Source organism: Oncorhynchus clarkii, chromosome 19 (genome assembly GCF_045791955.1).
Source record: "Oncorhynchus clarkii lewisi isolate Uvic-CL-2024 chromosome 19, UVic_Ocla_1.0, whole genome shotgun sequence".
Lineage (NCBI taxonomy): Eukaryota > Metazoa > Chordata > Actinopteri > Salmoniformes > Salmonidae > Oncorhynchus > Oncorhynchus clarkii.
Genome location: NC_092165.1, coordinates 23,211,318 through 23,269,959, shown reverse-complemented (window position 1 = coordinate 23,269,959; position 58,642 = coordinate 23,211,318). Strand labels below are relative to the sequence as shown.

At 41.4% G+C, this 58,642-nt stretch overlaps 2 protein-coding genes across 3 annotated transcripts; both read right to left on the bottom strand.

Annotated features, from left to right (window-relative positions):
* Window positions 1–1,783: 1,783 nt before the first annotated feature.
* LOC139374940 (WD repeat and HMG-box DNA binding protein 1) lies at window positions 1,784–45,341 on the bottom strand. 2 transcript variants are annotated; one of them, XM_071116198.1, is made up of 26 exons: window positions 45,269–45,341; window positions 44,537–44,620; window positions 43,811–43,922; window positions 39,118–39,269; window positions 38,167–38,278; window positions 37,961–38,011; window positions 35,978–36,073; window positions 33,616–33,708; window positions 29,626–29,732; window positions 25,642–25,801; window positions 25,074–25,260; window positions 19,791–19,969; window positions 19,321–19,505; window positions 16,455–16,696; window positions 16,131–16,268; window positions 14,019–14,175; window positions 13,235–13,349; window positions 12,211–12,342; window positions 11,581–11,801; window positions 10,942–11,081; window positions 7,226–7,285; window positions 6,853–6,884; window positions 6,524–6,703; window positions 6,166–6,308; window positions 5,653–5,788; window positions 1,784–2,493 (listed from the first exon to the last, which is right to left on the bottom strand). In XM_071116198.1, exons 2-26 carry the CDS (start codon window positions 44,611–44,613, stop codon window positions 2,308–2,310), a joined length of 3,393 nt encoding a protein of 1,130 aa, XP_070972299.1. In that variant the 5' UTR covers window positions 44,614–44,620; window positions 45,269–45,341; the 3' UTR covers window positions 1,784–2,307. The 2 variants fall into 2 exon arrangements, with proteins under 2 accessions (XP_070972299.1, XP_070972300.1); XM_071116199.1 differs by having other exon boundaries at window positions 44,537–44,617; window positions 45,269–45,305.
* Window positions 45,342–49,367: 4,026 nt separating this feature from the next.
* LOC139374439 (suppressor of cytokine signaling 4-like) lies at window positions 49,368–53,497 on the bottom strand. The gene is made up of 2 exons (XM_071115479.1): window positions 52,324–53,497; window positions 49,368–49,645 (listed from the first exon to the last, which is right to left on the bottom strand). The coding sequence occupies exons 1-2, from the start codon at window positions 53,495–53,497 to the stop codon at window positions 49,368–49,370; spliced, it is 1,452 nt and encodes a 483-aa protein (XP_070971580.1).
* Between the last annotated feature and the right edge of the window lie 5,145 nt (window positions 53,498–58,642).

Here is a 58,642-nt window from a genome sequence, read left to right as displayed (position 1 = left end):
AAACTCTTTTATGAGCAAATATGTATATAATAACAAAGTAAACTTGGGAGTCATGTGATGATATGTTTTGTGTGGTCCTCCCACTATGACTTGTCAAGAGAGCATACAGTTTATTAGGCTACAGATTAAATAAATTATGAACTTCACAGGGTGGTGAAAGTGCAAGGTGATGAGCTTGATGCTCCTTTCCAATAAATATCGAGGGTCTTATTCTGGTGAGATGTTCGTCAATGCTTGGCTTTCATTTGACAAATAAAAATAATCTACCGCTTTTGTCCATAATCTCCTTTAGGCTATATCCGCACTGTATCTGTGAGCTGTTGGCTGGAGCGCACCTGCCAATACCAGAGTGTGCACACTCCCTGTATAACAACATTTTTTGTGAGATGTTTAACTTGTATTTTATATTTAGTATATGGGAATTTAACCACTAAAGGTATTTTTATGTGCACTAAGTCATCCCGCACAGCCTTTTATCGGCAACAAGTCAATTTGATGTAAAAACATCTCTGGTGGAAAACACATGTTTTTATGCAGAATTTAGAATATTCGCATGAACATCTGTCACCAATCAGGCTGAAGTATGTAGCAAATGAAAAAGCAGTGAAGAATTCAGTTTGAGTCGTCAGGCAATCTAGAACACTCAAATTCTGTATGGATCCAAATATGCCAGTTGGAGGATATACACTATTCAGTGAATTTACTACGTAATATGCCACCATGTATTCATTTAATAAACAATGTCAAAAGTAGATTTAAGATTACTTGAGTTGATTCATGTCAATCTTTGGAAAAGATGTATATTTCCAGTGGTGGAAAAAGTAAGCAATTGTCATACTTGAGTAAAAGTAAAGAGGCCTTAATAGAAAACTACTGAAGTAAACATCTGAAAGTATTTGCTTTTAAATATACTTAAGTATCAAAAGTAAAATTATAAATTATTTCATACCCTTATTAAGCAAACCAGATGGCACAATTTTCTTGTTTTTTTATTCATAGATAGCCAGGGACACACTCCAACATCATTTAAAAACAAAACATTTGTTTTTAGTGAGTACACCGTATCAGAGGCAGTAGAGATGACCAGGGACGTTCTCTTGAGAAGTGTGTGAATTGGACACTTTTCCTGTCCCGCTAAGCATTCAAAATGTAACCAGTACTTTGGGTTGTCAGGGAAAATGTTTGTAGTAAAAAGTACATTATTTTCTTTAGGAATGTAGTGAAGTAGCAGTAGTCAAAAATATAAATGGTAAAGTACAGATACCCCAAAAAACAACTTTAGTACTTTAAAGTATTTTTACTTAAGTACTTTACACCACTTCTAAATTTCAGTGTTTTTCCTCAATAGTTTTTCATAAAAAATTAAAAGTTAGGAAATCCCAGTGAATCACAGGCTACCACAATTCAGCTATTGCACTCTAACAAAAGACAGGGTAACACATCTGTTGTAGCCTACAATGGATAAATAACTTCAACTCATTATCAGTGATGTTGAATGTGTTATGAAGGTTATTAATGACACTGCAACACTCCAAGGTCTGTTTTGACTTGTTTTACAAATGCCTTATGTCTACCCCCTTCAAGTAAATTGTTACTGTTATATTCACAATCAAAACTAGTGATTGTTATAGGTCTATTCAGTCTCAACATGTAAAAAAAAAAATGTGTTAAGGTATTTTTAAACAGGTGTCAGTTTCCTTAATAAAACAGATAGAGTAGCAGACCAAATTGTGCTAATTTGTATGTTCTTCTATAAAAAGTTATTTAAAAAAATAAAAAGACTGGATGAAAACATTTATTTTTATTCAATAGTCGGATACAGTACAATAAAAAAAACAAGTAAATATACTATATTGTTTTAAAAACAACTAAGAGGAAATTGGTGAACAGGAAAAATCTAAATTGAGATGCTGAACAGAATAACCATTTACGTGTGCCCTTATCAGTTGCTCTCTTCATGTTCTATATTTGTCACAGCTATTTCAAGTGCTCAGGATATTTCGCTTTGATGCCATCTATGAAATTCCTCTAACTCCTAGTTACATATCGGAGAAGAAATTATTCATCGAAAGGTCTGCATCACGAGCATACCAAACAGTGCTAATGAAACTGGAAACCTATGAAACAGACTACATATTCTGATGAAATGTTATACAAAAAAGGTCTCAATCAGCACCAATCCACAAATGAGCATTATATAATATTTACTTGTGACCTATAACCCTAAGTAAACAGACATATGGAGCAAAATGTATATATATATAAACAAATATATAAAAAAAATCAGTCCATGATGTGATCTTATGTTTAATTTTTGTTGAAGGCAAATGCTGAGAGCTTGGTTGAGGTGTCTAAGGGCTTTTTCTTTTTGGCACTGGTCTCGTCTGCCTCACTCTGTCCGTTCTTGTCTCCCCTGCTCTCTTCTTCTCCTCGCTTTCGTTTTTTCATATCCGCCACGTCTCCAGACTGTCCTTTTGCCCGCTCTGTCCAGGTCTGAACAAAAAAGAAGAGAGAAAATCATAATAGTAATAGTCAATATTTCTCTTCACAAGAGTCTTCAATTGCAAACCAAATTCAGATGTGACATTTGTATCATACACAGCTTGACAACAAAGCACACGAACACACACATGGTCCCCAACTCAGCCATGCAGTTTTAAATTGCATCCTGTTATTTGTAATCACTACTGGCAGACAGGGACACTTCTTGTTCAGCAGCCCGGCAGCCTTTTCTCCTTGTGTTTCTCTCTGGGAAGAGACAAAAGGCCTGGGTAGCATCCCAAATGGCACCCTAATTCCCTATTTAGTGTAATACTTTTGAACGGAGCGCAGTGTGCACTATATAGGGAATAGGGTGCCATTTGGAACGCAGTCCTAGAAGTAAATGGAGCCGTGATGAGTCATGAAGCGGAGCGCGTGGCGGCGGGCAGGGCCCACTCTCCGCGTTCTCACAACCTCCCACTCCTATTCTTCACACCCGACTCACTGAATAGTAAATACAAGCCTTAAATGTGCCCCCAGTCGCCTGCAGTATATTTACTGGCTAATTTACAACCATACAACCCAACACACACCCTTTAGGAATCATTACCATAAGATCAATACACTGTGCCCACTACCCACAGACACACTGGGTTTCCAAGCAACAGGCATATAAATCCTCCACCTCTCTCTGATCCCCTTTTCCCCTCCTTTAGGCTATGCGGAGTGTCATCCACTCCCTCCACTGAGTGGCTTGGTGTGTGCAGGGTCACGAACAGGTCCTCAACACAGGGGTGTTGATACAAATGCAAATGCAGTGTGTGTTTTTGCAGGTTACTCTATCACAAAGGTAAAAGGTAAGTAATAGCACTATAGAATAGATGGGTTTAAAATAAGGCTAGATATGTGCACGGGGGCGAAGGGGAGGTCGGGACGGCTACAGGTGCCCAAGCACCTGCCTAAATATGTCCAACCATGACAGTGACCCTTCAAATTTGATTATATTGAAAACCTGTCTGTCTTTTAGAGAGGGGAGGGCAGGTGTGCAGGTCAGAGTCCAAATTGAGCACAAAACTGAGCAAAAGCCAGTCAGATCTACCACAAAATATATCCTAGTGAATTACATTTGAACCAAGACCTCGCATAGTGAGGTAGCAAATCAAATAAAACTTTATTTGTCACATGCGCCGAATACAACAGGTATACAAACATACCGTGAAATGCTTACTTACAAGCCCTTAACCAACAGTGCAGTTCAAGAAGAGTTAATTTACCAAACAAGCTAAAGTAAAAAATAATAAAAAGTAACAATGAAATAACAATAAAAAGGCTATATACAGGAGGTACCGAGTCAATGTGCAGGGGTAACCCAACCATTTAGGTATTCAGTTCCAAGCCAGCAGATTGAGGAGCAGTTTGTTTGCAGGATGCAGTGTCTGCCTTCTAGCACTGTTTCATATGCTTTCAACACTTTGGTTACCATTGGAACCCCATTCCATTTGACATATGTCGCAACGGACTAAATATATTGACCAATCTTGTGGAATATATGATGGATACGCCACAGTGAATAGTGTTGTTGTGTATGTGTGTATGTATAAGCCCACACCAACACAGATGGGCATAAGTCTGTATACAGCCTGGGGTTAAGGGAGCGTTAGCCTGGGAATGGTAATTATCACTCATTCCAACGCGTTAATGGAGGGGTTTCGGTGAGGACCACTGACAGCGAGAGGGTTCTTTCATTCCATCACCTCCCGGGCAATTCTACATTTACAATATAAAACCACACCAATTTGACAGGTTGTCTTAAAAGCTTTATTTAATGGCATGGTCTTTTGGAAAAATATTTAAATTGTATTTGAGGAATCTCAATACTGTACATGCTGCAGTAAAAAATTTACTTGTGTTGTACAGGTTTTTATTTTAAAATTTAACTAGGCAAGTCAGTTACAATGAAGGCCTACCCCGACCAAACCCTCCCCTAACCCAGACGACGCTGGGCCAATTGTGCACCGCCCTATGGGACTCCCGATCACGGCCGGTTGTGATACAGAACCATGGCTCGAAACAGGGTCTGTAGTGATGTGCCTTAGACCGCTGCGCCACTAGTGAGCCGGTTAAGCAGCTTCCAGCCTTCTAGCAATGTTTTTGGAATTTACTTTCAACTTAGACAACCAAGTGAGAGGAGTTCCTTACTAATTAGTGAACTTAATTCAACAATCAAGTACAAGGGTCGAACAAAAACCCGCAGAGACTCGGCCCTCCATGGAATGAGTTTGACACGTGGTGTAGATGAAGGGGCAGAGACAATTGAGACATGGATTGGGTATGTGTGCTATTCAGTGAGTGAATGGGCAAGACAAAAGATTTAAGTGGCTTTGAACGTGGAATGGTAGTAGGTGCCAGGCGCACCGGAATTAGTATGTCAAGAACTGCAACGCTGCTGGGTTTTTCACGTGCAACAGTTTCCCGTGTGTATCAATAATGGGTCACCACCAAAAGGACATCCAGCAAACCAGTGGGCCATTGGAGTCAACATGGGCCAGCCTTCCTGTGGAACGCTTTCGACACCTTGTAGGATCCATGCCCCACGAATTGAGGGCAAAAGTGTGTGTGTGGGGGGAGATGAGAGGAGTCTTCAATAGATACAGGGGGATTTTGGATTAACTGTATGTGTTTGATAAATAAGAAGTATCTAAAGGGGCATTTCTGCTTTGGCACATGGAAATAAGGGGTCTTTCTTGTGGGATAAAGATGCTTCATCACTTTTAGAGTGCGCTTGTTAAGTATTTGGGCAGTAAAAAAAAAAGATGGGCTCTATACTCCAGCAATTTTGATTTGAGATCAAATATTGAATATTAAGCACAAAAACAGAATGTCACCAAAGATTTGGGTGTATTTTCATTCATATTTTCAAGACCCAATTTTGGGTCTTGTATTGCTAAAAGTTGACGCTCCGCCATCACAATGAGTCTGGAGGCATTTTCATGTACGCGCGCAGAGTAGATGTTACTGAACACTTGATTAGAACCAGGTCATTTGAATACACCACATGAATCAAGTAGATAAATAATCTCTCTCACAGACAAAAGTGTCATAGCACCACGTGTTAATTAAGGAAGCACACACACACACACACACACACACAAGGTGTATAAGGTGTCTTACCAGCCGGTCGTCTGCAGACAGGGTCCTGAAGAGGCCAATGGCCTCCTTGATGACATCCGTCTCCTCCAGATCGGGGTTGTCAGCCAGGATGATCCTCCTATTATCCTCCAGCCACAGCTGGAAGCCCGACTTGTGCCTGACACACCTTACATTAATTGTTGTACACCTACTCTCATTCACTCTGCACCAGTTTCCGTTATGGGCTCAATACACTCTACGCACAAAAGTACCTCGAACTACATAGAGAGCGACGCAAACAGAGCGCCGTCGCTCCATTTAGAATGGAATGAAGGTGGCCTGTGTGGTTCCAGCAACATGTAAGCCAGAGGGCATTAGTTCAAATCTGGCCCACTGTCCTTTGACTTACCCCATATTTTCAACACTCTTCAATAAAGCAAAATAATTCAAGGAGTGGAACTGCCCCACTGATTAATAATGAATAATAAATGAATAATAAAAAGATGCATACATCTTCTCCGGTGATTGTGATTTTGAACAATACTCATTACTCACTTCTTATTCTCAACATTTTCTGCTGGTGAGGCTGGAGGCGGTGCCTCGGTCTGTTTCAGCCTACACACTGCCGGCTCCCGCTCCTCCGCTGCTTTCTTATTGGCTGCTTTGGGAGCGTTCATGTGCAGCAGTGTAGACTGGGTCTGCAGAAGACAACAGCGTGTTTAAGTCACCAGCAGTCCAATGCATTGCACCGTAATGCTTATGTCAACACTGTCAAACATGTAAACGCTGTAATACTCAGAACCATTTATTCAGATTCAGATCCATTTATTCCCACACAACCAAAAGGTTGGTGGTATTTGATCACACAATCTCCTAACATTTCTTAAGCTTCTATCTGACTATTGTGTTGTACCTTGGTCTTGGGTCTGGGAGCCAGAGGCTTAAGGAAAGGTGTTTTGTTCAGTTTCCCCGTGGAGCCGGAGCTGCTCAGCAGAGCAGTGGGCTTCTTGCTGGACGACATCATGCTGTCCAGGACGTTTGTCACCCTGTTCTGACCCCCCGCCGAACCCAACCTCCCTAACCCGCTGCTCACCTGAGGTCAAAACCCAAGTATGATGGGTCACATGTTATGTATTTAACACATTCAATAGATACTTTTAAGCAAGAAAATGACACTTCCTTTCTAGTAAGGGGTCTCTCTCGATATTGGTTTAACCCGCCCCAAAAGCACAAGTGACTTACCTTGAAAGGGTTCACACGTCCTTCTTTGCTTACTGTAAGGAAGGAAAGAAGGCTAATGTTTAACAATGTGTGATAATGTCACGTATAACAACAGTCATTGCCAAGTATATTCTTGGTGTTAACCAGCGCTTCCCTTAGAATTTTGTCTTAGGCAAGGTTCAGGGCACCCCAAAGGGACTTCCTGGAAGCCCCAACATTTAAACTGAAAAGTGTCTAGATGGGGTGCAACAGACTTAAGAGTGTGTGTAGCATACAACTGTGTGTTTATGTACCCATTGGGAACACTTGATTTTAGATTCATAAGGATGGCAGTGGACCATTGACTAGTGTATCCAGGAGAACTGAATGGCATTCCATGAATGCGTGTGCTCACCAGGTTTGGGAGAAAGTTTCTCAGGTGATGCAGCAGTCCCTTTAGCGAAGGGATTTAGACCTACAGGGTAAAGACAAGTCATTTTTATACAACAATGCACATAAACTCTATGTAAACAAGCCTGAAGTTTACTGCCTTAAATTGTGTTTAAAAACGCAATGTAGACCTACGAACCTTGACATTTTTTTGACTACCACTTCAGTGCGGCACCACTGGACCCCATGACAGAACATGTGCGACACCCACACTGCTCATTTTTATGCTGATGATACTGTTATTTACTGTTGTGCCTCATCCTTTACAAAAGCTTTCCAGAACTTGCAGACTGCTATACCTTATGTCAATTGAAGCTTATCCTCAATACTGACAAAACTAAACTAATGGTGTTTTCTAAATCAAGAAATAGACCTCTGAACATTTCACCTATTACTACCTGTCAGGGCAATGAGATTGAGACTGTAACCTCATTTCTGCCTTTACTAGACTAAGGGGATATTTTATATATGAATGCTTTCGCTCAGTGTTTGAGAACAATTGACACCCTTTACCATGGCGCTTTGAGATTTATTTTAAACTGCAAAATCCTTACGCACCACTGCACTTTGTATACCAGGGTTGGCTGGCCTTCTCTAGTCACTAGTAGGCTCAGTCACTGGTATACTTTTATTTACAAAGCCATTTTGGGTTTACTACCTTTTTATTTGGGCATTTTTATTGTTCAGAAATGTGGTGGGTACTCTTCGTTCGCTGGACTTTATCCTGCTAGCTGTTCCAAATGTCTGAACTGAATTTGGTAAAAGGGCTTTTATGTACTCTGCGCCATCATCTTGGTGCGCCTTGCAAAATACTTTTAAACTGGGAGAACCCGATTGGTATTTTTAAATCACTGATGAATGATCTTGAGACTGATTCCCTGACTTTTCAATGTTTTTAATTTGCTGTTCTTTGATTTTGTTATACTCTTGTGAATTCTGTTTTTTATTAGATTACTTGTAGATTTAAATGTTGTTTGTCTGTAATTTTGTAATGACTTGGTGCTGCCTATCTTGGCTAGGACGCTCTTGAAAAAGAGATTTCAAATCTCAATGAGCCCTTCCTGGTTAAATAAAATAAATAAATAAAAAATCTAACAAATGCACATTTTTTTTTGCCTAATAATGCTGTTGGCCGAACACTGACTCAGTAGAAATGGTAGGCTATAGACTGTTGTGGGTACTTGGTAATTGGCTGCTCTTCAGTAGCTAACTAGAAATATATGTTTAAAATGTACACGTGTGTAATCCTTAGTCCAAAAACAAATAGCTAATAAAATAGCTATTATAGCCAAGATACTGCCTACAATAGCAGCCAATATGTGGTGTTCAATGTAGGTCTACATTCCATGAGACTTCTGAAAACATTATGCAGGGCTTGATACTGCAGGGTAGAGGTCTGCGATGGACCGATTTCCTCATTCCACCCGCAAGCGCAGCTTTTCATACCGCATTAAACACATATGTGACGCAACTCAAAATGCGTAATAATAACCTAAGAAATAGGTTCAATTACCAGAGATTCTCATATGGCCCATTATATTAGGCTATCGGTATTCCTGGGCTATATCAGCCAATATGCTAGATGTAGTTTAAAGAGAGCAGAGTTGGAGAGACTTACACTTTCTCCTGAGCTACGTTTTAGAGCCTACCTTTAAGTTTCGAATTGGCTCATTCATCCACCCTCATCTCTCATGTAACTATCCCCCGGGTCATTGCTGCAAATGAGAATGTGTTCTCAGTCAACTTACCTGGTAAAATAAGGGTTAAACATTTTTATTATAATAATATTCAGACAAGACCAATATGGGTGATCAATATTTATTTCTAGACCATGTAGTAAACTATAGCCTAAATCATATCTAGGAAGAATATTTCCTTAGAAATAATACTGCCCTGTGCTTCTCCACACACGCATAGGCTATAGCCTACTCTATTTAATTGAGACCACAAGTACACCTGATCTCACACGTGTGGCAACTGAACTTGAAGCAGCAAGAATGATGAAAGCGAACACTTGCACTTTCTCTTGAGCTACATATAGGAAATAGCCTACCTTTTAGGAGGACAATTTGCATGCAGAGACAAGTAAACGGGTAATCAATCATTTTTTAAATATGTTTTATAAATGAAAGGCTGCAATGCTCGCTCACCATGGTAGCCTGTGTGCGTGTTGTGCCTTTTCCTTTCCTCTCATTTTTTGATTATACGGTGGTTGAGCGGCCTCCACTTCTTTCCATTATCAATATTTATTTAAAGACACTGTAAAAAACTATAGTTTAATCATATATAAGTTAATTTCCTTGGAAAGGTGCTAACTAGGAGAGGAGAGGTGGGATACTGAATTTGAAGCAGCAGATTTCTGAGTGTGTGTGTGAATAATGCGAAAAAGATGTGCTTTTAATACAATAGGTGGCCTGACGCGAACAAAGCAGAAAGATGACCGTTTCCAAATAATGTGCAGGACAGTTAAAATATTTTAATCTGAAAGGTGTCTGTGTGACTGCCCGTTCCCACCTGCAGCAAGAAAAATGCAGACCGCACCGCAATGATCCCTGTTGGGACCCGCAGGTCTCACAGGCATCCGCAGGAATGCAGCCCTGATATAACCTGTTTAGTCACTTGTCCTTCAGACAAGAGGTGACTGAAAATGTTGTATTGTTTGATGCAAGAAACCACATTTTTTTATTCCCATACCATTATTATTACAAAGAATCAGACAAAAATGTATGGTACCCTCTGCCGATTGGCTTCTTAGCTTATTCAAGCCCGTCTCAAAATACAACACTGCCCCTTTTAAAGAAGCTCTTTACCTGACTCACTTTTCAAAGAGGTCTAGAAATGTATGCCTACACGTTTTCTGCTCTTGTAGCAAGCAATCACTCCCCCATCGCTGACCGGAAACTTGACATAATAACTTACTAACTAGCAAAGAACATGACCAAATGTGCACACACGGCAACGTCTTTTATCACTCGTGCCTGTCAATGCAATAGAGTCCTCATCCGATGCACTCTGCCTAATCTTTAACAGTCTAACATAACCTTCTGTGAAGGACTGTATTAGCGGGACAACTCTCTTCGCCATGTCTGTTTCCATCCAGGCATCCACCTCAAATGTTTCCTATCAATGCGCTCGCGACTAGCTCTAAGCATGTACATGCAAGAAAGTGTTCTTGCTTGGTTATAGTTGACCAAACGCTGTACCTAACTACCGTCGTAACTATGCCTTAGCTAAGGAGACAACTAGGAAATAGTGGTTGTGCTTAACACATACAATTTTGGAAAATGTATTTGGCAAACAATTTGTTCTCCATTTTCCTCACATCAGTGTTGTTAACGGACAAAGTGGTGCACTGCAAACCAGCTTGATGGAGGAAAACAGTACTACGACTACGTGGGGTGAGCGGGAGCTAGAGATTTTTTGTCCTCTGATTGGCTCAGCTCCAACTTCAGACAGTTGAGTCAAAAACCACAATGTGTCAACTAGAAGCCTATTCTTTGCGTATTTTTAGGTAGTTTTTCGTACCGTGTACTTTGACCTCAAATTGCATGCATGGTACACAAAATGCGTGCAGGTTGGCAGGTCTGCAAATGGAAGAAACTGTGAAGGATGTTGATTGTTTTGACATGCGGGAGATGGGAGGGGTGGGAGAGGAAATGGAGAGGGATTCCCTCGACTTACCTTGTCTTTTGCTCTCTGCTACATCCCCTTCGTCCATATGTTCTTCCTGACCCTGCTCTTCATCCACCTCTTCCTCCTGTGCTTGTCTGTGGCTGCTGTGTTGGCGATCTGCACCCATCTCACTGCTGCTCTGGCTGTACCTGGAATAACAAACAGATATTATCATGAATCCCAACATAAGGAATTATCTACACAGAATTTGATCTCAACTCATTCAAGTTAGTCTCAGAACAGATTTTTGGTGCTTCATGCAAATTATTAGGGCAGTGTTCAGTTGGGAGAAAACATTTTTAAACAAAGTGAAACTGAGTTTCTATACGAATTTCCCCAGTAAGAACAGATGGTAATTTTCCGTTTTGCTACAGTTTGCCCTACTGAACATGACCAGTTGGTCATGCCCAGGTACACACTTAAATGTATTGGTTCCTATTTTCAAACAAGGATACCAACCCTCACACACTGCTAAGCCAGTTTCAACCAACACATCCCAACATCATCTTAAAACCAAAAATTATTTTGATTTATGATCACTTCTTCTATCAACCATGTTATTTTGTCATTTTCATTATGTGACAACCACCAACATATGGTATGTATGTTTTCAAACATACAATAACAAACAAACACAAATGTACTTACCCAGTGTTCCGTCTGGTGTACTGGAGTGGCTCCTCCTCTTCCTCCTGGGGCTCCTCCCCCTGCAGCTGATTGGCCTTCTCCAGGGCCAGATCGCTGAGGCGCTGGGCCAGGGCCATGCGGCGGGACCGCGAGGCGTAGCGGATGGCCAGGGTCACTACGTTCTGGGTCATCAGCTCGGCCAGCTCCACGGAGCGGAACTCCCTCTCCAGCTTACACGACAGCTGCAGATTGAAACACCCAATGTATGGATAACTAATCATAGTAAAATACCTTGGTTAAATTACTGTATTAACTAAGGTAACACATTCATTTGGTATGCATTCCAAAATGTTGGTTTTAATTTGGAACCTTTGCCTCACATCACGCCTGTGTGTAGGACTTATTTTGATGTGAGGACCCAATGCTGAGGAAAAGTATTTTCAATAATCCTTTCCTGTGAATATGCCTGTAATTTTGTGCTGAACCAAACCCCCCAAAGTCCCAACAAAATAAATGTAAATTCTGTTGCTCTGGAAAGGTTAATGAGATATCCAATGTAAACAATTCCAAATTCTAATCCCAAACTAGGCTATGGATCTAAGGAGGGTTTCCAGGCTCGGTGGACCCATGAGTTGCTGCTACTGTACTCACGGCAAACATCTTCATGAGCAGCTCCTGCTGTTCTTTCTGGGCTTGGCTCTGGCCTTCCTCGTCAATCTCATAGCCACTGGACGACAGGAAGCCGTAGTGGTTGTGGAGGAGCACCGAGCGCCAGTACTGCTCCTGGAAGGAGAGAGAGGGACAGAGACAGTGAGTGGGGCTATGTACAGGTACCTACCAAAATAAAGGAAACACTTGAGTAAATGAAGGTTCTGGCAGCTCTTATGGTGTGGGTTGCATTTCCCTGGCATGGTTTAGGTCCACTCAACCGCTTAAGAGGGCAAGGTAAACACCAATAAATACACATTCTGAGTGATCAACTTCAACCTATGGTGAATCATTTTTATCCTGATTGGAGTGGTCTCTTCCAGGATGACAAAGCCCCCATCCACTGGGTAAGGAATGGTTTGATGAGCACGAAAACAATGTAAACAATATGCCTTGACCATCTCAGTAACCAGATCTCAATCCAATAGAACACTTATGGGAGATTCTGGAGTGGCGCCTGAGACAGCGTTTTCCACCACCATCAACAACACACAAAATGATGGAATTTCACAAGTAAGAATGGTGTCGCATCCCTCCAATAGAGTTCCAGACACTTGTAGAATCTATACTAAGGCGCATTGAACTAGTTCTGGTGGCCCAACACCCAATAAGACACTACGTTGGCATTTCCTTTATTTTGTTACCCACATGTGTATGTATACAGGGTCATATATCAAAGAGATATTCAAGGACATTTCTGTTTAAAGGCTATTTGCAGGTTCTAAATAGCTGCAATGGTAGTTCAAGCAACACAATAGATCAACTATCAACTCTAGGTAGGCAGTGTCTCTCCAAAGGCTGAGCTGACTAGAATAGCATAGCATAGCATGGACTGTATATGTTGGCCTTACTGACATCCATCGGGCCCTTAGCCTTTACTGACCTCCATCGGGCCCTTAGCCTTTACTGACCTCCATCGGGCCCTTAGCCTTTACTGACCTCCATCGGGCCCTTAGCCTTTACTGACCTCCATCTGGCCCTTCTCTGTGGTGGTCTGACAGAGGGGCAGCTTGAATGGAAGGACGGCCACAGCAGGCCTGGGCAACGTGGGGGGGTACCGGGACCCTTTACATGGGATACACCTGGAGGAAAGAAGATGAAGAGATGGATTAATTATAGAATTTACACAACCTCTTCATTTTCTATTACCGGGTCTTTAAGGGCCAGAGTCCTGCTGTTTTTCATTCTCTCTCCATCTCATCAGGGCAATCAGTGACATACATTGATTAATTAGCTACCAGGTAGAAAAGAAAACAACGTGGCCTAGGGTGGTCTACCAGTCTAAGCCGCTGCCCCTGGCACACGTACAGTACTAGTCAAGTTTGGACACACCTACTCATTCAAGGGTTTTTCTTTATTTGTATTATTTTCTACATTGTAGAATAATAGTGAAGACATCAAAACTATAAAACACATATGGGATCACGTAGTAACTAAAAATGTGCTAAACAAATCAAAATATATATTATATTCTTCAAAGTAGCCACCCTTTGCCTTGATGACAGCTTTGCACTCTTGGCATTGTCTCTACCAGCTGCATGAGGTAGTCACCTGGAATGCATTTCAATTAACAGGTGTGTCTTGTTAAAAGTTTATTTGTGGAATTTATTTCCTTATTAATGCCTTTGAGCCAATCAGTTGTGCTGTCACAAGGTAGGGGTGGTATACAGAAGATACCCCTATTTGGTAAAAGACCAATTCCATATTATAGCAAGAACAGCTCAAATATGCAAAGAGAAAACCCACTTTACCTGAGCTGCTGGGGGTTCTCATGCACTCCCACCACCCAGTAGTGGTCTGACTTGCCCTTGCAGTTATCCCTGGTGTTACACACAGGTGTCCACATGTTTCCCAAGGAGCGGTTTAGCAGGCGCACCACACCCTCAGAGTCAATGAAGCATGGGGTTCCTGGAAAACAAGTGATGAATAAGTGATGTGCAAGAGATTGTTAGAATGAAGATGGCTCTGTACACTGATCAGTTTGGCATTTTCCCCACTGATGGTTAAGGTAAGGATCTGGGGAGAGCAGGCTGATCCTAGATCTGTGCCTAGGGCTGTTGCGGTGATCGTATTAGCGGTACACCGGCAGTCATGAGTCATGGACATGCTTCGTCTTTGGTAATACCCAACTTGCAAACGACTCAGTTCAACAGCAGGTTGAAACGGAGTGTAGAACATGGTCATTGTAGATGTTTCAAAGCCTAACACAATGAAATGGACAGCTTTCTAAGGTGATGATTAATTCAAAACACCCATATGCATATTAGAGCTTACAGTATGCATACACATAGGCTTATGAGCCCAAGCCCGAAAAAATTATCTGAATTAAAATTATGGTTGAGCTGTTATACAGCACATAGACTACCGCATATTATGCATGGTAGAAAAACTAAACTAAACTGATTTATGATGTCTATGATAGATAATTGGTATAGCCTTTGATTGTCGACTGTATTATTATGCATACTGGATGGACTGGTTACCTTATGCTACGTTCCAAAATGTCTATCCATGACTCTGGGAGAGAACATTTAGCCCTAGGCCATGCTGTTGGTTCAGGGTTGGAGAGCCCATGGCATACAGAGTTTGGGCAAAACGTCACCTTTCGCACAGCGAGAGCATGCTCCTCAAAAAGTGGTTGATGAGTGGCTGCTCATATTAATTTGATGATCCTCTATAAAACCGAAGTAGCCTACCAATCATTAAAAAACAGACGCAAAAATACAAAATATGCATGTGTGAATAGCTGCATGCATGAACCAGACATATACATTCTGGCTATATTCAAAGCCTACTTTAGACCAGTCATCACAACGTCAGCCACCTACCATATTTTGCCGACCCAACGTAAAGTCCCTAATAGAAAACTTACTTGCATGACTTCTATAAACTGCATTGCTGACCATCATATAGGCTACACGCGTGCTTTCAACACAGTTACTGTAGGCAATCTCCATGTCCCATTCACAAATCTCCAAACTATCTTTGTGGAACTGGCAGAGGCTCAAAATGTAAGCTGCAGCTACTCGCTGTTAACAAAAAGGCTGGTACATTGTGTCCACAGACACGCTTGAGGAAATAGACATTTGAAACATCATGGGAAAATAATAAAAAGGAGGGCACAGGCTTGACTCACCAGATTCCCCGGGACTTGATCAACCGCGGTGCTATCCATGGTGCTATATCTCCGCTACTAGGCCTATTTGCTTGTCGGTTTGTTTAGCGGAGAATCGGATATGTTCCCCATGACAAAGTCACCACAATAAGCAGTAAAGTAAAAACAGCCACAACCTTCCGAATTCCCCCTGATAGCCAGGTGCAAGGGGAGAGAAAAGGCCTGACTTCTTTCAGCCAAAGGTAAGCTAAAACAAATGTAATTTTCAATAGGCTGTAGGCTAATAACCTCATAATATTGTAGGTCTACATTTAAACTAGGCTACGTCAACAAATTGTGTGTTGACTTTGACAGAACTTTGAGTTGATTAAATTGTGACAAATACAACAAGAAACCATAAACCAGATTCCTGTCCATATTTCTCCATTTACAGTGGTGTAATTATGTCCGATTTTCTTTGCTGGTATTATTTGCTTTTAAAAGCATTTCTGGTTTGAACAGGAATACCGGGATATTGTTGTAATTTTCTCGGGAAGGAAAATATGTAGACTTCTGGGAAAATATTAAGCCCTAATCCTTACCTTAACCATCAGTGTGGAAAATGCCAAACTGATCTTAGGTCAATGTACAGCGTCAACTTCATTCTACAATCTTTTGCACATCACTTTTCAAAGAGTTTCCCGTTTGGTGTCTACTGAACACGGCCCAACAGCAGCAAGCATTTGAGAGGAGGTGTGGCCTGACTCACCCTCGGCTGTGAAGCCTAACCATGAAAGGTGAGATTTGCGGGAGAGGGGGAGGGGCTCCCCGTGGATGACCTGCCGCCTCTTCTGTCCAAACTGCAGCAGCTGGACCCCTAGGGCCTGTTCTCCGTCAAACCCTGTGCCTGAGGACAGACAAACACAATAGCGGTTAGATACGCCTTCTCAGAAGTAGAGCTATATTGCTCATCATACCCGTTATGTTTCTAAGAGGATTGGGACTCTGTTTAGCATCTGATGCTTGTTTTCTCTGTGCATTAGTATGTGTGTAGGTCAATCTGTGTGACAGCACACATGCACACGTGTCCTACCTCGGTGGTAGACGACGAGCAGTTGCTCCCCATGCCCAGCAATGCAGACCACGGGTCCGGGCAGGCTGAACAGCTCCCTCTGCATCCCTCCGATGGAGAAGAGGCGCAGCATGAGGGCACTGGTGGCAGCCGCCGCCCAGCCCTGGCCCAGGCATAGGGCCTGCACATCCTCCCCCTTGGGCAGATCCACCATCCACTCCTTGTTGGTGTCCCACGATGAGAAGTGAAGGCACTGGAGCTTACTGTGGAGGGGAAGAAGGGAGGGGAGAGAGAGATACAGTGAAGGGGCTTAGGTTCCGTTTGAAAAAAAAATGGGTAATCAATTTCAAATCAAAATCAAATCAAATTTTATTTGTCACATACACATGGTTAGCAGATGTTAATGCGAGTGTAGCGAAATGCTTGTGCTTCTAGTTCCGACAATGCAGTAATAACAAGTAATCTAACTAACAATTCCAAAACTACTGTCTTGTACACAGTGTAAGGGGATAAAGAATATGTACATAAGGATATATGAATGAGTGATGGTACAGAGCAGCATAGGCAAGATACAGTAGATGGTATCGAGTACAGTATGTACAAATGAGATGAGTATGTAAACAAAGTGGCATAGTTTAAAGTGGCTAGTGATACATGTATTACATAAGGATACAGTCGATGATATAGAGTACAGTATATACGTATGCATATGAGATGAATAATGTAGGGTAAGTAACATTATATAGGGTAGCATTGTTTAAAGTGGCTAGTGATATATTTACATCATTTCCCATCAATTCCCATTATTAAAGTGGCTGGAGTTGAGTCAGTGTCAGTGTGTTGGCAGCAGCCACTCAGTGTTAGTGGTGGCTGTTTAACAGTCTGATGGCCTTGAGATAGAAGCTGTTTTTCAATCTCTCGGTCCCAGCTTTGATGCACCTGTACTGACCTCGCCTTCTGGATGATAGCGGGGTGAACAGGCAGTGGCTCGGGTGGTTGATGTCCTTGATGATCTTTATGGCCTTCCTGTGACATCGGGTGGTGTAGGTGTCCTGGAGGGCAGGTAGTTTGCCCCCGGTGATGCGTTGTGCAGACCTCACTACCCTCTGGAGAGCCTTACGGTTGAGGGCGGTGCAGTTGCCATACCAGGCGGTGATACAGCCCGCCAGGATGCTCTCGATTGTGCATCTGTAGAAGTTTGTAAGTGCTTTTGGTGACAAGCCGAATTTCTTCAGCCTCCTGAGGTTGAAGAGGCGCTGCTGCGCCTTCTTCACGATGCTGTCTGTGTGAGTGGACCAATTCAGTTTGTCTGTGATGTGTATGCCGAGGAACTTAAAACTTGCTACCCTCTCCACTACTGTTCCATCGATGTGGATAGGGGGGTGTTCCCTCTGCTGTTTCCTGAAGTCCACAATCATCTCCTTAGTTTTGTTGACGTTGAGTGTGAGGTTATTTTCCTGACACCACACTCCGAGGGCCCTCACCTCCTCCCTGTAGGCCGTCTCGTCGTTGTTGGTAATCAAGCCTACCACTGTTGTGTCGTCCACAAACTTGATGATTGAGTTGGAGGCGTGCGTGGCCACGCAGTCGTGGGTGAACAGGGAGTACAGGAGAGGGCTCAGAACGCACCCTTGTGGGGCCCCAGTGTTGAGGATCAGCGGGGAGGAGATGTTGTTGCCTACCCTCACCACCTGGGGGCGGCCCGTCAGGAAGTCCAGTACCCAGTTGCACAGGGCGGGGTCGAGACCCAGGGTCTCGAGCTTGATGACGAGCTTGGAGGGTACTATGGTGTTGAATGCCGAGCTGTAGTCGATGAACAGCATTCTCACATAGGTATTCCTCTTGTCCAGATGGGTTAGGGCAGTGTGCAGTGTGGTTGAGATTGCATCGTCTGTGGACCTATTTGGGCGGTAAGCAAATTGGAGTGGGTCTAGGGTGTCAGGTAGGGTGGAGGTGATATGGTCCTTGACTAGTCTCTCAAAGCACTTCATGTGAGTGCTACGGATGTGAGTGCTACGGGGCGGTAGTCGTTTAGCTCAGTTACCTTAGCTTTCTTGGGAACAGGAACAATGGTGGCCCTCTTGAAGCATGTGGGAACAGCAGACTGGTATAGGGATTGATTGAATATGTCCGTAAACACACCGGCCAGCTGGTCTGCGCATGCTCTGAGGGCGCGGCTGGGGATGCCGTCTGGGCCTGCAGCCTTGCGAGGGTTAACACGTTTAAATGTCTTACTCACCTCGGCTGCAGTGAAGGAGAGACCGCATGTTTTCGTTGCAGGCCGTGTCAGTGGCACTGTATTGTCCTCAAAGCGGGCAAAAAAGTTATTTAGTCTGCCTGGGAGCAAGACATCCTGGTCCGTGACTGGGCTGGATTTCTTCCTGTAGTCCGTGATTGACTGTAGACCCTGCCACATGCCTCTTGTGTCTGAGCCGTTGAATTAAGATTCTACTTTGTCTCTGTACTGGCGCTTAGCTTGTTTGATAGCCTTGCGGAGGGAATAGCTGCACTGTTTGTATTCGGTCATGTTACCAGACACCTTGCCCTTTCAGTGTCTTCGCTAGATTGTGGTGCCAATACGAAGGGGTCTTTCACGAGAGACTTGGGAATATCGAAATTGATTTCCCTTTTTAATCCTTCAAGATGCAAAGTTGGTCGAGAACCAGTTTGGCTAATAAAACTCAGACAAGGCTTTTGTGGGAAAATATCCCCAGAAACATGAATAGCTAATATCTAAATGTCCCAGTTAAAAACATTAAAAACTTCACGCAAACAGAATGTTGTATGCAGTCCGTTCTAAAAGCCATACAAAAGTATGTGGAAATACATGTGAAAAAGATGATCTGTCTGTTTGAAGTGTGTAGCGGCCTATAGATATGTGGTCTACCTGGCGAGCTCGTCGGTGCCGGGGCAGGCAAGCAGCACGGCCTCCTGGGAGAGGTCTGCCACGGTGTGGCCCAGGGAGTTGGTGAGGTGCATTGCATGGTGCACGGCTGTGTCGTGGAACTCCACATCAATGGCGTTGTCCTGGTCGTCATTGTAGCCGCGCACAATTCCCACCGAGTTCCACATCTGACAGAAGGAGTACAGAATATATTATCTCTGGGTTAGACGGCTTTGTGGATAACTCACTTAGACTACTTTTGAGGTCTGAAACCATCTGACAAACAAGTTGATTTTTGGATTGCAATGTCCCTTTAATAGGGCATGTAAGTACATCTCTAGAAAATTCATGAAACTTATTATTTCCTATATTTATACAAAACCATCAACTTTAAAAATAATACAACCTGGAACATCATTAATATAAACCTTTCAGGCAAGAGTAAAGTCTGAGTTGTGTGGGCTGGCTCTCACCATGAAGCGGTGCATTAGGTGTGCCGGGGTGGAGCCTGGCTGGAAAGCCTTCTGTGGTGGGGTGGGCATTGGCCCGTCATAGACGGGCCGGAGGGGAGCAGCCACGGCAGCGGGGGGCACTATGGCGCTGCCCACGTCATCAACAAACTTATCCAGCCCCTGTTTGAGCGAGCCTGTGTCTGTGGTAAATGGGAACACATGCAATACAGCTCAGTGATGCTCAAATGTTTAAGTGATCCCAGTCTTGAATTAGGATGACAAGGAAAGAGAAATTAATGTACTTGTTATTAAGATTCAAGACTACTTTAGTGAAATTGATGTGATGTATTGTTTCTCAGTGACATTCCCACAATTAAAGCTGGAATCCTTAATGGTGAAACTGCCACGTCCGTTTAGGATATTACAACAACAAATAAGTTAATGCAAACAACAAACACATTTTCCTTCCCCCTAAGACATCATTGCACTGCATTAGAAGAGAATATGTACTGCAATATTTTTTCCCTGCTGCTCAACTCCGTTTTTTGTCAACAAAACAATAACAAAAGGGCTGGGGCGAACAGTGGTAACATTTCCACTAATGCGGATTCCACCTTTAAATTCTATGGCAAAGCCCTCATGGGATTGTTTCAATGTCACATGCACAAGTACAGTGAATATGCCTTTCTTGCCAACTCAAAACCCAACAATGAAATAACAATGTATTACTAGAAAAAAAAACATAAGAAATATGAAATACATAAAGTAAGTAAGAGCACTATATACAGGAAATATTTAAATTCAGTTCCAATACCATATTTACATGTGCAGTGATACTGGAGTGATGAGGTAGATATGTATAGGGTTAAGGGGACTAGGCAACAGGATATAAAATAAACAGATTAGCAGCAGCTTGCATGTGAGCGGGTGTGCGAAAGTGTAGAGCCAGTATAAATGTGCATATTATGTGTGAGTGAGCAAATGGAGTGACTGTTTGTGTGTGTGTGTTGGATTGACAGTGTGTGTGAAAGTGTAGGGACCAGTGAGTGTGAATAGAGACAAGAGAATAGAGAGCAAATATTGAAATAAAAGGTCAATGAAGATACGAAGTAAACTCTGTATGTGTAGCTATTTTGTTAACTATTTATCAGTCATATTGCTTGGGAATAGAAGCTGTTCAACAGCTTCAACAGAGGGTTCTTATAACTCTATTGTGTCTGTGTGAACTGAAAGCGGACCTCGGAGATTTACGATGGCTTTGGGTGATACCACATTCCAGAGCATGAGTTAAAACTCGTTGGGGATAGGGGGCAGTATTTTCACTTTGGATGAATTGCGTGCCCAGAGTGAACTGCATCCTACTCTATCCTAGATTGCTAATATATGCATAGTATTATTACTATTGGATAGAAAACACTCTGAAGCTTCTAAAACTTTTTGAATTATGTCTGTGAGTATAACAGAACTCATAGGCCAGGCAATCTTCCAAACAGGAAGTGAAATTCTGAATGTGGGTCAAATTTGACGTCATCGCCCCTCCCCTTCCAAATAAGATATGGATCTGTTAGCACTTCCTACGCCTTCCACTACTAGATGTCCTCATTCAGTAGAATGTGGAATGGAGCCTCTGGTGTGAACTTTGACCAAATGGGAGGGGAATGTGTCACTGTCATGGCAGAATGCAATTTCCCTGTGGCGCATGTCACCATCATTCCATTTGGCCGCAGATGAAAACGTATGATCCAGTTGGAACGTTATTGGATATATATGAAAATAACATCCTGAAGATTGATTCTCTACTTAGTTTGACCAATTTATTAGACCTGGTATATATATTTTTGAAGTTTTCGTCCGAGTTCTCCTGGACCAGCGTCAGCTTTTGGGCACGTGAGCTGAAAAAGCTAGCAAATGCAGCTAATTGGACACTAGTATTGGACATTATGGAACAAAACAACGATTTATTGTGGAACTAGGACTCCTGTGCACTGCATTCTGATGAAAGATCATCAAATATGTAAGGGAATATTTATGATGTAATTTCGTATTTCTTTTGACTCCAACATGGCGGAGAAATATATTTACGTCTGAGCGCTGTCTCAGATTATTGCATGGTAGGCTTTTTTCATAACGTTTAAAAAAAATCTGACACAGCGGTTGCATTAAGAACCAGTGTATCTTTAATTATATGTAGAACGTATCTTTCGTCAAAGTTTATGATGAGTATTTCTGTTATCTATAATTCCTCTGGATATTTTGGAGGCATTTCTGAACATGGCGTCAATGTAAACCGAGATTTGTGGATATAAATATGCATATTATCGAACAAAACATAAATGTATTGTGTAACATGTCATATGAGTGTCATCTGAGGAAGATTATCAAAAGGTTAGTGATTCATTTTATCTCTAATTCGGCTTTTGTGACTATCTTTGGCTGGAAAAAATGGCTGTGTTTCACTTTTGATTTGGTGGTGGTCTAACATAAATATATGTTGTGTTTTTGCTGTAAAACATTTTTATTTTATTTTTTAAATCAGACATGATGGGTAGATTAACAATATGTTTATCTTTCATTTGCTGTATTGGACTTGTTAATGTGTGAAAGTTAAATATTTCTAAAGAATATTTTTGAATTCCCAGCGCCACCTTTTCAGCTGAATGGGGGGTGAGTTCCCCTTGGGGAACGCCTTGCCATAACAGGTTTTTAATGTTTCTGTTCTATATGGTACCAGGGAGAGATGGCTCAGGGCCAGACTCTGGTTTCTACAAAATGAGACAAGACAAATACTGTCTGAATTATAAGCATCTTTCATACAAATTTTAACCTTGTGACCCATTCCATAGATCTGTTGTTTGTCGTGTATCTTTGCTATAAAAATACCTTTGTCTTGGGGCTCTTAACGAATCATCTGAGGGTGATTCGTCGACCTGCCATCACTCAATCGATTCACTTTGTGTGTGTTGTATTGACCAGCTCCCTTATTCATAAGTGAATAAAGATTTAGTTGAAATATGACTGACTTGTGTGATATGTTTGTCTCTCCTCATTTGATAGTAAAGAAATTAACCACCACAGAGAGGCACTGTGTCTCACTTTTTATTGTTCTCTAAGGCTTTTGATACAGTTGATCATGCTATACTGAGGCAGATTGTCAAGCGTAGGTCTTTCTGAGCATGCAGTTCCATGGTTTGCTAACTATCTGTCTGATAGTGCACTCAATTTGATGGGCTTATCTCTGTTAAATTGTCTGTCTAATGCTGAGCCCCTGGGCTTTGTACTTGGTCCTCTCTTATTCACTATTCATATAAATAATTTAGACAAATTGGCAAAATACGCAACCTTCCTTTTATGCTGATGATACTGTTATTTATTGTTGTGCCTCGTCTCTCACAAAAGCTTTTCAGAACTTGCAAACTGCTTTTTGTACTGTTCAACATACCTTGTGTCAATTGAAGCTTATCCTCAAAAAGCGAAATGGTGTCTTCTAAAGCAAGAAAAATACCTTTCACCTATTACTACCGGTCAGGGCAATGAGATTGAGGCTGTAACCTCATAAATATCTTCAAATTTTAAATTGATGACGGCCTCTTTTAAATTGCATATTCAACAAATTACAAACAAATTTAAGCTGAAGTAGGGATATTATTTTAGGAATAAGGCCTGTTTTTCATTTTGAAGCCAGGAGGCTAGTATCAGCTACATTTATGCCTATACTAGACTAGACTCGCTCAGTGTTTGAGAACAATTGACACCCTTTACCATGGCGCATTGAGATTATTTTAAAATGTAAAATCCTTACGCTCCACTGCACTTTGTATACCAGGGTTGGCTGGCCTTCTCTAGTCACTCGTAGGCTCAGTCACTGGTATACATTAATTTACAAAGCCATTTTGTGTTTACTACCATTTTAATGTGGTGGGTACTCGTCCTAAATTAATTTGGTAAAAGGACTTTATGTACTCTGCACCATCGGCTTGAAACGTCTTACAAAATAGTTTAACTTGAAGACCTAAACTCATTGACAAAGGATTTTGAGTCTGTTTCCTTGACCTGTCAATGTTTTTAATTTGCTGTTTTATGTTGTTATACTTCTGCGATTTCTAGGTTTTTAACTAGATTACTTGTAGTTTTTCATGTCCGTCTAATTGTGTAATGACTTGGTGCTGCCCATCTTGGCCAGGACGCTCAATGAGCCCTTCCGGGTTAAATAAAAGGTTAAATAAATAAATACAAATAAATCATTGGGCAGAGCACGGTTGGGTCTTCCTTTGTAATCTGTAATGGACTGGAGCCCCTGCCACATGCGGTGGGTGTCGGAGCCTGTGTAATATGATTCCACCTTATTCCTATATTGTCCTTTTGCTAATTTGATGACTCTGTGGAGGTCATAGCAGGCCTTCTTGTACTTATTCCTGTCTACGATCGTAGCATCAGGGTGCTCTGTGTGCGGTAGCCCTGCCCTTTAGTTTAGCGCCAACCTCAGTGTTAATCTAGTGCTTTTGAATGGGAAAGGCGCGAACCCTCACCGCGGGTACAACTTTGCTGATGCATTATTTAGAATGAAGCCGGTGATGGAGGTGAAACATAGCAAAGCAGTCCTGTAGCATACCCTCTGATTCTGGTGACCATCGTAGGTACTTTGTTTCAGCTTCTGCTTGTAAACAGGAAGCAAGAGTACGGAGTCATGATCCGATTTGCCAAATGGCGAACGAGGGAGGGCCTTGTATGCTTGCTTGTGGGTAGACTAGCAGTGGTCTAGGACTATCACCCCTAGTGGCATTGGAGATGTGTTGATGGAAGTTGGGCATCAAATTAAAAATCGCCAGCAACCAGAAAGGTAGCCTCCGGGTGTAGGGTTTCCTGCTTGTTTATAGCCTTGTACAGTTCGTTAAGCGCCAGCTTGTTATTTTTATTGTCCCGAGGTGGAATGTATACAGCAGTCACAATAACAGCTGAAAACTCCCTTGGGAAGTAGAAGGGTCGGCATTTGACAATCAGGTATTCCAAGACAGGCGAAGAGTGGGTCGACACTTCCACCGCACTGGAATTAGCACACCAGTTGGGAGTTCATGAAGACTCAAACCCCTTGCAAGACAGAGTTAGAACGTCTAAGGAAAGGGCCACATATCTGAAGAGAATATTTAATGAATGAAATACTGTAGCCATGCATGGTTTACTGCAGTGTTTGGCTTTATCTAAATGAAACCCAGAGGTGTATTTATCAGCTCAAAGACTTGCTGTTATAGAAGACGAGCCAGCTATGATACTTTGATCAGCTATGTACGATGCACATCGCTTTCTCACCTAGTGAGTTCTCGTCGTCGAGGAAGGCACTCCTGTTCCGTGCTCGCCCCGTCGCAGGTATGAGGTCGTCGTCATCGTCCTCGTCCCCGGGGTTCTTGGCGGGTGAACGTGCGCCCTCGCTGATACCCTCGTCCATGGGTCTGTCGTCATCGTCGTCGAAAAGGTCATCGTAGCTGGCTGGAGCCTGCTAGAGTAGAATAAACCTCACTCCCAAAGTCAGCATGTTATTGGGAAAGACAACCTGTTCTCAATGACTTACTAACCTGGTTCAATCACGGTTTAAAAATAACATAGAACCGTGGAATGGACCTCAAGATCTCTATTAAAATAGAGGTGAACGAAGCAAAGAAACATGGCAAATAATAATAGCATCAACGTTGACCCTAGCTCTGTAGACTAAGCAGATCGAGCAGAACATGAACTGGTCCAAGAAGACCATGTTTGGGGTCAATTCGGCAAACAAACAGACAGTGTTAAAGTGTACCGATCCCAATATTGGTTAGAAGTGAGTTAACAGTGGCACATTTGGGTGGGATAGAGAAGGCTCCATGTAAGACCAGAGACTCACCTTGGTCATAGTGGAGGAAGTCGTAGTGGAGGAAGAAGAGGATGAAGAGGAGAGCCCATCCAGCACGCCAAGACAGCCCTCTGTGTCGGTGTAGGCTATTTGACCGCCCGAGGGATGCCAAGCTAGTCCACACACGGTGTAGCCCTTCTCATGCGTCTGCCTACCAAATGGACAAAAAAAAAATCGATGTCAGTGGATTCAATTTTCAAATACTTGAACATCGGATTTAGTTCTACCTGGAGTGTCAGATGTGTGGTGTGGTGTGGGTGGGAGAGCGATTGGTACTAGGGATGTTAACGGTTAACCTTTAAATAGGAAAATATATTTGACCGATAATGCTTATCGGTCTATAAATCATTTGCATAATTCAATTGGCACTTGTGTATTTTTGTTAGTCGTCATGTATCTTATTTAATCAGACGCGCACAGCATACAGAGAACCTAGTTTGAGGAGTGGAATAGCCCATCACCGGTCAGACAGCACAAGAACACCTCTTCAAAAAGCTGGTACTGGATTGAAACGTGCTTTTACAAGGCCAGTCATTGCCCATTGTGCAACGATAGCTGCTTTATTACAGGAGAATGTTCAATAATTGGCTATAACCTTTTGACTGTAAGATGATAGAAACATGCAACAATAGCAAGTCTATTAAAGTGGACCAGAGTTTTAGCAACATGAAATCTTATTAAAATATGTTGTTATTTACCCCCTGGAAGAATCACAGTGAGCACTTAGATAGATGGTCATTTTCATGTTCCCATAAATTCATAGACTGAGAATAACATATAGCAAGGCATTTGTGAAAATTCTAGAGCAATATAAAAATCGGGAAAGTGGCCGTGCGTTTGGACAATTAATAGACATTGCAGTAAATAAAACATCTTGTCCAGGACCGGAGTCTATGCAGACCGGTGAACAGGAGAGAACATTAGATAAACCATTTCAAAACTTTCCGGGCTAGTTGGCCGTCAGAATTGCACTGATAAACGATGGGGAATAGTAGACCGCTCGTCTTCTGCAGATTGCCCGTTTGGACAACTTGACGGCCCACCCATTTGATCGATGCCAAATACATTTGATTGACAACTATGAGATATGCTAACTGTGGATAACAGTTGTTCAAGTTCAGCATAGCTAGCTAGCATATTGAGTCACATTTCTTGCTAGCAATAAAATTAAATGACAACTGCATCTCTAGCTGTAGCCACCGAAAAACGATAGGAGGGGAAAAGGTCACTCAACCACTCCTCCAACGTCAAGACTTCCGTGTTTTTTAGCTTGCTAAATAAATAGCTACATAAATAGATATGCTAGCCCATGTGTGTCAAACTCAAATCAGCGCACAGGCCATATAGAAAAAGCACAATGAATTTGTGAGCCAGACATAGCCTAGGAAAAAACATGACAGCCCAAACTGGCCATTGTTTAATTACAAAACATATGGCCCTTTATAATGCCCACAGGATACTGTATATATAATTAACATATTAAAACAAAAGCAGATAATATTTGCAGGTCTGTATAATATGCTTCTACCATAATCAAAAAGTAATTTTATAACTACAAATAGGTTGTTGTAACATTTAAACATATTTTGCATTGCATGGATCACCGGATCGGTTGAATGCAGCATTGCTGTATGGTGCACAAAAAAAAAAATCAGTGAAGGCTGCTGAGGGGAGAACGGCTCATAAGGACAGAATGGAGTTAATGGAATGGTATCAAACACATGAAAACCATGTTTTCGACACCATTCCATTCCAGCTTTATTATGAGCAATTCTCCCCTCAGCAGCCTCCACTGCTCAAAGTGTATTGTAGTTGAGCAGCCAGCCTAGGCTACTGCAAACGTTGCTGTAATAGGCCTACATGTTTCTTCTTTGCATGGTGTTTTGTCACAGTTTTTTTGGGGGGTTGTTCATTTGCACACTTTAAAAAACCAAAACCAGACTACAACATTTTAGTAGCATAGCTTGAACTGTGGCATTTGTCTGTACACTTTCCCTCTGCTGCACGCTGTAAACGGCACACACGAAAGCAGCGCAATTGAAGTTGAATTCAAAGATGGGAGCGCATCAGACTGTAATTTCATAAAGTAGATGACTCAACTGTTGACTCATTTATACCACATACTGGGGAGCCAGGCCCAGCCAATCAGAATGAGTTTTTCCCCACAAAAAAAGCTTTATTACGGACAGAAATTCTCCTCAGTTTCATCAGCTGTCCGGGTAGCTGGTCTCAGACGATCCCGCAGGTGAAGAAGCCAGATGTGGAGGTCCTGGGCTGGCGTGATTACATGTGGTCTGCGGTTGTGATGTACTGCCAAATTCTCTAAAATGACGTTGGAAGAGAAATTAACATTCAAATCTCTGGCAACAGCTCTGGTGGACATTCCTGCAGTCAGCATGTCAATTGCACACTCCCTCAAAACCTGAGACATCTGTGGCATTGTGTTGTGTGACAAAACTGCACATTTTAGAGTGGCCTTTTATTGTCCCCAGCACAAGGTGCACCTGTGTAAAGATCACGCTGTTTAATCGGCTTCTCGATATTAAGGGCCTTGGTCAGGAATGTGACCAAAAACCTGATGGTCACACTGACAGAGCTCCAGAGTTCCTCTGTGGAGAAGGGAAAACCTTCCATAAGGACAACCATCTCTGCAGAACTCCACCAATCAGGCATTTATGGTACAGTGGCATGGAAGCCACTCCTCAGTAAAAGGCACAACAGCCCACTTGGAGTTTGCCAAACGCGCCTAAAGACTCTCAGCCCACGAGAAACAGGATTCTCTGGTCTGATGAAACCAAGATGAAACTATTTGGCATGAATGGAAGAAACCTGCCACCATCCCTACAGTGAAGCATGGTGATGGAAGCATCATGCTGTGGGGATATTTTTCAGCAGCAGGGACTGGGAGACTAGTCAGAATCAAGGGAAAGACAAATGGAGCAAAGTAGAGAGAGATTATTGATGAAAAGCTGCTCCAGAGCGCTCAGGACCTCAGACTGGGGCAAAGGTTCACTTTCCAACAGGGCAACAACCCAAAGCACAGAGCCAAGACAACGCAGGAGTGGCTTCGGGAAAAGTCTCTAAATGTCCTTGAGTGTCCCAGCTAGAACTCGATCAAACATCTCTGGGGAGACCTGAAAATAGCTGTCCAGCAATTCTCCCCATCCAACCTGACAGAGCTTGAGAGGATCTGCAGAGAAGAATGTGAGAAACTCCCTAAATATAGGTGTGCCAAGCTTGCAGCGTCATACCCAAGAAGACTTGAAGCTGTAATTGCTGCCAAAGGTGCTTAAATTACTGAGTAAATTGTCTGAATATTTATGTAAATGTGATGTTTTTTTAGTTAATACCTTTGCAAAAATGTCTAAAAACCTGTTTTGCTTTGTCATTATGGGGTTTTGTGTGTAGATTGATGAGGGGGAAAAACTATTTTATCGACTTTAGAATAAGGCTGTAAAGTAGCAAAACGTGGGGGGGAAAAAAATCAAGGGGTCTGGACACTTTCCAAATGCACTGTAAACAAATGTGTACACTAAAATTGAACATTTCAGGGACATGGGACCAACACGTTACATGTTGCGTTTCTATTTTTGTTTAGTATAAGTAACTGTCAGTTCCGCTTTAAACTCTTAATGAAAAATGTCCTTTCCTTGTATGCATGCATAGATGTAATATTACGGTTTGGAAAAAGTTAACCGTTTGTTGAACGGTTAGTGGGCACCAAAATTAACCCAAATTTGCATTTCTAATTGGGACTATTCCATTGTGCCAGGCAAGATCAGTCAAACCCAATCAAGTATTTGAAAAATAAAAAACACTATTGAACTTATATTGAACCCAGCTCTGCACAGTTCCACTCAAATGCTTCAACCAAAGCAAGGACAACACAGTCAGTCCGTGTGAAATATTAAATTAAATTAATTGAGCGAATCGAATTTTGCTTTCTAGGAGTTTCAGTGTGATTCTGTCTCATACCTTTCCACACACAGCTTGCTCTCCACGTCCCAGACCGTCAGCAAACCTCCGATGCTCCCTGCAGCCAAGAACTTCCCACAGGGCGACCATGCCACAACATTTATTGCCTGGTGGAAGGAGCAAGGAATGGAGAAAGATGGAGAGAGGAGGTGGAGGTGAGAAAATGACTCATTAAAGATGGAAAACCACCCTTTTAAATGGGAGCAACAGACCATTTTCCATATCGTTACCAATGTATACCAAGTGAAGTGTGGGTGAGGTGGTTTATAGGGCGTGCAATGCTTTTCTAATGAAATAACACATCAGTTTCCAATAACTGCTGTGAAATAAAGTTACAGTTCAATTAGTGCTACAGATGAACAAACCTATAATATGTTTCATGCCAAACTTGCATTAAGTTAAAAATCAATGTTTCAGGTTATGGTGTTCCTGTAGGTTTGTGGAGTGTAGGGCTAACCCTAATTAGTCGACTGGCCGATTGTTTGGCGTTAGGCTGTTGTTTTAGTCGAGCAGTAACAGACATAAAAGTTTGGATGCACCTACTCATGCAAGAGTTTTTCTTAATTAAAAAAAAGACTATTTTCTACATTGTAGAACATTAGAGAAGACAAACCAACTTTGAAATAACACATATGGAATCATGTAGTAACCAAAAAAAAGTGTTAAACAAGTCAAAATATATTTTATAGTTGAGATTCTTCAAAGTAGCTACCCTTTGCTTTGCACACTTGGCATTCTCTCAACCAACAGGTGTGTCTTGTTAAAAGTTCATTTGTGGAACCTCCTTCGTAGGTTTGAGCCAATCAGTTGTGTTGTGACAAGGTGGGGGTTGGACTTGCTTGGGCCAAGAAACATGAGCAATGGACATTAGACCGGTGGAAATCTGTCTTTTGGTCTAATGAGTCCAGATTGAAGATTATTGGTTCCTACCGCCATGTCTTTGTGAGACACAGAGAAGGTGAACGGGTGATCTCCGAATGTGTGTTTCCCACTGAAGCATGGAGGTGTGATGGTGCTTTGCTGGTGACACTGTCAGTGATTCTACAGCGATATGCCATCCCATCTGGTTTGCGCTTAGTGGGAGAATCATTTGTTTTTCAACAGGTCAATGACGCAAAACACACCTCCAGGCTGTGTAAGGGCTATTTGATCAAGAAGGAGAGTGATGAGTGCTGCATCAGATGACCAGGCCTCCACAATCCCCCGACCTAAACCAAATTGAGATGGTTTGGAAAAGCAGCCAACAAGTGCTCAGCATATGTGGGTACTCCTTCAAGACTGTTGGTAAAGCATTCCAAGTGACTACCTCATGAAACTGGTTGAGAGAATGCCAAGACTGTGTAAAGCTGTCAGGCAAAGGGTGGCTACTTCGAAGAACCTCAAATATAATTTAATTTTTTAAACACTTTTTTGGTTAATAGTCAAAATAGTCAAATAATGAAAAACCCTTGAATGAGTAGGTGTGTCCAAACTTTTGACTGGTACTGTACACACACACACACACTATATATTTGCGCCCATCTCAGTGAACTAATCCATTGCGGAAGGCTAGACTAAAAGTAAATTCATGCTTGATTGGAAAATGTGGTAGTAGTCTCCATATGGAGGGTGTGAAGCAATCGCAGAGCCTCCAGAGGAATGCAGAGTCCAAATCGAGCAACACCATGCGCCTCCCAAATTTTGTAACAATGCAGAAGGCTCTGTATAGCTCCATATTGACGTGATTTGTTGAATGTAGGCGTGGGTTGTACATGCTGTGCCAATGCAGACGTCGGATTGACCAAGCGCCCAGACGCACAATGCACTTTCCTCTCCAGAATGCACGTTTCATAACAATTGTGTGAATTGTTTGCGTTTGATTGTTAGTGTATATCAATTCCCCATTACATACATCACCCGTAATACATTTACCAGTAATTCCTAGTCTGTTTGTTACTTTGTTTACTGTAATTTATTTGAATGTATTCAATATTATTATTCCAGTCTCCCCTCAATGTCAGACAGGACACATTGTTTGCAGAGTGCACAACCATTCCGTTTACGAGTTTTGTAAATTTAGTCATCCGTCATTTGTTTCGAGTGCTCCTGGCAATGTTGAGTAAGGACACATAGAAGTACATAGAAGTAGGCCTATAGGCTACCTGGCCTGCGCACAAATGTAGGCATATAAATGTTCCCATTTGGGGATCTGATAGTATTTCTGATTGGCTTTAACGCACCACCATTAATGACCCGTGGAGCAACTCAAAGTAATGTTTTCTTCCCCTCAAACAGAAGGCAAAAAAAGTCTGTTTTTACATCCATTGAGAATTACAATACTTCCTCAACGTATTTGATCAATCTTTCCAGCTCTCTGCCTTTTGATAACCAGTCTGCGTGAAAGGGAAAGATGTCATGCTCTGATCCAATTGAAACGTAATGAAATAGGCCTACCTGATTACTTCTTATCAGTGCTTGACTTGGACTGAAATAGGCTCTGGCCGGTACCCATTTTGGGTGCTGCTACTGTTTATATTTAGGTTCAGGAACTCCACAATACTTTTTAGCTAATATTCTTCTATAAGAACAGGAGCTCAAGCAGAACATTTGAGGTGCCGGAACTCAGCTCCGGTGAGCTCGTGCCCAAGTCAAGCACTGCTTCTCATCCCTTGCGCAAATAGACTACAACTGGGTCTGTCCCGAGCTCACTGGCTAAGGAAACAGAGCCTAGAATATTTTATACAATGTTGGTAGTTGCCTAGGGACAAGCTTTGGGCCAGACCCAAGTTAAATAGTTTATACAATGTTTCAAGTTCGTTGCAGACAGGCCATGTGTAGCCAATGTGATTTATAGGATATTTATTTTTATATTTTCTACCTGCATACTACAATGTTTTTATTTGTTGGCTTTATGTAGGCTATTTTTACATAGTTGGCAATGGAAATAGAAGTTGATTAACCACATGACAATGATTTTGAGATATGAAGACATGAAACTGTTTCACTAACATTTGCATATGAAAACCATAACTGGCATACAGATTGGTACGTAGAAATGGTAAGATAAATTGCCATTCCACATGAGAAAGTTTGCCGACTCCTCGTGTAGCCTATTACCGGCAACTTCAGGAGAGTAGTGGCAGAATCTGCAAAAGTCAGCAGGAGCAGGAGAATAGTTGGGTCAGGTTTTTTCAAATCGAATCAAGCACACACCGATTAAAACACCTGGTTTTCTGAGTAATCTTTCAAATTATTAGCACATGTAAAAACCCAAATCGTCATTCCAGCTGTGTATTTAGTCTGCACATGTGCTAGCACCAGCCGAGCGAAACTCCCTCTATAGCCCGAGTGAAGTGAGTTAGGAATAACTGAATGCATGAGTCTTAGAAGTAAGTTTTACATCAACTTTATATGACCAAACTCAAATATGCTTCCCAAAAATATCACGGTAGAACATTTATTTGATTGGTGATTTTCTGCATTTATCAGAGTTCCATCAGATAGCATGATTTCAGATGTGTCCATGTAATTAGGAATATAGGGGAAATAGTTATTCTTACAAAGCATGTAAAAATTGATCAAACTAATATATTCATCTATTATATCCACAATAACCGCATTGTGTGCATGTAACCGTACTCATTGACAGACTGCAAAAAACATATCATTTCACAAGCCCTGAATTCATTAGATCATTGCTGTCCATTTGAAATGAAGTTTATTTGACCTTTAAAATTGTACAACAAAGCTTATTTAGAAAAATATATATGTTTTCAAAATCTAGATATATTGTGAATCGCCTATAAATACAAGCTGCGTATGATTTTTTGCCCATATCGCCCAGGCTTACAATGGAGCCGTGCATGGTGTTGTTTAATAGGTAGAGGAGAAAACATTGTGAAACAGAGTAGGCCATCCATGAAGAACGCTTCATTTTGTTTTCCGTTTCAAACCCTTTTGTAACCTTACTGAACATGCCCCCCAGGTGTCCACTTTACCCATTGACCTCACCTGTGTGCCAAGGTCATCGGAGAGTGTGCCCACCTGGGCCCAGGAGTCTCTCTGGTACAGCTGCACCGTTGTCTCCACGGGAACGGCCAGGAGCTAGACACACACACACACACACACACTATGGAAACCACTGGACGCACTGACATAATGGAATAAGTGTCACTAAGTGGATCAGGATCGGTCTTGAAAAATATATCCCATCTCGATGAGACTAACCTGAATAAATAATAATGGTGCATAAAAGAGGTACTGAACAGGTGAAAACTATAGGTCACCTTAAAGCAGGGGTTACTATACATAAACTATACATAAATATCAGTACATTTTCATTGCCCTTATGCCTAAAACAAATGCAGTATAGACAAAAACAAATAACAATGAAATTAAATATCCATGTGTATTTTCCCCCATTAAAAACCCTGTCATACCTGTCTAGGTTGGAACTATTGCTGTTAAAATACAATAAATCATTTACATTCTGAACAGGAATAAACAGATTGATCACATCACACAGATAAATAACAGAACACACACACAGGCTTCTTGATAGGGCAATCCTAAGTAACAGTACAGATGAAAAATGATCAGGCCTACTGTACATCTTACTGTAGAAATTGTTGAAAGTCTATGTTGGAACTGTTGCTGTTAAAATATAATACATATTTTTTGTGATTGAGTGATTGATCACATCACACATATGTAGACCAGAAAACACACACACACAGTTCTAATGAGAGCATGTCTATTCTGGGCTCAGTTTTGGACAGTGCAACACTGAGGTCAAGCTCAGCCTTGTACAGAAACAGTTTTTTTTTTAAAATTTTTAAGTATGTCAGAGTTGAGAGCCCTGACTCACATAGGTATGTGGTGCCAAACTGGACCAGAATATCTACTGCTTTCTCAGTCAGGCAGGAGACCGCTTCCTGCTGTAGATGAGCAACCCAGAACTGTGTGAGTGTGTTCGCCTCAAAAAGCATCTTGCTTCAATCAGTTCATTCCAGTTAAGAATGAAAATTATGATTGTATTTTAAACAGCAACAGCTCCAACCTAGACTAGTTTTCAACCATTTCTACAGTGAGATGTACAGTAGGCCTGACCATTTTTCATCTTCATCTGTACTGTTACTAGGGTTGCACAGTAGCTAGCTTGCTTGGCAAATGTTAGCTATTAGCTGTGTAACATTACAAGGCAAGGGGATTGTTTAAAAGAGAAACTCACATCTACTATAATGAGAGTTAGTTAGTACTCCCTTATTTCTGCTTATCATCATCCGTTATAAAATGACAATTCCTTGCTAGCTGACTTTTCCACTGTCGGAGCACTGTTTCCTGAAGCATTCTGCCCTGTTTTGAAAGAACTCCCTGGGTTTACCATCATGCTGTGGATGTTTGTCATTTTATTGATTATTTATTAATTAGTTCGTTGAGACTCATTACTAAGCACTTCTCCACACAAAATACATTGTGGGCACACATTGTTATAAGTTTGTATGAAAGAGAAACTCATCGATGTATATGCGTTTCATGACAATTGAGCTCAGTCAGAACTTGTGACTAGCATGAGTCCAATTCATGACAGCGGTGAGTGATGGCGAGTGTGGGAATAACAAGTCAGTGCCTTGAACGACAGCGCTGCAGGGTAGCCTAGTGGTTAGTGTTGGACTAGTAACCGGAAGGTTGCAAGTTCAAACCCCCGTGCTGACAAGGTACAAATCTGTCGTTCTGCCCCTGAACAGGCAGTTAATCCACTATTCCTAGGCCGTCATTGAAAATAAGAATTTTTTCTTAACTGATTTGCCTAGTTAAATAAAGGTAAAATAAAATAGTGTGTGTCGCGGAGTGATCTTCAAGTAAACTGCAGAAAAAAGATCAGGTAAACCTTGAAGCACACGGGCATCTCATCCTCACGCATCTGCCAAACTGAGACCACTGCTAAGAAAAGAGCGCACTGAACAGAGAGAGCAGATGCACTTGAAACTGTGTGTATGCTAATTTAGAAAGATTGACATAATCAGATAAGAGGAAATTGCCTCGGATCAGATAGAAGGGTCAGGCCTAGGATGGTCGGGGTGTGATTCTGACATCTAGCTAAACAAGAGGACCATGGCCATTGCACATGGGAAAGGAGGGCAACTCATTGGTGTCATAAAATGTATAGCTGGGGAGGTGACGCCTACAAGGGAAGAGTATAAAATGTGTTGTGAACTTTCTAAATGTATGCACTCAGCTGACTGTATCCTTGGTGATACACACATGAAACTTCTCTTGAGCTTTGGGTCTCAATTCCTTATCGAAAGAGGTTGCAATAGCATATTTCTTTTTACAGTCTATAACCTAAAAGTAGAGGTAAGTGAGTTAGTACCTTAGCGGCCTTGGGCTGCCAGGCCAGTCGGCACAGGGACTTGGCATTGATGACATCATTGGACTTCTGCAGCAGCGGCCAGCTGGTCACCTGAGTCTGAATTAATCCAAAGCAGAGTTTCTCAGATCACTCTAACGCAGGGTTTCCCAAACTCCCCCGGGTGAAGGTTTTGGTTTTTCCTCTAGCATTACACAGCTGATTCAAATAACCAAAGCTTGATAAGTTGATTATTTGAATAATGTGTGTAGCGCTAGGGCAAAAAACAAAACGTACACCCAGAAGGAGCCCCAGGACCGAGTTTAAGAAACACTGCTCTAATGCAATAACACGGTCATGTTCATTAGGCAAGAAAACTGACTGAAACTGGAGAGGGACTACCTGGACTTGTCCAATAAGAAAGACACATTTTCATTTAACATTGCAAAACACTTTAGTGTTAAACGACCCAGATATCAATTTTTAAATATACTTTCAAATGGCAGTTGATAGAGCAAGAGCAGAAACAATATATTTTATAGTCGAGACTCTTCACAGTAGCCACCCTTTGCCTTGATGACAGCTTTGCCCACTCTTAGAATTCTCTCAACCAGTTTCATGAGGTAGTCACCTGGAATGCATTTCAATTATCAGGTTTGCCTTGTTCATTTGTGGAATTTCTTCATTCTTAATGTGTTTGAGCCAATAAGTTATGTTGTGACAAGGTATGGGTGGTATACATAAGATGGTCCTATTTGGTAAAAAAACAAGTCCATATTATGGCAAGAATAGCTCAAATAACCTAAGAGAAACGAAAGTCCATCACTACTTTAAGACTTTGAAAGTTTCTTCAAGTGCAGTTGCAAAAACCATCAAGCGCTATGATGAAATTGGCTCTCATGAGGACCACCACAGGAAAGGAAGACCCAGAGTTACTCTGTTGCAAAGGATAAGTTCTTTAGAATTACCAGCCTCAGAAATTGCAGCCCAAATAAATGCTTCACAGAGTTCAAGTAACAGACACATCTCAACATCAACTGTTCAGAGGAGACTGGGTGAATCAGGCCTTCATGGTCCAATTGCTGCAAAAAAAACACGACTAAAGGACACCAATAAGAAGATGAGACTTGCTTGGGCCAAGAAACACTAGCAATGGACATTAGATCAGTGGAAATCTGTCATTTGGTCTGATGAGTCCAAATTTGACATTTTTGGTTTTAACCGCTGTGTCTTTGTGAGATGCAGAGTAGATGAACAGATGGTCGCCGCATGTGAAGCATGGTGGAGGTGGTGTGATGGTGCTTTGCTGGTGACACTGTCCGTGATTTATTTAGAATTCAAGGCAGACTTAACCAGCATGGCTACCACAGCATTCTGCAGAGATACACCATCCCATCTGGTATGCACTTAGTAGGACTAACACTTGTTTTTCAACAAGACAATGACCCAACACACCTCCAGGCTGTGTAAGGGCTATTTGACAAAGAAGGAGAGTAATGGAGTGCTGCATAAGACGACCCGACCTCCCCAATTGGGTTTGGGATGAGTTGGACTGCAGAGTGAAGGAAAAGTAGCCAACAAGAGATCAGCATATGTGGGAACTCATTGAAGACGGTTGGAAAAGCATTCTAGGTGAAGCTGGTCGAGAGAATGCCAAGACTGTGCAAAGCTGTCATCAATGCAAAGGGTGGCTACTTTGAAGAATCTCAAATATAAAATATATTTTTATTTGTTTAACTATTTTAGTTACTACATGATTCCATGTGTTATTTCATAGTGTTGATGTCTTCACTATTATTCTACAATGTAGAAAATAGTACAAATAAATAAAACCCTTGAATGAGTAGGTGTGTCCAAACATTTGATTGGTACTGTATACATATATTTTTTTTTACACTGTTTGGAGGTAGGCATCCGGAAAAAACCCTTAGGCGGCCCGCCCAAGGATTTCAATGACAATGAGCTAAACAGAAGAGTAGAATATGAGGTGGGGTGATGGCTTGTTACCTGTTCCTCAATCTTCCACACAGCTACAGATCCATCACAACTAGCAGAGGCCTGAGATGAGAAAGGTTTGACAAATACTTTTTTCTTGTATGAATAAAGCATTCTAGTCTATTCCCAATGCACAATAACAGTATCTAGCAAATTAGTATCATGTCAAAACCTGTAAAATTAGTGGTGGTAAGGGTAACGTTGTAGATGATTCCTACCAGGAACTCATCTTTGGGGTCAAAGGTGACACTGAGGATGGGTGCAGTGTGTCCCCGCAGGGTCTTCTGCTGACTGCTGTCGTACATCTCCACTACCTTCACCATGAAGTCACTGAGGGAGGCACACACACATACACACAATCAGAACAAAGGTAATCAAGAAAATCATTGTTTGGGCTACGGGTATGTCCGATTTAATGATATCAGTTAGATCTGCAGAAGGAAATAGACGCAAGAAACTAATTTCCTCAAATCAGTGGTGGATGTCATACAGATGCCATATCTTCATTTGATCACCCTATTGCACAACAGGAAATGCAAACTTGTAATGTACTCTAGACTTAAAAACGCTTCTAAAGTATATCATTTTCACCTTAAAATTTCAGACTTGATTGATCATCCCCTACAAAAATGTCCATTAACGATATTCCACATAATTCAAATGTTCCTGCTGTAGCAAATTGGCTCAAATTAAGATCCTACATCTGTAACCCTCACCAGGTCTCAGATGCCTGTGTTGATCAAGTCAATATTCAAACGGATATTAGCCACGTGAAAATGGCCTAATCAATCCAGAGATATGGTCAGAGTCTTCATTTCTGTGATACACCTGTTTAGGGAATCAATGCGTACAGCAAACAGCTATTGACTTACAGTCTAGACTAATCAGAAAGGAATTGAATGCTGTTTCGCGAATCTAATCTAATCTATGATCTGGCACAATAACTATATTGGGATCATTAGTATAACCATCAAACCAGAAACACATTTTTATGACAAGGAAATAAATGTAGATATCTGCATTGCCGAACTGAGGAGGATAATGACATTCAGAATATAATTTGTTCAGCTTCTAGCAATTTGCTCTGAGCTCTGCACATCAGGGTGGTAACACAGAAATGACATTATATTCTAAGTCATTCTATTTCTATGGGTGTCCGTCTACAGTACCTGGATCCGGCAGCGACTCTGGAGCCGCTGCTGTTGTAGGTGATGTGGGTGGCGTTGGTGGTAAAGCGGGTGAGGATGCCATCTGGGTCACCCTCAGGGAACGTGTGGATTTGTACTGTGTTGTTGGAGGCTGCTGTGACCAGCTTCCCATTCTATATATTATTGGAAGAAAAGACAAAGTTAGATAAACATAAGAATTTCATTGTACACTCACTGTATGCCGTGAATATGACAAATAAACCTAGATTTGTAACAGGGAGCGGATATTTCGAGCCATAGCACTGTTTGAATATTATCATAATGTATGTACAACTTGACTAAGTATGTAACCTTAGAAACAAGGGTCATGAAATCAATAACTTGCTAACATCGGATAACATTCATATACCGGCCATCTCTGAAACTCACTTAGATAATTCCTTTGATTATAAAGCAATAGCAATAGAAGGATATAACATCTACAGAAAAAACAGGAATGTCTATGGGGAGGTGTTGCTGTATACGTTCAGAGCCATATTCCTGTAAAGCTTAAAGAGGATTGTAGCGGTATTATTAGAGGGGTGAATATACATTTAAAAAATTGGGGGCACCAGGCAGGTATTAACCCTGCCGAAATTGAAAAGAGTAGGCTAGGTGGAGTACCACTACCAGACACACACATCTGCAAAAGAGACTGCCTAGAGTGTAGCCGGTTTGCCAGAGGAGAGAAAAGATAAGACACACAATATAACACACACGTCACAGGACAGGGGTAACCCCACCAATAATACCTCATACAATAATAATGGCAGAGCAATTTAATGGCAACTTCATAGAAACAATTGACAAGAAAGAACTCAGGTCATCAACATTAGAGGATTTGCAATAATCTGTATTACCTCCCAGGAGAGGAGTGCAGGGGATATGAATGGGTGCGTGTAAAGCACTGGAGTGATAGAGGGGAAATATATGAGAGCGAGGATCCCATCAGCTTTCTATAGGCTAGGCCTACAACAGGAGTATAGCCTACCAGGCTGGCATGAAAATGATCCACGGGAAAAGCGTCCTCAATTCGCTATTTCAGTGCATAGATGACGTGTATTTTTTCCCCATACCACTGTTCTGAGACAGGTGCATGATAATGGTCCATTCTAAATCAAAACTAATTTCACCACATATTATTTAGTATATGTAAATTAAACATTAAATGAATAACAGTCTTATAGGTGACAGTATTAGCCTATCACTTGTGAATGATGCCCAGCTTGTGCAGTAAGGGAAGAAAAGAGCACATGCCTTTTTTTGCAACTTCAAATCATAGTCGCAGACCTCATGTAGCCTAGCCCATTTTGATAAGGTTTGTATCACAACTGGTGGCCAAATAACATCTTACAACTAAGCACATTAATCCGCTTTATAACCGGTGTAAAGCCTAACTGGCATACATAGGCTGCACGTGAGTTTCAAGTTTGGGCAAGATCATTTTCACTACAAAAATGCACCTTTGTAATAAACCATTACATGCATAACTGCATTTGTAGTCACTTTTGAGAAGTGTTTTCCAGCTATTTGATAGCATTTGGAAAATGTGCACTTATAGCCTACTGCTGAGCTTATAATGTGGAGAAATAACCTAATAACTCAGCAAAAAAAGAAAAACCCTTTTTCAGGACAATCTTTCTAAGATATTTGGATTATTACAAATTCTGATCTTCATTGTAAAGGGTTTAAACACGGTTTCCCATGCTTGTTCAATGAACCATAAACAATTAATGAACATGCACCTGTGGAACAGTCTTTAAGATGGTAGGCAATTAAGGTCACAGTTACAAAAACTTAGGACACTAAAGATGCCTTTCTACTGACTCTGGAAAAACACCAAAAGAAAGATGCCCAGGGTCCCTGCTCATCTGCGTGAACGTGCCTTAGGCATTCTGCAAGGAGGCATGAGGACTGCAGATGTGGGCAGGGCAATAAATTGCAATGTCCATACTGTGAGACGCCTAAGACAGCGCTACAGGGAGACAGGACGGACAGCTGATTGTTCTCGCAGTGGCAGACCACATGTAACAACACCTGCACAGGATCGGTACATCCAAACATCACACCTGCGGGACAGGTACAGAGGACGGCAACAACTGCCCGAGTTACACCAGGAATGCACAATCCCTTAATCAGTGCTCAAGCTGTCTGCAATAGGCTGAGAGAGGCTGGACTGAGGGCTTGTAGGCCTGTTGTAAGGCATGTCCTCACCAGACATCACTGGCAACAACGTTGCCTATGGGCACAAACCCACCGTCGCTGGACCAGACAGGACAGGCAAAAAGTGCTCTTCACTGACGAGACGCGGTTTTGTCTCACCAGGGGTGATGGTCGGATTCGCATTTATCGTCAAAGGAAAGAGCGTTACACCGAGGTCTGTACTCTGGAGCGGGATCGATTTGGAGGTGGAGGGTCCGCCATGGTCTGGGGCAGTGTGTCACAGCATCATCGGACTGAGCTTGTTGTCATTGCAGGGAATCTCAACGCTGTGCGATGCAGGGAAGACATCCTCCTCCCTCATGTGTTACCCTTCCTGCAAACCTATCCTGACACAACCCTCCATCATGACAATACCACCAGCCATACTGCTCGTTCTGTGCGTGATTTCCTGCAAGACAGGAATGTCAGTGTTCTGCCATGGCCAGCAAAGAGCCTGGATCTCAATCCCATTGAGCACGTCTGGGACCTGTTGGATCGGAGGGAGAGGGCTAGGGCCATTCCCCCCAGAAATATCCGGGAGCATGCAGGTGCCTCGGTGGAAGAGTGGGGTAACATCTCACAGCAAGAACTGGAAAATCTGGTGCAGTCCATGAGGAGGAGATGCACTGCAGTACTTAATGCAGCTAGTGGCCACACCAGATACTGACTGTTACTTTTGATTTTGACCCCCTCCTTTGTTCAGGGACACATTATTCCATTTGATAGTCACATGTCTGTGGAACTTGTTCAGTTTATGTCTCAGCTGTTGAATCTTATGTTCATACAAATATTTACACATGTTAAGTTTGCTGAAAATAAACGCAGTTGACAGTGAGAAGACGTTTCTTATTTTAGTGAGTTTAGTTTATCAACATTAAGCTAAACATTCTGATCTGTTGCATCATCAATAGAATTGGTCAACTTTTGTACTATGGCGGATAGTACATTGACATAGGATAGTGCTTTCACTGTTCATTAGGCCTACTCATCTTATTGGCTGACGAAAAGTAAGCAGTTCTGGCCAGTTCTGTCATCTTTAATATGCGCCTCGGAATTCAATTAGAGGGATGCACACAGTTGAGTCCCAATGTGTCTCTTCCTTCACTTGTAGCCTACTTCTTAACTGAAATGCCTGTGAGAAGGACCCGATCATGTGACGGACATCGGCTACATCTGAGAGTGAGTGAGATGTGCTTCGGAGCACGGCAATTATAATTATTATATTCAGCCCTAGGGCACAACGGCCACTTTGGCCGCAAAAGGCATGGATTTTTTTAGGGGGCATTACGGCCACACAAGGGGGATGCCGCATGGAAATTTGAGGCCTGGTGAGAATATTATCAAGTGCTTGTCAAATTGTGAATGAGAGCGTGATGAAGTGTGTGCAGCTTGAAGCTTTTTAAAAATCATTAGAGTCCCATCATGCAGCCTTAGAATGTATAAAAAATCTAAACATATAGCCCAACGTTTGTATCAAATTGCATAAATAACTCTAAATTAAGAATATAGGAGGACCAGTTTCTTTGTTAAACGGTCAAAACAGAATATTTATGAAGCTGTGTTCAATTGTATTCTTCATACTATACAATTTAAATTCCGCAGGGCCTCCCGAGTGGCGCAGCAACTCAAGCATCGCAGTGCTTGAGGCGTCACTACAGAACTGGGTTCGATCCCAGGCTGTCTCACAACCGGCCGTGACCGGGAGTCCCATAGGGCGGCGCACAATTGGCCCAGTGCCGTCCGGGTTTGGCCGGGGAAAGCAGAGTATGCTTTTCTGTTCCTCTGAAATGGACTACATTTACTTCATATCATGTTTCTTTAGACCTGTCTAAATTAAATTATGGATTTACTGCGATGGTGTAGGCTATATTAAATGGATTTATTCGACTTTTTAAAATGTAGATGTTCAAAGTTCTGCATCAGTGGCTTGTAGGCTATGCGTGGAAGGCAGGAGATGCTAAACGTGCTTATGTTAATGTTAATTAACGTCAATTACTGGCTGACAAAATGTCAGGACCGCCACAGCCCTAGCCATGATTGCATGGAACTCCCATCTCAAATGACTCAAGCAAACAGCAAAATGATCTTTAAAAAAACAGATTAAACATCTCATGGAACAGCAGGGACAGTGAGGGGACACACAAACACATATAGTTTTAATTATTTTTGTTGTATTGTTTGTATATTGTTACATTTTACATTTCTGTGACTGTCCTTGTCTAAATGGTGTATAAGTGTGTTCTTACTCGTCATGTTGTGTTTCTTGTGGACCCCAGGAAGATAATAAAAATAAGAAGTGTTATAGAATTGACATCAACCACCTGCAATATGGTTGTAGACTCCTATGGGGTCTAAGAGTCTACAGCCATGTCTCAGGAGTACCTCATTGGCAACCACATTGAGTAGGCTTATTGCATATTTGCTGTGAAACACATTGGTAACTTTGGCAATGGCAGACTGGTATGAGACTCACCTTCAAGGCTAAAGAATAGGCCTTCTCCCCCACGTTGATGGACTTGGGATCGTCGTCATCCAGACTCTCCCATATTCTCACATCCCCATCACTTCCACAAGTGACTATATACCTGAGAGAATGTCAGGCAAGAATAATTTCAGCGACTGCCTCTATACTTATATTACTACCTGGACAATATTTATTAGCGCTGAGAGATTAGCGCTTTTTGAGGTCAGTTCGATTATAAAAAAATGATGGGTTTGATTTTTTTTTTTTTAAACATTAAATGCATGGTGGGTTGAACGCTCTAACACAGCATAAAACAATAAATAAAAGTCCCATGATGGTAGTGACTGCCATTAGTGCTCATCACTTATTAATCATAATCAATTCACATTACTTTAAACAAATATTTCAGTTGTGTATATTACATTTGTTTTATGCCTATTTGATGACCAGGGCCTAACATTTACGTTTTGGTCAACCAGCCACTGTGGCAGGTACAAGTAGATGGAAAAATCTACCAGCCAAAAGCTTTTTTTGCCTGATGACCATGCTTAATGTTTTTAAAACAAAACATGTATAAGTAATAAGTAATGTGATATATTGCTTAATGTCATGTTTTTTGACAAGTCTTTTAACCAAAATATCAGATGAGACATGTTCAGCTGCCACTTTATGGACGGGAGGTAACGCTGGTAGTGAATATGTTCCAGCTGTCATGGCTGCTTCAGTTATACTTACTTTCCAGTGTCATCGAAGCAAACATCAGTGTGTCCCTCCGAGTGGCCGTAGCGCATTGGCTTTCTTTCACAGGGCATTGCTCTACTGAAATGATAGCATTATCAGAGAATGAGAGGTGATGCAAATGTGGAAGTGGCATGTTCCCATTTATGTTGTACATACACATGAACTAGCTAACATACTGAATTCTTCTTCTCGAGTACCACTTAACTAAACAGTATTGATGTGCTGTTTATTTTATTGTTGTCTACTTATTTTATTGTTGTCTACTGTCCACTGTCGTTTCGCTAAGGTTATTGGCTGCCTTGGTACCCGTTTGATTAACTACTATTAGCTACTTACTATACTATACGCAAGTGCAATCAAATTTCCCCTAGGGGATCAATAACACAGCTACAGTATCATTCATCTTATTTAATAACGAACATTGCATTTCACTATCTATGACTTAGTCAAGTTATCTAGTTAGTTAACTACTTTTGCAGCCAGTCTATTCGTTGTGCAATTCACTTTCTTTGAAAATGTATTCCTGTGCGTTATATGTGCGAAGACCTTTGAACCACATAACTAGCTAGCGTCAGCTAACCGGGGCAGAATAACAGTTCAAAATAGCTAACTGGCTAAAAACCACATGACAAAATCACGTAATCATTCCAAACGTTTGAAATCGTCTCTTTGAATATATCATGTTGCAGGAGATGAGTGAAACAGGGATCATAAAACCAAACTTACTGTAGAATCCTCTTTCTGTGATGGCAGAAACTCCCGCGCTGTTGAAAACGAGGAACCCAAAAGAGCTTCAGGATTCCCGCCCGCGACGTCAAGCTTCACCACTCCCTCGACTCCTCCTTTGCTCCTCCCATGTGCCCAAAAAAGACGAGCGCCACCAAAAAAACTTTGTCATGTAGGCAGGCGGCAGCTAGCTATGCAGTTTGTATCTTTTCAAACATAAATTATAAATGAATTCCAATCAAGTCATCCATAATTTCCTTCTTGTCAAAACTAATTCAACCTCTCAATCTAACTCCCAGTATAGTCTAAGCTCCTTGCATTCGTTTTCAAAGAGTTGTATGTTTATTCACATCATTGTTAAGAGTTAAAATGATACAAAAAAAGTATTGTATACACAAAAGACTGGGCAACGAAATTAAATTTGCATCAAACAACAATATGTAAGTACCACAGGACCACAGCACCTTAATTGGGGAAGACTCGTGGTAATGGCTGGAGCAGAATGAGTGGAACTTATCAAATACATCAACCCCATGGTTTGATGCCATTCAATTGGCGCAGTTCCAGACATTATTATGAGCTATCCTCCCCTCAGCAGCCTCCACTGTCATCTCTTTACAAACCAATGTGGCCCAGACAATCTGATCTTGGTATACTTTCTATTGGCTGAGAGGTGTCTCGCTGGAGTAATTTCATAAGCACAACAGGAAATAGGCTGCTGCAGACAGCTGTGTCTAAATATTACTGCAATGAAATCCAATAGTCTCCAATAAAGCCTGTGTGTGCCTGTGTGCTTGTGAGTTATGTGTGTGGGTGTCTGTGTGTGAGTAACCTGTGCAATGTGTGTGCTTGCTTGTGTGTGTGCCCATGTTGACTGATTACTACAAATGAGCCAAAACCAAAGACATACAATCCCATCACAGAATCGTCTGTGATTTAATGAATTCTGTATATAATAAGATACCTTAATACAGTGTTACAATGTTAAACTCTGGATGGGGTCTGACTGCAATGATAACTGGATAATCTGAGACACATTCATATTTAATTTCTGTGGTATGGGAAGATCAATAAAAGTATGGCTCCTGCCTCTGTCCATTGAGAAACCGTATTTATTTTCCCCATCATCTAGACACATGGTCTGCATCACGATTCTCCACACTTCACCCAAAGTGTGCACTTGCACACTTCCCGTCACAGGTTTAAAAGCAATGGATTGGTGTTATCATTGCCGGGGGGGAGCTTTTGCCATTGTTAAATCCATGATGGGAATTGTGCTTATGGATAAGGGAGGAGAATAGGGACGCTGCCCATGACTGAATTTCAATGTGTCTTTCCATGATTTCTCGCATCCTATCTACTCACCTATTTTTCAACCATATTGGGTCCCTCCCCTCGCACTTTCTTCTCCAATGCGTTTTGAGAAGGTGGTGAGGATCCCAATCTTATCGCCAAATGGCAATAATTAAGAGTGTGTAAAATAAATTACTTGTAAATTAACAAACGACTTCAAAATCTGAATTAGTCTTGCATAGAGAGGAAGAAAGTGCCTTCTATTTCTTATCTCTCCCACTCTTTGGAAAGCAATAACATTCAAAGGTGCTCTTTGCAGAGAGCACTTTGAATTGTTTTCCCACATTTGAAAGGCAAATATTACCATACTATTAAGTTATTTTACTGAGCAGTGGTAAGGACATGGTTAAGTGTAATGTGAGAAGTGCTTTTCTAGTAGAGCAAGGATATGTCGAAAATAAGATATTATATATTTCCTGACCATCTGTTCTACATAGAAAATAATGTCACAGAAAAGAGGTTTGACAATGGAGTATTTATTGGTTGAATTTGGAAGTAGAATACAGTATACATGTAGGGAAATTGGAATGAATGTTATTAAAGGTTGTTTGGGTGGTTGAAAATTTTAGCATTTTGAGGAAACAATATTAAAAAGACCATAATTCAATATATCAGAATAATGAGGTATCTGGCCTCTCTAAAAAGGGGCTAACATGAAACAGTATCCATTTTTACAGTGCCATCAGAAAGTATTCACACCCCTTGACTTTTTTCACATTTTGTTGTGTTACAGCCTGAATTTGAAATGGGTTATCTTGAGATGTTGTGCCACTGATCTACACACAATACCCCATAATGTCGAAGTGGAATTATGTTTTTTTTTATTTATGAAAAGCTCAAATGTCTTGAGTCAATAAGTATTCAACCCTTTTATAATGGCAAGGTTAAATAAGTTTGGGAGTAAAATAATAAGCAATAAGTTGCATAAGTTGCATAATAAGTTGCATTGATTCTTTGTGCAATAATAGTGTTTAACATTATTTTTTAATGACTACCTAATTATTATAATATATTTTTTTAAACCTTTGTTTAACTAGGCAAGTCAGTTAAGGACAAATTCTTATTTACAATGACGGCCTACCAAAAGGCAAAAGACCTCCTGCGGGGAAGGGGGCTGGGATAAAAAAATAAAATAACATATAAATATAGGACAAAACACACATCATGACAAGAGAGACAACACAACACTACATAAAGAGAGACCTAAGACAACAACATAGCAAGGCAGCAACACATGACAACACAGCATGGTAACAACACAACATGATAGCAGCACAAAACATGGTACAAACATTATTGGACATTATCTCTGTACCCTACACATGAAATTATCTGTACACAGTCCCTTAGTCGAGTAGCACATTTCACACACGGATTCAATCACAAAGACCAGGGAGGTTTTCCAATGCCTCGCAAAGAAGGGCACCTATTGGTAAATGGATCTGCCACTTGTTTTAAATTTTCGCCTAAAATTACATACCCAAATCTAACTGCCTGTAGCTCAGGACCTGAAGCAAGGATATGCATACTCTTGATACCATTTGAAAGAAAACACTTTGAAGTTTGTGTAAATGTGAAATTAATGTAGGAGAATATAACACATTAGATATGGTAAAAGATAATACAAAGAAAAAAACATGCTTTTTTGTAGCATCATCTTTGAAATGCAAGAGAAAGGCCATAATGTAGTATTCCAGCCCGAGGACAATTTAGATGTTGGCCCATAGATAGCAGGAGTGTATGGGCAAAGTTTTAGACTGATCCAATGAACCATTGCATATCTGTTCAAAATATTGTATCAAGACTGCCCAAATGTGCCTTAATGGTTTATTCATACATTTTCAGTTCATAATTGTGCACTCTCCTCAAACAAGAGCATGATATTATTTCACTGTAATAGCTAATGTAAATTGTACAGTGCAGTTAGATTAACAAGAATTTAAGCTTTCTGCCCATTTCAGATATGTCTATGTCCTAGGAATTTTTCATGTTACGTAAAGCCTCATGGTAATCACATTAGTCTACGTTAGCTTAACCGTCCCATTGAGGGGACACCCATCCTGTTTAAAAAGCAGACATTGAATATCCCTTTGAGCATCAGGAAGTTATTTATTACACATTGGATGGGGTATCAATACACCATCCAAAGATACAGGCGTCCTTTCTAACTCAGTTGCTGGAGAGAAAGTAAACCCCTCAGGGATTTCACCATGAGGCCAATGGTGACTTTAAAACAGTTACAGAGTTGAATGGCTGTGGCAGGAGATAACTGAGGATGGATCAGCAACATTGAAGTTACTCCACAATACTAACATAAATGACAGCGTGAAAAGAAGGAAGCCTGTACAGAATAAAAATATTCCAAAACATGTATCCTGTTTGCAATAAGGCACTAAAGTAAAACAGCAAAACATTCGGCAAAGAAACACACCTTTTGTCCTGAATACAAAACATTCCGTTTGGAGCAAATCTAACACAAAACATCACTGCATACCACTCTTCATATTTCAAGAATGGTGGTGGCTGCATCATGTTAAGGGTATGCTTGTCATCGGCAAGGACTAGGGGAGTTTTTTAGGATAAAAATACATTTAAAGGCCTCCCGAGTGGTGCAGTGGTCTAGGGCACTGCATCACAGTGCTAGCTGTGCCACTAGAGATTCTGGGTTCGAGTCCAGGCTCTGTCGCAGCCAGCCGCAACCGGGAGACCCATGGGGCGGCGCACAATTGGCCCAGCGTCGTTCAGGTTAGCGAAGGGTTTGGCCTGCAGGGATGTCATTGTCCCATCGTTCTCTAGCGACTCCTGTGGTGGCCCAGGACACGGTCCTGTGGTACACGTAGACACGGTCGCCAGGTGTACGGAGTTTCCTCCAACCCAGTGGTGCGGTTGGCTTCTGGGTTAAAGTGGGCATTGTGTCAAGAAGCATTGTGGCTTGGTTGGGTTGTGTGTCAGAGGACGCACGGCTCTCGGCTTTCGCCTCTCCCGAGTCCGTGCAGGAGTTGAAGCGATGAGACAAGACTGTCACTACCAATTGGATACCATGAAATTGGGGAGAATTTAAAATGTATTCATGTTTTGTTTAGTGTTGTGTTGTAGTAGTGGCTAGAGGAAATCCTGGTTCAGTCTGCTTTCCAACAGACACTGGGAGACAAATTCAACTTTCAGCAGGACAATAACCTAAAACACAAGGCTATACACTGGAGTTGCTTCTGAGTGGCCTAATTACAGTTTTGACCTAAATTGGCTTGGAAATCTATGGCAAGATTTGAAAATGTCTGTCTAGCAATGATCAACAACCTACTTGACAGAGCTTGACGAATGTTTTAAAAGTTAATTGGCAAATATTGTACAATCAAGGTGTTCAAAGCTCTTAGAGATTTACCCAGAAAGACTCACAGCTGTAATCGCTGCCAAAGGTGATTCTAACATATATTGACTCAGAGGGTGAATACTTATCTAATCAAGATATAGTGTTTTATTTCCCATTAATAAAAATATATATACACTACCGTTCAAAAGTTTGGGGTCACTTAGAAATGTCCTTGTTTTCCATGAAAACATACATGAAATGAGTTGCAAAATGAATAGGACATATAGTCAAGATGTTGACAAGGTTATAAATAATGATTTTTAATTGAAATAATAATTGTGTCCTTCAAACTTAGCTTTCGTCAAAGAATCCTCCATTTGCAGCAATTACAGCCTTGCAGACCTTTGGCATTCTAGTTGTCAATTTGTTGAGGTAATCTGAAGAGATTTCACCCCATGCTTCCTGAAGCAACTCCCACAAATTGGATTGGCTTGATGTGCACTTCTTACGTACCGGTACCATACGGTCAAGCTGCTCCCACAACAGCTCAATAGGGTTGAGATCCGGTGACTGTGCTGGCCACTCCATTATAGACAGAATACCAGCTGACTGCTTCTTCCCTAAATAGTTATTGCATAGTTTGGAGCTGTGCTTTGGGTCATTGTCCTGTTGTAGGAGGAAATTGTCTCCAATTAAGCGCTGTCCACAGGGTATGGCATGGCGTTGCAAAATGGAGTGATAGCTTTCATTTTTCAAGTCCAAATATCCCACTTTACCACCACCAAAGCACCCCCAGACCATCACATTGCCTCCACCATGCTTGACAGATGGCGTCAAGCACTCCTCCAGCATCTTTTCATTTTTTCTGCTCCTCACAAATGTTCTTCTTTGTGATCCGAACAACTCAAACTTAGATTTGTCTCTCCATAACACTTTTTTTCCAATCTTCCTCTGTCCAGTGTCTGTAATCTTTTGCCAATCTTAATCTTTTATTTTTATTGGCCAGTCTGAGATATGGCTTTTTCTTTGCAACTTTTCTTTCTGCTTAGAACTCTGCCGCCTCTTCAATGTTAACGTTGAGACTGGTGTTTTGCTGGTACTATATTTAATGAAGCTGCCAGTTGAAGAATATCCTTAATTTCTCAGAACAAGAATAGACTGACGAGTTTGAGAAGAACGTTTGAGCCTGTAATCGAACCCACAAATGCTGATGCTCCAGATACTCAACTAGTCTGAAGAAGGCCAGTTTTTATTGCTTCTTTAATCAGACAACAGTTTTCAGCTGTGCTAACATAATTGCAAAGGGTTTTCTAATGATCAATTAGCCTTTTAAAATGATAAACTTGGATTAGCTAACACAATTGGAACACAGGAGAGATGGTTGCTGATGATGGGCCTCTGTACGCCTATGTAGATATTCCATTAAAAATCAGCTGTTTCCAGCTACAATAGTCATTTACAACATTAACAGTGTCTACACTGTATTTCTGATCAATTTGATGTTATTTTAATGGACAAAAAATTAGCTTTTCTTTCAAAGACAAGGACATTTCTAAGTGAGCCCAAACTTTTGAACGGTAATATATATAATTTCTCTTCCATTTGACATTACAGATTATTTCACGTAGATCGTTGACAAACAAATTAAAATTAAATCCATTTTAATCCCACTTTGTAACACAACAAAATGCAGAAAAAGTCAAGGGGTATGAATACTTTCTGAAGGCACTGTATGTACTTTTCTGGGACTGAAAAAAACAATGAAATGTTGTGGCAACCAAGACAAACTCACTTGTACTGCATCTGTAAACATACCATGGGTGTGAATAGTGCATTTATATTGCCATCTTGTGGCCTCAGATAAGACTGCAGCCCTCTGCATCCTCTAGTTACAAGACTGAAAATCCAATAAAGTTCTGTATAAAAAAAACAAGGACTATGTGTTGGACGGCCATGTAACCACTTTTAAACTGTCCTCACATATTGCATTAAATGTGTAAATGTACATACTAAAAGTGTTTCTGAGTGTTATCGCTCATTTAGTTACTGTAAGAAGGCAGTAGGGGAGGCAATGATTATTGTATTGGGATGTTACATTTGTCCAGATGAGATTTTTTTAAACCAGATGCGCACTTCCTCATAGCTTCTGTAATAATGTAATCATTCACTCTGACATTCATTCAAATCATCTCACTCTCCCTCCCCCACCCATTCAAGTCTCTTGTGTGTCCGATTAAATTTTCCCACAAGGAAATAAAAAAGTCTACAAAAGTCTTCTTGCGACTGCAGGAAGGATCTTCACAGGTCTCTGAAAACGGATAAATCATTGTCAATATGGAAGAGTAGTAACCCATGGGACAATAATGATAGTAGGTAATTATAATTGTTCTACACTGTTCTACATTGCACTTGTAGTGGTACTGTCTAAGATAGTACCTGAGCTGATAGGGAAGTGGAAGGATCTCAATACCCTGGTACGTAGTGCAGCTACAGATCACGGTGTGGCACAGGTGTTGCAGGGTGAAGGGGAAAGTCCGGGGCAGGGGGAGAGCAAGGAGGGGCTCGAAGAAAAGGCATGTGGCCGGGTCGCTGTAGTGCCGGAGCAGGCCCGTGACACTCGGGTCCCAGGAAATGCACGGGTCGCGTCCGTCAAAGCTGAAGCGCTTGCCGTTCTGCTCTATGCGTGCATGGAGGGAACGGCTGTAGCGGCGGAAGCTGACTGAGAAGAGGAATTCGTCCTGGGCCGAGTCGCGCAGGAGGAAGGTGCCCTCTGGCTGGCCCTCCAGAAGCTCCTCGGCTTCGAAGCGGTCACGCACGCCCCAGTAACACGGGCTGTTGTTGATCTGGAGGAGGTCCGGGACAAGGATGTAGTCGGTATGGCTGTCACCATGGGCTGATCCTCCTTGTGGACAGGACGGGTCCCAGTCCTCAAGGCTCAGGGGCCTACTTGAGCAAATGCCCTCCCAGGAAAGAGGCGGAGGCGGAGACGAGGACGTGGAAGGGAATTGTTCTTTGCTGGCAGCCTGGGAAGCCTGAGCAGCTTGGGCAGTCTCTAGGCCCACGATGGTGCTAGGGTGGCTGGCGTGCTTCTTGATGAGGTGCCAGCAGTGAGCCAGCTCCGACTTGGGTGAGAAGGGACACTTGTCCTGCATGAGCTCCGAGATGTGGATCTTGCGCTTGGACCAGAGGAGCACAGAGAAAGCCCCCCTGGAGGACCCTGTTGGGTGGCCGTGGTGGTGATGGTGGCCATTGCGGAGAGGGAAACACTGACCCACCGCATCCTGGAACTTCTGCCGGAGGGAGCGTCGAGAAAGGGCTTTTCGACACGTGTCGTCCGTGTCGATTTCCCCCAAGACGGTGCAGCTACACTTCCTCTCTCGCCATCGCCACGGACACAAGGTGGAACGTTCATCCATCGGTCCCTCCCCCTCCGGACCCCAAAGGCCGGGGTTTTTCCGGGAACTCCTGGAACGTTTCTTGCTGCTCCACACGTAGCTGTCTGCACTCCAGCTGCGGATGCCACATTTGGGACGGCTGTCTGAACTCCAGGATTTCTTCTCAGACATGGTCCTCCCTCCTCTTTATACAGCTCTGTGCTACATCAATGGACAGAGATAAACAAGTAAATATTTGGATTAAGTAACTATCACAGATAAATCAATGGGATTGTTATCAACAAAAGATTTGAAATAAAATGTCAAATAGTACGAGTAGATGGCATATCATGTTAGTTTAGATAGGCAAAGCTCAGATTCCACACAGGTAGGCTAATACTAATAGGCTAATACTAGGCTCCCACTGGGCACAGATGCAATTTAATCGTCTAGTTTTGATTTAATTTTGGTTGAGTTGTCAACAAACGTGAATCCAACACGAAATCAACTAAATATATTACCTTTTCATTGGATTTTGTTTAAAAGTTGGGTTAAAAGAAGACTAAATTCCCTTACGTTGATGACTTTTTGCAATCATCCAATCATTTTCCCATGTTGATTCAACATCATCACATATAACGTTTTGTTTAAATGACATGGAAACAAAGTTGATTCAACCAGTTTTTGCTCAGTGGGCTAATACTGTTATGCTGTATTTCCATTGAGAACTTAGCCCAGTGTTTTACCCAAAAAGGTCAGACTTTTCTGTTTCCATCTACACAGGTCCAGAACCTGTGTCTCACTGGGTGATGGCCCCGGATGACCTGCTCTAACTTGGGACCAGGCCACTGGTACTTTTCAGCTTTCATTACATAGCAATGGCTAACTGTGAACATGAGTTAACAACTTCCATTGTTAGCATCTTCTCACAAAGAACTGTCCTAATGATGCAGAGATTGTTAAAACCTTGGATCAAACCCTTTTTTTTTTAAATTTCGCCTAAAATGACATACCCAAATCACTGCCTGTAGCTCAGGACCTGAAGCACGGAAATGCATATTCAAGAAGATACCATTTGAAAGGAAACACTTTGAAGTTTGTGGAAATGTGAAATTAATTTAGGAGAATATAACACAATAGATCTGGTGAAAGATAATACAAAGAAAAAAACATGCTTTAAAATTATTATTATTTTAAATCATAATCTTTGAAATACAAGAGCAAGGCCATTATATCACTTCGGAGTCTAAGCGCAATTTAGATTTTGGCCACTAGATGACAGCAGTCTATGTGCAACGTTTTAGACTGATCCAATGAACCATTGCATTTTGAACCACTGTTCAAAATGTTGCTACATTTTCAAGTACATAACTATAGAGAACATACACAATATATATGGTAATAAAACATTTAAGTTTACACACTCCCAGGGATGTCATAAATGATGGAAAATGTGCTTCCCTACAGAAACGACACTAACCTTTACACATCTAGATGGGGGGAGTGGGGGGGACAGCAGGGGTTAAAACTGTAGAACCCAGTTACAACATTTGAATATACAAATTTATTTTTATCAAACAAAACTATGCTACATTTTATCTCTGGGCCCCCCAGGATTCAGAAATCAGAGCAAGATTACTGAATGTAAGTACAATAATTACCTTCAGAGGTGAATGTATCAAACCAGTTGACATAATAACTGGGGTGGCTGGTAGCCTAGTGGTTAGTGTTGGGCTAGTAACAAAAACGTTGCTAGATCGAATCCCCAAGCCAACAAGGTAAAAAATCTGTCATTCTGCCCCTGAACAAGGCAGTTCATAGGCTGTCATTGTAAATAAGAATTTGTTCTTAACTGACTTGCCTAGTTAAATAAAAATGTTCATTTTTTGTTGTTGTGCACTCTCCTCAAACAATAGCATGGTATTTTTTCACTGTAATACTGTAAATTGGAAAGTGCAGTTAGATTAACAAGAATTTAAGCTTCCTGCCCATATTCCCTATGTCCAGGGAAACATTCTTGTTACTAACAACATCATGCTAATCACATTTGCGCACATTAGCTCAACCATCCCGTAGAGGTTAAATCTGCTCTTCACAAGTCCTCAGTGTCAGCCCTAGCTATATGGAAATACAGTCCCCAAAAAACAACACTATAAAGCGTTCATTAACATAATCACTGGTGAGTCATGACAAACTGGTGCTGTAGCCTAATGGAGAAACCCGTTAGTGAACTGTGTTATTTAAAAAATATATATATTTTATCCCCAATTGTGGACTTCCTTTACCTCTGACATGGAGAGTTTCAGTAAAAAAGCCTATATCACTGGTTTATGACAAACAGAAATCAATGAATTATCTTTATAAACTACTTATACACATTATTACATTATTTATTAACCCCTTAATTATATAAAGCCTGTTGTACAGGTCCTATTTATAATGTACAAATGTGTTTAATGTTAGAAATATATGCGCAAATTGTATAATGATTTACCAACAGCCATCTTTAATCCTGGTTTTAAAAAACAGTTTATAAGAAGAGCAGAACCTCAAATAAACCTACTATTGGTATTGTTATAGACTGCTTGCCTTCTCACTAAAACATGTATTAGGCATGTATTAGGACTGGACAAAGGCAGTGTAATTTCAGAGGCAAGAATTGTCTTGACGTTTGAGAGTGCCCCACAGAATGATATCCAACCAATTATATAAAAGTACACTTACTATACAGTTCTACAATGGTTAAATATGCATCCGTACATACCAAAGTATTTTTTTCTGAAAAGAGATATAGACACAAAACAGTAGCCTAATTAAAACCTAATTTAATATATTTTTAAAGAACATTCAATAGCGAGTAGCCTACACCTTTCCCCCCCCTATCTTCTAAATTGTTTAACTGTTGATTACGTTTGTCTAGAGACTGTCTTACCTTTCAAAGTCGTTTTTAGAAAGTCAACATAAATGTTTCCAAATTATATTATAATCTCAACATTTGGAGATGAGGAACGAGCATTCGGTCCTCTGTCCAGACCTCATCTCCAGTGTGTAAACTAGTTCCTCGCTCTTTATAGACAAATCCTCTTGGGATTTGATCGTTTCCTCATTTGTTGGGGATGGATGTGTGAGTGAGAATGCTGCATCCTTTCCTCAGTAGCCTCGCAGGCATGTAATGGCTACAGCGCAAAGCGTAAGGTCTCACAACCAAAAGACTAGGCCTAATTGTTTTATTAAAACCATCATGATAGACCTACAGTATATTTCATACCGGACACCTCTGATTATATATTTTTGGGATATAATTTTGCCTAGAATTGTATTAATCTAGCCTATTTATTTCAGCAAACAGAGTCTGTGTGCAGAGTGGTGACCCGTCATTCAGGGCAGGTAGGTCAGAGCAAAAAAATAAATATATATCTATATATATATATATAAATAAATAAAAATTGGGGGGCTTGCATGTTATTTTGGCATTAATACATGTCAGTTTTCAAACAATGTAAAACATTTTTTATATATAATTGAGTTAATAAAACCGCAAACAACCATGGTCTCTTTTTTGTTTTCTTGAGTAATGCAGCTCCAAAATGCAGGTGTTTCAGCCAGTGCTTTCTGTGGTGGTAGGGCGGGCCAGCAGAAAATAGGAGCATTTCTCCGTGATTGGCTCAGTATTCTGTCACTCATGGGGACATTGCGCAAGCGCCTAGCTTCTGTCCTTAAGTAAGGCTAAACACCCCAAAAGGCTCAAGGATATTGGCCACAGAAATTAAGTCAAATCACGTTATATGTACAGTAGCTTTGATTGGACTGAACATGTCAATGTCTTACTTTCACAATCTTAGCTAGCAATCATCATCGTGAATCAAATCTACTGGCAAATCCTTTTTCATCTTTGTCATATGAAGAGAAATAATAAAGAGAAAATATAAATAAAACGTACCGGTGCTCATCGGTCATTGGACATAAACATTACACAACAAGTTGGAAATCTCAAATTCAACAATGAGTTGTTTGGAAGGAATCGGTGACAGTGGCTAACCGCAAGCATTGCAACTGGGAAGTCAGACTAGGAAAATATGTTTTGAATGGTCATCCAACTCGGAATTGTAAATCTTTTTCTTTGATGACAAAATTTGCCAAGAAGGACCGCCGCACACAACAAGGTCCAAAAGTTTAAAAAAATCTTATATGCAGCTAAATAAATGATGTAATATACCAGGGAGATATGGTCAGCCATATCAGCTATGTTTTTTTTTTTAAAAGGCAGTAAACGAGGCTGAATGAACTGTTTCGCTGGCAAACAAGGCTCCGTTGATAGCCAGGTGTAGTGGTGGTAAGGATTCACTCCATTGTGCTGGAATGAAAGCTCTGCTGTTGGGACAGCTTTGTGTAGGCTCTAAATGTTTGTGGGCACTGCTTGTCGCCGTTATAGTGCAATTCATGTTTTGTTTAGGGCCTCCCGAGTGGCGCAGTGGTCTAAGGCACTGCATCACAGTCATACCTGTGCCACTAGAGATTCTGGGTTCGCAACCGCAAGACCCATGGGGCGGCGCACAAGTGGCCCAGTGTCGTTCGGGTTAGGGGAGGGTTTGGGCGGCAGGGATGACCTTGTCCCATTGCGCACTAGCGACTCCTGTGGTGGGCCAGGCGCAGTGCACACTGACACGGTAGCCAGGTGTACGGTGTTTTCTCTGACACATTGGTGCAGCTGGCTTCCAGGAAAAGTGAGCATTGTGTCAAGAAGCAGTGAGGCTTGGTTGGGTTGTGTTTCGGGAGGACGCACAGCACTCGACCTTCGCCTCTCCCGAGTCCGTACTGGAGTCCGTACCAATTGGGGAGAATAAAATAAATGTTTAGTGTTGTGTACTGGCTTTGCTGGGATGCATCTAAAAACCATTTGGGTGAGTTTGCCCCACCAAGATTTACGTGATAAAACATAAATACATTTTCTCAATGAGCACTTATTGTCTCTCAAATACATCGTTACAGTTGTTGGTTATCAAGCTAGCGAATTCTAGCCATATCAGCATTGACATGAAATCAGTCAAAACACCTACAAAAAAGACATGGTATCAAAAACAAGATGAAACGAGCTGAAACTAGTCATTTAGCCTTCATTCTTGCTAGCAATCTGGTCATCCAGAATCACAACAACATGCTGACTTCTGCCCCATGGAAGTGCACACATCGTTTTCGTGACATTGTCAGCTCCCCATCTATTATGCCATTTAATATATTTAAAGGTGCAATAAGGGATCTGGGAATCTGTTCAATGGTCATGATGACTCCCTTTGAATCTTGAAGAATATAATTTATAAATGCCTCATGAGCTTATCA

What these genes read in the sequence shown, in the direction of transcription:
- LOC139374940 (XM_071116198.1), bottom strand. Translation starts at nt 44,613, where the DNA reads ATGCCCTGTGAAAGAAAGCCAATGCGCTACGGCCACTCGGAGGGACAC. An exon ending in CCTATTCTTTAGCCTTGAAG is followed by an intron (nt 39,270 to 43,810) that starts GTGAGTCTCATA and finishes AATAATATATAG; the next exon opens with AATGGGAAGCTGGTCACAGC. An exon ending in CTCCCAGACCCAAGACCAAG is followed by an intron (nt 6,309 to 6,523) that starts GTACAACACAAT and finishes TGTCTTCTGCAG; the next exon opens with ACCCAGTCTACACTGCTGCA.
- LOC139374439 (XM_071115479.1), bottom strand. Translation starts at nt 53,497, where the DNA reads ATGTCTGAGAAGAAATCCTGGAGTTCAGACAGCCGTCCCAAATGTGGC. An exon ending in CAAGTGCAATGTAGAACAGT is followed by an intron (nt 49,646 to 52,323) that starts GTAGAACAATTA and finishes TCCAATTGGTAG; the next exon opens with TGACAGTCTTGTCTCATCGC.